Genomic DNA, 72,089 nt, shown 5'->3' with positions numbered 1-72,089 from the left:
CTAGCGCTGTGGAGAGTAAGTATTTTTAGAAGTCTATTCTTAGCCATGATGGATTGGGTTAGTGGCATTTTTGAAAAGAATAATTTGTTCCGGACTATTTGTGGAATAATTTTGGGTTTAGGTAATTGGTAAGGTATATCTTTTCTTAGATCGGATAGATTTTGTACGTGTCGGTTACCTTCCTTTTGGTTAATATCTTAGGGGCTACTCGTTGTTTACGATTTGCGTAAATATGGTTAGTTATTTAATTAAGGTTATGTCACGACACACATGTGCCTGTATTAAACCAGAAAACTGGTCAAGATATCGGATCGGCCCAAGTGGCTGTCCAGAGTGTACGATCACTTGGGACGAGAAGAATGTTCTCGGCGTGACTGAGGGATTGAGGAGGGTTCGGTTAGGTTAGAGTCCACTGGGAAACATTATAAAGGACACACTATAAAGTCCGTGTTTTCTTCCTAAACAGGCATGTAATGATGGTACATATTACATACCTTGGATGGTCTTGCTACAGGAAGACATGTCTTCAGATTTACAACTTTAAAACTTTCTTCAAACTCGTCAAATTCATGACGATCTTTTTGCATTGAATATGAGAAAGGTGAATATATGTAGTTCGGCCAAGCCGAATGCAATATGATGTCGTTCAAATTCTGTCCCTTTGCGTGAAAACAGGTCATACAATCTTTCCTCTTCTTTCGTTGGTTAACCCTAAATTTACAAACTAAATTTCTTGGGGGAATGGTTTTCAGACCTAGGTTTGAAAAAACAAATGCAGTTCAATCCACTTAGCACTCATGCGGCAGTTAGCCATGTTTTGAAGAAAAAGAGAGAGTGGAGCTGAGAAATGAGAGATTTAATTGTATGATGTTGAAATGCATATTACATGCATCGGAAGTATAGCGAGAAAATAATATAAAATCGTATGCTGTTTTTTGCTTATGAAATGCTTACATCCAATAATAATATTTATTTGTTTTATGATTTAGTTGACTATTTATTTATTGACTAGGTAACCCATTTCTGCAATAAACATTCATTTCATCTTATTTGTATACTACACTCATTGTATGATTGAAATACAATTAGCCCTTGCAACATTTTAGTGCAGTGGGGTTCAATATATGCAGTAAATCCACTCACTGCATGCAAAAAACTATAATTGTTTCAGAAGAAGGAGGAGGAGACTCACTTTTTGTAGTTGACTGTTCAAATTAGGGCCTGGGGGTGTGTGTCGACGTTTCGAACTTCGTTCTTCACGTCGACACACACCCCCAGGCCCTAATTTGAACAGTCAACTACAAAAAGTGAGTCTCCTCCTCCTCCTTCTAAATATTATCCTCACTCGCACAATTTTCATCTTACTATAATTGTTTCAGCTTAGTAGGTTTATGATTGCTGTTGGTGTCGATTTCTCATATCACTTTATTCAAACACAGTATTGTAGATGCAAATCAAGAATGCATTTGTATAATTAAATGAATTTATTTCATAGTAAAATAGCCTTATATTATTATTTCATATGAAAATTCTTAGACATAGAAGTATCGGCAGTATTTATGTATATAGCAAGAACTATGTAGAACCATATAATTTCTAAGACTCTCTGTCATGATTTTGTTATATGGGATTTTACTAAGGTAATAAATATACGATATATACATACGTTAAGTTATTTAACCATATAGTGCGAGTCTCTGGTAAGCGACATGAGATTAAAGATGAGCAACTCTTTCCAGTGGTCTTCTGAGATGGTGTTATGCCCTTAGGATAAAAATATTGTATGTAAAGTCTCGACTTTAAAGACGAGTCTAGATGTGAGTGAATATTGATATATACTTACAAATTATATCCCTCGCTCGTTTTGCTTCTCACCAACACACACAAATACATATACCACATATTCTCTACGATAAGTATTTCCGATTGCATAAAATAAGTGTAACATACTCTATGGTTATACATAAATAATATGCGAAATATATCAGCAATTGGAGATGTTTGAGGGATTTAGTGTTATCCTACTGAAATAAACGGTAACATTTATTACGCGCCAACCGATGGAGTTAATTAAAGCTAAGCTACGCTTAGCCAGGTCGTGGTGGCAATATTAGGATACGTGTCTCTTTTTAATGAACACGGTCAACAATTAGTCGTTCAATAGTATAGCAGAATGTTATTTATTTGGTTGTTGATCAGCTTGGATAAGCTGGTTGATCTTATTCAAGTAAAAATTTACATAAATTTCTCATAACTTTCAAAACTATTTTTGCCTTTATCAAATCACACATTTTACCAATGCTACCTTGTACACAAAACTAGTAATAGTTTTCCTTTTAAGCCGTAGCATCACATTTATTATTAAATTTTAATAAACCAACTTTAACTTATGCACGAACTGATCGGAGTTTGTATATGTATATCCATACGATGTATCGTTTCCCTTTCTTGTAGTAAGGGAATGCATTCGAAGCATAAAGTAAATGTGAAAAAATACTGTAAAATCGAAGCAACTTAATGCACTTCGGTTTTTCCTAAACCAATAATGTAGTGAAGTTAAGTGTAGTAACGAGGCATAAGAGCATTTTGATTATTGTATTTGTTTTAATTTTTGTCGTCCTCATTAACTAATGTATACCCACATTTTTCCTTGTAAATGGATTGGCATTTAAACTCAATTGAGAAAATTGATTCTAACAATTTGGGCTTGTTTGCTATTAGTATGGATCTACTACGTTCAAGCGCTACATGTTTGTAAGACATTACAAAATTGTAGCAAACTGTATTAATTTTACGCAACTGAATCATGTGCCATAAAATTTGGTTACAATGATTATAAGTTTCTAATGGTTTAGATTGCCTTGATAAATAAAGAAATCACCATATTTCCATTCTAACCAAGAAGTATTGAAGGTGATGGGGAAAATTCTTTGTCAGTCCTTAAATCTACTTGTATTTCATCTATTCCCATGGGGGAAACTACATTGTCCTGCTCAATGGTATCGAGACGAGAACATATAATTTTATACTTTTTAATAATTATTCCTGATGTTGGCTATGCATCTAAAATTCAAATATCCCTAACTTAACCAGCTCTTGACACTGGAAGAGTTACCAAAGTCTTCAATTTTAGCATGCACCAACTCGATTGATACTCCCACAAGAGTTGTATCACTCACCTAATCTTCAAATACAACAACGATCATCCATTTTAGGCACATTTCATCTTTATCCGAGAAGACTGGAGGCACAATCCGTCCTCTCCTACCGTTTGATAGTCCAAGTCCCACGTTTAAATTAGCATGCCATCACAGTGTCTTCGCTATGCTACCGGGAGTTGGTCAAGTGTCACTGTTAATTTTGACCAACTAGGATTGGATTTTGAAAGTTGATTTTTGATTGAGCTGTATTGGTTGCTCAATCTATACATAAAGACGTCAAATGCACCATGAGGTATACCATGCAATCTTCGAAACAGAAACATTCGAAATCCAATACAGATCTTGTGATTATACTTCTCTTAGTTACTGATCTAAATAGTAGTATGGGGTGTATGCAATTGGTCATTATAGTACCTTTGAAACACCGTTTTCACATTAAATGAGTTAGGAACACGCGATAAGCGTCATTAAAGCTTTTAACTTCAGCTTCAGATAAATTTGCCGAGAGTCGGGTTCTCAATATGTCAACCTCGTCTTGGAACATTTTCATGAGCCTTCCAAAAGAACGTATAAAAAATAATTGCGAAATCCAGTGAAGAATATGGCCATCGAAAGTAACCAATTCGGAGGTGACCAGTCTTGTTCTTTACTGGCTCGACGAACCACCGCTGGTTCGGGAGCACCGGACTTGGCGCGGTTCGTCATTCGGTTCGGAATAATTGAAAAAATTTACTTGTTCGGTGTGGTTTGGGAAATGTGAGACAATTTACTAGTTAGGTACGGTTCGGGAAATTTTCTTTGAGAAAATGTGAACAACCACCAGGCTGGTTGTTCCTGAACAATTATGGATATTTTGTTGTTTCGGTGCGGATCGGTTTATAACTTATTCCTACTTATTACTTACTTATTACTTATCCCATATTACTTATTTACTAAATACTCCCTCCATTTACTCGATCTATTTACTAAGTACTCCTTCTTGTCGTTGCTCCACTGAGTTAATAGAGTTAGGAGTTGCCCAAACTATGCAATCTTAGACAAGACATTACACTTTGTCCACAATTTGGTTGCAACATTAATGCTTGTTCTGACTTCTTTACCGTTGTATTGGTGATGATTTGTATGACCTGATGGTTTCTAAGCAACCGAGTGTGAAATGGCTTAAGGTCTATGAATTTGCACGTCTCGGTATTTGTTTAAAACTATGAGATTTTTTTTACTTTGCATAAATAAAATATCTTAATTGCCCAACATTTTTAAGTTGTTGGTATCTAAAACAGTTTTAGTATTTTAGAAACTCTATAATTATTACAGGTATATCTGCAGGGTTACGAATTATAGATTACATATGAATGTCCACACGTAATATTGACAACTGTGCATACAGAGCGTGAGTTTAGTGTTTTGCATAAGGATAAATTACCTTGTCAATTTTTCAATTTTCGACGATGGATGCTGGAGATAGGCTCAATGTGTAGCCCATTAGTTTGTCTAAGGAGCCTCAACCTTTTTTTCCAAGAAGAAATCACCCGTCGTACAGTTTCAGGGGTCACTTTGTGCCACTCCTGTTGTAGCACTTTCCAAACTGCCTTCGGATTTGTCGGTCTCTTCCAAAACAGGCGCTGTTTCAGGTAACCGAACCCGAAAAAGTCCATGGGACTGGTATCGGGGGACTTGACAGGGGTCTCCCTTGTTGGTATGATGGTTATTCCGAGTCTTTTTTTTAAATCTGCAGCGTAGGTGGCCGTGGCGCGAGACGTGTGCGATGGGGCTTGTTCATGATGGACCACAACTTTGTGCGTCTCATTTCCGTACAACTATGGAATCTCAATTTCCAACAAAGGCTTCAAAACTTTGTCAATGTAGTACTGAGAGTTTATTTTGACTTTTGGAGGAACTTGATGCAGTGGAAGGACTCCTTTGCCTGACATTGCACCAACCACCATGAACTTGTCCGATAAAGTTTCCAAGCGTGGGACGACCCAGTTTGATGGAATTTTTTCGCCTTGTTTTCGGTAGCAAATTTTTCTTTTTCCATTGCAGTTTCCTAGATAAAACCATGCTTCATCTAATGTCACGGCATATTTTGACCTTCCTCCTGCCAAATATTTTTCATAAATTTTTCTAGATGTCGTCTTCCGATTTTTGATGTGTCGAAGTTTTAGCACATGGACTCTGTTTGTGACGCAATGACCTTTTTAAATCATTGTGAATCACTATATTTACAGTTCGCTGACTAATTTCGCACAATTTGGCAATAGTCCTTTGACTTGGTGGATTCTCCTTCATGGCGAAATTGGCTATCTTCTTGATTGTGGCTTTGGTGCGTTTAGGGCGAGGGGTTCGTTGAGGGGGTGTGGGCATGCCAGCAGCAGCTGCAGAACGTCTTATCCCTATTTTTCGGATTACTCGGGACACTGTGCTTTGATTTATGTACATTCCGTTCTTTTCTAACTTTTCACACACTTGTTTTTGGGTCAATCCTTCTTTGGAAAACGCTCTTATCATTGCCTCACACTCAGGGGTCAATATCTTCGGCATTTTGAATCGGAATTAAAAAATTTTTTTTTACTGCTATGAAGAAACTATCTGACCAGCTATACTTTAAAATTGGCGGCGATACCTCGCCCCATTTAGAAGTTATCATGATGATTATCCTTATGCAAAACACTAAACTCACGCTCTGTAGTGTTTTTAGAAATGTTAAATATTTGCATGGCACGTATACCTAATCTATATATGTAGTTAATTTAATATCTTAGATTTATATAATTTAAGTATTGAAGTAGCACGTTTTATATCAAAAAGTACATTATGTTGATATACATATTTACCTGCGATGATGTACAAACCCTTATAAACGAAATGTTTGCTTTGTATATGAAATTTATATATCTCCGTACGAATAAATGAATACTGTGATGTTATTATTCAATTTGTTAAATGCGTTTCTACGTATAATGTGCAATATTTCTTTCCAACCTGTACAAAATTTATTGAAACTCCACAGAAATAACAAAATTATGTTTTATTCAGCTAAGTCTTTGGTTTCTACTTTGTTGACCGGTGGGTTTGTAGAAATAAGTTACATACATGATACAGTAATCTTTATGTTATATCTTACATATTATGTTCTTAGCGATGACATGTACATAAGTATAACTTATAATTATAATTTAAATTATAAGTTATAAGTCATAGAAGCGCCAGAAGTCGGCGAATACTTATATGTAAAATTTTAAGTTGAAATTTTAAGTTACATGTACGTGTCATCGCTAAGCATCTATTGCTACATAAATAAATGTATTTAAAAAATAAAAACGAATATTTTAACATGTTGGTGTTTTATGTTCAGATTAATGATTCAAAGCTCATTGAAAATATCTTTTAAATATTGTACGGCTTCTTTTATTGGCATTTGTAAAATATGACATACCAAATGATGTATTTCATCCTTTTCTAAAAAAACAGAAACTATCTCAGGAAATAATACAAGTAGTGATATTAGATATGACACCAAGATAATTAAGAAAACTGAATAGATCTCGGCAAAAGTTATCCTTGTCAATTTGTTGCATGGAGCTGGCGGACAGACTGGATAAGTGCTCCATCTGTGTCATTTTTGTAACGGTGCTGCAATCCTCGTTCTATTAAATTGATGAATCTACAATATTAAAATACAATAAATGTATTAGTAACTGAATAAAATAATAAACTGATTTTCTAGTCCTAATTTTAATTTCAGAGGAACTTTTTGCTACGGGGTCTTTACTAAATTTATCCAAGGTAATAAAATGTGTGACGAATCATAATTAATTTTTGTGTGTTAATTGGATAGACTACTTAGTAGTTTCCAATCCTAATCTGGCGCTTTCTTCTGTCAAATTGTGGGGTTTTTTCAAATTTCCGGTATGGTAGTATAAGCGAGGCCGGTAAGAGGCCTCACAATTTACAATCTTGTGTGAAGTATAAAAAAAACACACAAAGGTTGTCAAAATTCTGCGCCAGGTTACGATTGGATACTAATGCCCAATATTTCTCGCGAGTTTGTAAAGATATACTTTCCGCACGTAAAACAGTTTATTTCCACAGGCTAGCAATTTTCTTACTAACCCGGAACAGTAAATCAAAGAGTACAAGCGGTAACCCATTATTACCACAGTTTTTCTATTTTTGCCCATTTACTTCCATGATGCATGGAAGTAAATGTGAAACGCATAGTATGGAATCACCACTACGTTAATTTGAGTTGGGTCGTGTGGGGTTTGGGTCCGCAAACGGTTTTTTGAAATTTTGTTTACGTCGTGACCTATTGACCATTCGTATGATGGTCGGTCACGTATGATGTTTCGTATGAGATATTGAAAACCCTATTTTCTATGAGATCTACAGGTTACTGAGCTACAACATTGTCCCGATCATTTTTTTTAAATGCATATTTGAAGCGCAAAAATTCAAAAGTACCATTTTAAATCAATTCACTTCCGTTGGGACAACAAATCCCAAATTCAATTTTTTTCATAAGATCTCATTAGAATCGTATTCTCGACCAGCTAGGGGAAGGCTCTCATCGGAACCGCTTCATCGAAATAAGCCTTGCTTCAGGCGCTAAATTTGAATTTTTAGAAAGTTTCACAATTTCATGTATTGGCAATAGTCACACTTAGGGTAGAAACGGTAACCCGTTGTTATCACAAATTTTAGAGTGTAGTGACTTGGCCTGCTTTGATTTTGCCAACTAATTAAAAAAACCTAGCTCAATATTTTAATCATGAGTACCCAAATTATATATATAAGTAATGAAATTATGAGAATTTCCAACTTATTTTTCCCATAATTTTTTAACGTGCCAATTAAAAAAATCAAGCTCGTTATGACCCAAAATATTTCTATCCGATTCTCCAAGCATTTCGTGCATATATCCCACAGGAGGATGCTCAATCCAAAATGTTGTGGCGTACACAAATTCGTTCCCGAAATGTGGGAAGGAGTGGCATTTTAAAATTCTCAATTTTGTCGAAAGTCCCTCTATCTTCTTGCCTAGAGTCGGGATATTAAACCAGAATTTATTCACAGACATTGCCAACTCGATAAAAAGTTGGAAATAAGTATTTAGCAGAAATTATTCATTTTATTATGCGCTCAAAACAAACACTAGAAACTGTGGTAGCAACGGGGTACCGTTTGTACTCTATGTGTAACTACATATTCCAAATCGGTAATAAAAGTGCTGCCAAGTGCAAATAAATAATTACCGTGTGGTTGAATTAATGTCAAGGGCGGTAATAGCTTGTGATCACTGGGTATGGATTGTATTACCACCGCAGAAGGGTTATATATAGAGTACAAATGATAACCTGTTGTTACCAGAGTTTTAAGAGTGCATTTATATATTTTTTAAACCTAGCTTCAACTTGTTGTGGTTCCAATGCAAAATTATTTTCTAGTTTAAACACATTTTATTCTGCGTGACATACTTTTTCTCCAAAAATTGAAAAATATAAGAAAATAATCAGTAATGAAGTGATTTACTTGTACATTTTTTATTGTTTGGAGTTAATGAGAAATAATTTTGCATTATCAAATACTCTGTAATATTTTAGTCGACAAATGCATTTAAACTGCGACTCTGATGTTTAGTTGCTTTAAAATAAAATTCTGGATCATTCGTTCAACTTGAGACTGATGAAATTTAATTTTTAAACGCCCTGATGAAGACGATATCAAATTGTGGAAAGCTTGGTTTCAAATAAAACTGTTAAGTTTTGAAAACTCGTCAAACCGTATTAAACATACATTACATAACCATGAGAGGATGGACAGAAGTCAAACTACAAACTTAATATTTAAATTGATACCAAATATTAATTTCTTTGATTTGCAGACCTTGAACAAAATAAAGGCTTGCATTGCTGTAAATTATGTAACGCATGCTGCGCAATCTACACGATCGTCATTGACGAATAATTTGAAAAGATTAGATTACAGAAATAATGTATTGTATGTACTTTATGTAAAAAAATAATTGATTGATATATCAAATAATTTTAAATAAATGACATTTGTTTGAAAAATATCGATTCTACAATTTATTGTATGTAAATAGCACAAAAGTAAATAAATATTTATAATAATAAAAGTAAATAAGTATTTATGTAAATTCCTTACTCAAAGAAACGGCTTATCTTTCTACCAAGTAGTGAAATATTACTTCACATTCGACTACAAACCCGGGTTGGGTAATTTGTTATAATATTTAAACATCAATTACTTACAATGATTTATCAGTGCGGTAGCGAATTTGATACAGAATAACTCCGGAACAGTTACAACGTTTGGCTCCAACGCTCCAAATTTTGAACCAGGTAGTGTATGGTCGTCGGCAAGCGACGTGTTAGTTCAATCCTGAAGTGTCCAAAATGCTACCCCAACTGGCCTCTGAGCTAGACGTAACTATGTAAACAGTCTACAAACTTAATTACTCATCCAGCATAAGTAGGCATCAAAATTTCAGGATTTAGAGTTTCGAAAATGAGAGTATATACTTATTGAAAAGGAACGGCCAAGCACGCTAAGGTCGAATCACCACCCCCTCGAAAACGCGTGCATAAAGTGCTAATTCGGACTGTGCTCATAAAAATTGACCTGCTGACTTCAAAAGTAAATCCACTACAACGAAAAGAGTTGACACGCAGATCCAAGGTGTCACAAAATGATGTACATCTAGCGATTTAAATTTTAGGGAAGATAAACTTCCCTCCAGTGGCCGTATTCAGAGCACAGTGTAACCCCCAAAGTTACCCAGATTTTTACTTACCCCATTCACAAATTTGGGTAACCTGGGAAAGTAACCCAAAAATCTTAATTACCCATCATTTTACCCCGGTTTCAGAACACGGGGTTTAAGAAAAGTAACCTTCAAAAGTAAGCAAAATTTTAACCCTGCTCCGAGGCAGGGTAAGATCTACATTTTTCATAAAAATGTGTAGTTTCCCTTTGGCTACTTATTTCAAGTTTCGGGTCAGAATCGGCAAAATATTGTGGGCACGCGAACGAAAACTTAGTTTTAAAATCGCCTTTGTAGTGGAAAAACACAATTGATAGTTTTCGCATATACAAAAGTTTATCTACAACCCGTCCTTGATGATTTCGTCTCTTTAATTTTTCCAATATTTTCAAATGTCCTCGAGATATGACGATGTTAAGGTATGAGTGGCCCTATAGAGTCCAAAATTGGCGATTCATCGTTTGTGGCCAGGTGCGACAGATACGATGCTCAGCCTCGAAAGGAAAAAATCACCACAATCATTTGTTAACCGGTACCAACAATCGATTCAGAACATAACGTCAAATAAATATTTTCCTTTTTGCACGTTTTATAAATCTATTAAATATTAAGAGTGGAATGGTTAGTCAAATTGAATGTGGTGTGTAAAATGTGGGCGAGCAAGACGAGATGCGTGGAGAAGAGGAAAGAAGAAGGTGGGTTTCTGACCCTTCTGACCTCCCGTACGTTGAAAACCATGCATTTTTCAAACACGGACTACTAAATTTATTTGGTGGCATTGCAAACTGAGCCTACATAATGATATCCGCATTGGTAGTGATTTTTTTCGTTGTCTGGTATTTGAGTCACTAACAGAAATACAAAATATACAAGCCCTGAGACTAAGCAAAAGTCAATAAGTAGAATTAGTTATCCATGGTTTAAATAGATAGCTATGCATATAAGCTTCAACTAGATAGACGAAGTTTCACGAAAGTTCTAAGTTTGTGTAGGTAAGTGATCGTGGCATGTTACATAATATTCTTTAAAAAATATAGAAATGCACACAGCATTTTATGTTTATGGAAAACATTGCAATATTTATGGTTGTCTGTGTCACAAACTTTGTGGCACCATTACCGACTACCAACATGGCTTGATGTCCACTTCAGCGTCATTATTCATGTCGTTGGGGGTTACTAGAATATATAAAACTTCCATAACAATATATATTTTTTTTTACTTAATTTCATATTATTTCCCAGGTATCATAAATTATTTAACATTCATTTTCAGATAGTCTTTAAATACTTAATAGCTAAATAATTGTTACCTTGTAAATGATTGCATAACATGTTACCCGTTACCGCAGGATGCCGCCTCTGGGATAACCTGATATGATGGCAAGCATGGGTCTCACATCTAGAGGTCTTAATAAATCTGCATATTGTTGGCAGATCTCGTTTGATTGCAAGAGTTTAATTCACGAATTGTTTCCCTTATTCCTCCTAAATAACCAATGGAATAAAATTAGAGCCTTGTGTGAATGTTTACTCTCGTAAAGCTTGATGTTTACTTACGTTATTAACAACGCTGTAAAGTTCTGTAAAATTCTAACATTTTTGAAAGACGTTCGTGTCCTCACAAGGCGTGTCGCATGTTTATGTATTATTCAAATATAGCCAATTACTTATTCAGGTTGGTACTACAAACGACTGTTGCGAATAGACATGACACGAATCTAGTCATGCAAGTGGAAACAAAAAAACCAGCAAGCCATTTCTATTTCATAAACGGTGAGCACAAAAAGACTTCACAAATTTTCCATTATACATAATCCATTCTGTTGAATATGATTCTATAACCTTCTATAATTGTTTCTACGATTTTTTTCTGCGAATTTTTTTTTGTAAGGTTAGGGAATCATATTTACGACTCCTGCGTAGTCAGCTTTAACGGATTTTTGATTGTAATACACAATGAACTCTGCGAATACATTAATTTACTCAATCTTCTATAATCCCTTTAGGCAGAAAAATGGAACAAAGTAGCATTCGTGTGATCATTCTGCGAATCGTAATATTCTGCTGTGTCGTACATTTGTCCACCTCAAATATTATGGCAGGCGTAAAATACTGTGAAGTTAAAATTATCTACGACAAAATTGAGTCTTCTCTTTTTCAGTTTTTTGGGTTCTCCAACTTACACCCCATTAACTTGTATCGTTTTAAGGGGTCATTCTTTCCTGACTACAATAAAGATATATTCAGGATTCGTGACTCTCCATGTAAACTTAGTTTCATTCTTGCTCAATATTTCCTTGAAGGAAAGATATCTAGGGATCGCCATTTTTCTTTTGATGAGTGGATGAGGTTTTCAGTTTATATCTATATACATAAGGTGTCAATTAATGATATATTGGTTGTGGAGTGGAGATACGTATATCACATTCTCGTCTCTACGTGGGAAAGATCCGTAATGCGTAAGGGTTATCAGTTAAAGCCGTATGGTAAAGCAATAAGAAGCTTCGGGATACTGTTCCTTCTCTGGGATGCATCACCCAATTTGTGCGTTCAACCGAGCGTAGTCCATATGCCGAATATTGGGACTCTGAATTGCGAAGTTGCCGACCAAAATATTGTACAATTGTTTAAACTATTGCATTCTGTTCCACAGCATTGGACCTTGGCCACGTTCAACATTGGGATAGAAAATATCCCAATTAACTTAGACTTTTCTACACTAACTTTCAACAAGAATCCGTTCAATCTAACAGTAAATTCAATGTACAGGTACCTGCTTCACTCAATCTTTATAATTAAGGCAAATGTAAGCCTTTTTTCACAGTTTTCCAACAATTGTGGGGCTGCATTGCGGATGGAAAAATTGACGGGATGGAAACAGAAAACAGTAATTACCACCAGTTTTCATGGCCATCAGTTTATCACGTGTCAGTCGGAGGCTTTCATATCGTTTAAGTTTTACCTGCTTCCCTACCAACCTGCAGTTTGGGCATTATATTTTACCGCAATTTGCGCTGTTGCAATTTCAATTACGTTGTACGTTAAATTTAAAAAATTGCCCGCCTTTTCTCCGTTGATGTTTTTGCTTGCGAATATTTGCGAAGAATCCGCGAATTCTCCACGGTGCCTTGAAAAGAAAACCTTCTTCAGGCTATTGATCGGAAGCTGGATTCTGGTGTGCGTAGTAATGACGAATTGTTATAATGGATTAATGATTACAGATCTAAATTCTCCCCTGCCAAGGACTAACATACCGGAAGCATTTGAAGATTTGATTTGCCAGGAGAAAGAAATAATTAAATCATATAAGGATGGGGCAGATTTGAGAGACTGGGTGGTGAAGGCACATGGTCGTAACATGCTAGGTACTGGAGCGTACCGGCAAAAAAAAGCAGGCACTTGTTTTCAAATCTTATCTCTTACTTATAATGTATTAGAACCTCAATTTGTTTATTTATTATTAGATTTCGTTATTTTTATGATGCCCTATGTAGTTGACCCTTCTAAGTCTATCTTGGATGTAATTTCAATGCAAACTATAGTTCTCTTAATCATAAGTAAATCCAATCACTCGTATTTTCCAGACACTGCAAACTTTACTAGTACTGATATGCCAGACACATCAGAAATTATAACGCTGGCAGAACCTGAGCTTGTAAAATGTGGCAGGACAGTCCTGGTTTGTGAGACATTTGAAATTAATTCGGAATTTGAATATCTGACCAGAAAATATCCTTGGGTAACGTTCTATAAAGGCAAACCAAAGATATTATAAGTACTTTGCCATCAGGTTGGGTATTTGATGATGAAGGAAATTCGAAAATACCGCTGTATTTTGTGTCCTTATTGGAAACCGGCATATATAGGCGCCTCGAACTAGAAATATACAGACAAAGGTATGTCTTGCAGAATATAAATATTACATTCCCTGCAAGTCAAGGTACCCCACTTGGTTTAGATGGGGCGTTGTTGACCCTGTTTATCGTATGTGGAATTACAATAGGGATAGCCTTAATCAGTGCGATTTTCGAAGGAAGGCGAAAGATATTTTTTGCAATTCTACTCGTAGCGAGTAGAGCTAGGAACGGTGTGAATAATTTGGTTAAAAGAGTTGGCAACCGAGTCGTACATGTAAGTAGTGTTAATAAATTATTCGACACTGATTCGAATTTGATTTACCTTAAGGAGAATTAGATTTACATTAAGGAGATCATCATCAAGACGGGGAGATATTGATGTTTGCTGCAAAACACTTCAAAATCTTGTTCCGTAATATTTGATTGGACAGTAGTGGACAGTTTTATTTGCGTTTCTTTTTAATTTTTTATCTAAATATGACATGATATTAATATGATAATGATAAATTAGTATAAGATTACATACAATAAATTGTAAGGAAAATAAACTCATTGCCAATTTAAACATTATTCCTAACGTAGTTTTTTTTACTTTCAACTTATCAAAATTAAGAGAGGTCTCAAAGAATGCATAATATTGCTTTAATAAATTTAGAAAACTCATCTCCATATGAAGATATTAGCATCTAAAAGTTCTTTATTAATAAATAAGCTTAATAAATAAAATTTTGACCCATATGACCCTATATATATTGTATTGGAACTTACTACGTTATTTCTATACCTTACATTAACTAGATTTGCCAACCTAAACGGTCCATCATCGAAACTAACCTACCGTTTGACCGCAGATACCCAAACGTGAAAACCGAATTGAAATTCGTACCCGTTCACAAGATATCGTCACCGGATACATCCAGAATTTTGAAAAATGTGATACTGAGCAGAGACGGGCTTCGTTTTTCTCAACTGTACTCGATTGTAACCCACGTGACTCGTGCCCAGCATAGAATTATAAATACAATATTGCTAGAAGTTTCTTTAGAGTTTTTATTAGAGAACTCGATATTTGTCGAGTAATATCGAATGTTTGGATGAAACTTACCAAAAAAATGGGACTTGTCGAAATTAAGTGAACACAGCTTATAACTTACTTCTTCCCCCACAAAAAGATGACCTCACGCGATGTACATGCGTATATAAAATAAAACTTATGTAAAAGGAATACCTTCGTCAATTGGGTACTCTGTTGCATTTTATATTCGTATAGTACGAATATTAAAGTAAATACAAATCAGATTTAAATAAAATTCACAGTTCTATGGTTTAAAATGCTTATCACGGTTGGCATATTCAACTATTTATTTATGTGCATGCATACATATATGTATGTGTTGATCAACTTAACATGCTCAATGTCCGGATTCGTAAGCAGCTGCATACGTACTAAGACCAGGAAGGTGCGAAAATGCGTATCTATACACGTCTCTAATATACACAAACACTTAATTGATTATCAGATCACATTGCTGGAAACAACCACCCCAGGGCATGCAACGTACTTATGTATTGTGTAAGTACATAAATTTATTCATTGTAGTATATAATTGTATTCGCAGAGCTCAATATGTATGACAATCAAGAATTTGTAAAAGCTGACTACGTAGGAGTCGAACATATAAATCCCTAACCTTAATTTAGTAAAACCTAACCTAAAATTCATGAAAAATTTAAAAGAAGTAAATCTCGTCGAGAGTTTTGCCTAAGTACATGTAAGTACATGTACGTACATACGTAAATATAATTTTAAAACTGACTACTTTTAATAACCTATGGTTCGTATATGTATCTGCTAATTAATCAATGAATTGTAGTAACGTTCTTACAAGGTAGATTAACACTTCATATAAATACTTTATACTTATAATATTAATTAGACACTTTACTAAAGGCAAATTCCAAATATAAATGTTTTCTGAAAATAAGTTTTTTTAATACCTAAATACAATTTTCAAAGCACATGCCACATATTTTTTGGGTGCGGGTTCGATGAGTTAGAAACCTTCAACTTTTCGGGTAGTCTAATGTACCAATCATTGTGTTTGATCTCTTATCCTTCCAAAATTTCCATATGCATCTCATCATACCCTTAAAGTAATTATAGAACCTCACCTGAACTCCGAACTCATATTTGAGCATGGTTAAGATAGTTACTGTATTTAGTATCAAATACAACCAGAAGATGATCTGAATGTTTCCGGCTAAAGAAACCTTCTTGACAACTGCAGGCTTGCCCTTTATTTTTAGTCCGCTTTGAACCACACGCGTCACATTTTCCCTCCTTGAATCAACGAGTGGTTGCCAATTTTCCAACAGTTGGACAATCCCCGCTTCCTGCAGGTACCGAAAAATGGGATATGCTATAGATTCCCCATTTCTGGGAAAACCCCATCCAATTTCTCGTCTTAGGATGGATTTCGACGATCTGAAAAACTTAATCCATGGATACCACTTCTCAAAGTAGGCCAACTCCCTCGTAATCCTTGAATCTGACTGGACCAGTACAGTTCGTGCACAAGATATCAACGACTGTTCGACGTCTACCTCATTATTAATTCTGATTTTTGAAGAGGCTAATCCATCTAGATGATAATGCCCTAAGTGAACAGGGTCAAGCAAATCTAACATTAATACCTCTTCCCTCACTGATTCAGATAATGCGCCATGCATAACAATTTTTTGACGGATAAATCCGAATACATCTGCATTATGATCTTTTAAATCATCAAGGAAAGAGTTACCACTCTCTTTTGAGATGTCAAGGTCAAGTGAGTGTGACAGAAGTGTAAAATCCTGACTGTCATCAAACTTTCGAATGCTTAAATTGGCCAGCATCGCAAGCGTTACGTTTGAATCAGTTGGGGACCCTAAGACTTGTAATATGAGCAAGCTATAAGGTGTTGAACTCTTGCGTGCCATTACTACGTCCCTATGTTTTCCTACTGCTGTATTGTAGCCACCCACTCCAGCCAATCTATCTAAATAGCACTTCACATTCCCCAAACTACACCCGGGTTTTGTCAACTGGTCAAACCGACTGACAGATTTAGCTTCCAAGTTAGCAGTAATTGATTTTATACTCAGCCCCAGATACCCATTTGTTAAAATAAGTAAGAGTAACATCCAAATCCCAAATATAATTCGGAAGTGGGTATTATCTCCCAATTTTCGTGGGACTGTAATCGGTCGATCAAAAATCGTAGAAATATAAAGTAACATTGACAACATTATTGCTGCGACATAACCAAAACTCAGATTATTTGCCAAGATAAGGCCAATGACAACCATAACAGTGAAGGAAACTAGACTGAAACACAGCCAAACGTCTGAGTTAAATGGTTTTAAAAGAACGTCAAAGGACACCAATGACCGGAGTAGCAAGTCATGAAGGAATATCCTTCATTTAGGGTTGGGATGTATAACAATGATCTTGGCCCATCTACAGAGATGTGCTCTCTAAAGGTGTCGCTTTCCTTTCGTCTAGTTAAGTCAGTTTCAGCATTGGCTTGTCGGTAAGTGAAGTTGCCAAGACACACAAGAGCAAAAAATAAAGTTGCGCGTGGTTTTATTTTTTTCTCCCGGATCATTCGAAATGGACCCTCCGCGTAGTTTTGACACGTCCCGGCCTTCCCGTAAGACGTGTAAGTACTGTAAAGTTCCTGGTTAACGCCACTAATGACGATATCATTCGGGCGAGGCAGGAGATGCTTTAAGAAGGAGGCATGATTCTGCAAAATATGGGGGACATCATCCCTCCTCATTTCTGCTACCCTGATTTTTTTATGACTGTAGCAAGATAGGCAAATCCGGTTCCATATTTTTATTTTTGGACGTAAAATTAGAATGACACAAACTTTGAAGATACCCCATCTGAAGTGATGCTCGTCAATTAGTATATCAATATTGATTTGTACTCTAAGAAGAAGCGAGTTTGGTAAGTTTGTTGGTGTGCGCGCCTGACTAAATAACAGCAGCTTATGCATTTTGTCGTAGTACATGAAATATTTTAGTGTTTCGGTTTGATAGATACTTATCACTCTTAATTGATCCGGTTTGTCTAGTCCAGACATATATGAAATGTCCCCACGTTGCATAAGTACGATTGCAATGAAGCATGGGAACAGCGATTTCTGTGCCCTCGTGAACACCCCAGGTCCGTATGTTTCCAACTGGTAGTTGAAGTTATCTATGACCCTGCGGGGAACGTGGGTTTTATTCAAGAGGACAATGAACACACCTTTTCTCGTGTGGGCTGTAGGCAACGGGAAGTGTTCGGAGGGGAGGCTGAAATGTGCTATGAGTAATTGACATACTGGGTCCAAATGTTGAAAAAGCGTAAAATTTAAATCCAAATTTTCTGATAATGCGAAAAGGGTGAAAATGGAAAATACAATTATTTTAACAGTGACAAGGTTGGGGGGATTACGAAAAATTTGAGAATGCTGCTTCAGACCCATGCTTTCTCAGAATGATACTGGGCATTACACATTAATTGACCGAGCTAGAATTAACGAAATAAATAGACCGTCGGTTTTGCCTTAGTGACAAAATTTCCTGTCCAAACATACTTAAAAGTTATATAAACCATATCACGTAAGCCTTGTGGATTTTTGACGGAAGTCCGTATTGGTTATAAGCCATATTGGCAGTCATCAATCGATGTCGCTGGAGCAAGTTTGAAATGTTGAACGTTGAATATGAGATTTGACGATTCCCGAGCCAGTGTGGTCTCATATGTCTTAAAAAAAATTTAACGAACGTCTAGGTCTTCCTAATGCAACATACACTGCGTTTCATAAGTCACGGCCCAACATTCAGGTCGCTATATCTCGTACATTTTCCGAGATATCAATTTCTAATTTGCACAGTTATAGTCAATCGCATTTGTGGTAAGATCAGGCTTGGACACTGAAAATCCATTGGCAAGGTCAACGGTTACGATTTTTTGACCTCGGAACCCAAAAATCAAGTACCTCAAGGAATTTTTTTCTTGGGGTTTTTATTTTTATTATGTTGGGACAGGTCATCCTGAGTATTTTGATATGTAGATCACCTCTGTACGATTTTAAAATTAAAAATTACTGTGGGCGTAAAAAAATCGTACAGAGGTGATCCGCACATCAAAATACTCAGGATGACTTATCCCAACATAATAAAAATAAATACCCCAAGAAAAAAAATCCAAAAAGAAGAAGAAAAAGAGGTACTTGATTTTTGGGTTCCGAGGTCAAAAAATCATAACCTTTGACCTTGTCAATGAATTTCCAGTGTCGAAGCCTGATCTTACTACAAATGCGATTGGCTATGACTGTGCAAAATTAGAAATTGATATCTCGGAAAATGTACGAGATATAGCGACCTGAATGTTGGGCCGTGACTTATGAAACACAGTGTAGAAGCATGCAAAAGAATTTCAGTCACCATAAAATCCATTATTTTGATTTGCGTCTTAGAAAATTTCAAAATTGACAAAGCGTCTGAATATACAAACATACCAGGTTTAGATTATAACCAGGTCGGGCTGGGTTGCTAAGATAGGTTAGAAAACAGATACAGAGAGGTGGGAAGCTTTGTCTGACAAAGGAGTCGGGAGGGTGGGTTACTAAATTTAGAAAATGCATTGGGTCGGGGCGGGTTCGGTGTGAATATTGTTAACCCGGCTCACCTAGCTCTACTAAATACATTCGTTGTGCCTGAATGTCTTGCTGTTTTCATATGCATAAGATCCAGGACGAAGGTGGCGTATCTTAAGCGTTAAAATGCCCAAGAATATTTGTAAGTAGCTCTAATATTTATGTATACATGTTTTACAAGGTATAAATAGTTGAGTTTATATAACTTTTTCACTTAATTATTCAAATCTGCGTGACTTTTAATGGTAGGAGTGCAACACTGTCTTCATACGTGTCTGTCTAGCATTGGTCTATGGTTTTGACTCAAAACTAAATAATTCTCAGACATAGTGGAAATACTGAATCAAGTTAAACGGGCTGTTTTCAGTTTATACGTACCTGCAAATCCATACACAAGTGCACTACCACATGCAAGTAGAATTCTCAAAATAATTCTACTACCAACCTGTTACCACACGCTGACCATATATGACTTTACTGAGCTGATATAATGCATCACCGCGCAGTAACAGATTGGTCATTACTACCTTGGTAGAGAGTGAACCGGTATGCGGTAATGGAGAGGATGAAAATGGTAATATGTCTGTCTAAAGCATGGTAAAAGTTTAGTAATGCACTCTGGCAGTCAAAATGAAATAATGATACCCCACCTTTATAAGTATGTACATATTTATAAATCAGCACATTAACTTATTTCTTACACAAACAATACATAGTTGTAATACATACTTGTAATTTAAATGATATATACTCTTTAAATAAATTTTAGTGAAATTAACTCAAAGGTTGAGTAAAATTTGAGATGACACAACAATTGAATAAAATTTATCCAACTTGGAGTGATATTTATACAACGTTGCGTATTAATCTTACAACATTTCAAATTTTACTGAATTTTGTTTAGAGTGTATGACTTAATTACAAGCGATGTCTGGTAAGTATATAATTCCAATATAACTTCACATCTTGTTGCAACTCTACACTCAAACTAAACTTATAATAAGCTTGTACCAGGCGGTGACTATATGTGGCTCTACCGCCATGGTAATAAATTTGTTACTGACTCATTATCATTAACCTCTCCGTGCTTCTGCTGTCGTCTACGTCTTCATCAGCCTGGAAATTTACGGGAAGAGTTTAAGCGGCCGTATACCATTTGAGAAAACTGTAATACGTTCGTGCACAACTAATAGAAATATTCGACAATATACTGGAGGAAACCCGGATTTTTCCAAAATTATGACCAATAATAAAAATATGAAATTCAAAGGAAATTCAGCTGTTTTAAAGATTAATCTAATTACGAGGAGAAATTTATGTAACCTCCCTAAAATATTTCCACTGAAAATAACATGGTATCATTTCTGTACGTGTTTCTATCCTTTTGGTTACTATTTATTATCAAGTGGTAAATATTTTACAAGAAATTGAAATTTATTTCTCATTTGTACAAAAATTTTCAGATAACGGTACTGAATTTCCTAGAAAAGAAGTAACAAATTGTAACAAAGACTGAATAAACCCAAATGTTGTGACTCCACATATTAGCGACTTGTTTCCACATTAATTTCAGTGTAAAGAAAGCAACGGGATAACCTATCTCTCCAATGTTAAAATTCGTATCCATCTCGTATTTAAAAGAGGTCTAAGAAATCAAACTTTTCCGCACGTATTCTATGGAGGTTCCCAATACAGGTGACCCACTTGCAATATGGATAAACCTCTATTCATTTTCTTATTTCTTGATATGCGCGCAAACCATTAGTTTGTTGTTTGGTGAAATAGGAAACTTGTTTGCATACAAATCTTATGACAGGTAGTTCCCAAAAATGCACACATTTGAACACAAATTCCAATAGAAGAAAGAGCAACTTGAAATCGTCAATACATATACATACCTTGGAGTACCGTTCCAACGCAATAGTAGTTTCAAAAATGCGGCTGCCCACTTCATTGCGAAAACGACTCCAGCAGCATCTCAGGTCTGGGACGTATGCAGACAAGCCAGGGTACCACCAATCGCTACTCACGTAAAACTCTTCAATTCGCTCGCTAAAACCGTATTACTATACGCCGCGCCTGTCTGGAGTCTAGACTATATCGAAGACATTGAAAAGGCACCAGTCAAATTCTTTAAACGCCTGATCAGACTACCCAACTCGATACCGGACTATGCCGTCCGACTTGAACTCGGGCTAACTAAAATTCGACCGCTACTAATCAAGCAGACGCTAAATTTTTGTTAATGTATTAGATGGTAATTAAAATGGGCGCGGAAAGTAGATGATAAGTGTAAGTTTAACTGGCTACGAAAAGTTGAGTCACTGCTACATGGAAAATATCTCCAAAACTGAAAATGCGGAAGCTCTGGGGGAGCATCTCTGGGAAGTCTTCTCAAAATCGCTCGGAGAATCATTTACCACAGCAGTCAACGAAGACGCGTCCAGGTTAATTAATTCTACCCGGATGGTGCATTACGCCAACATGAGATCGCATACTACCATTGAACCGTATTTGACAATGGACCTACCGTTTTCTATTTGCAGTATTATCTCGCAGTTGCGAATGGGCCTATTTTCGATCAAATTGGGAGACAGGAAAATAACGATCAAAGAACGATGCCCTTCCTGTATATCCGGATCCGACACCAATGTTGATCACCTTACTCTAGAGTGCAAAATCCTTAGCCCGAGTAGATTCAAGCATTTACATGAATATGGTTAGTGAATTTTATTCGCTCGCTGAAGTGTACAACAATAACAAAACAAATCGAAATTTCGTCAAATCATTATTTTGCTTCTGGATCGATGTTTATAATTTTTATGACCTTCTAATTTAATTCATATTTTACAATGTATGTAACTTCATTATTTGACATGTTGATGAGGGCTGCAGGCCATATATCAATAAATACTACTACTACTACTTTAGCTGGAGTAAATATTTTTAAGATTTTTAAAAAATAATTAGCTAACCGATTTTTTGCATCAGAACACCCTCATAATTACGAACCACTACTCGTTCCAGATGGACGAAGACTACTGGTGAGACCCCAAGACATTTCGGCAAGACCGGACCCCAAGACAAAGAGGAATTTATAGCTGATAAGTGGGTCTGTCAATTTGGATTTGGTAAGTGGTTTTATTTTTTCCCTTATGTATCCATTTGTTCCATATCGTCGTACTAATTTTCAAAGGACATAAACAGAAGCTCAGCTTTTATAAAGTAAGGAGGCCATCGCACCCTGGATATTTAGTCTCAAAAATGCTTACCTTGAAGTTGTAGAATAGCGTCGTAATTGCGCAGAGAGATAGCTGATTGGCAGGATGAATGAACCTAGTAGCAAGTGTTATGAGTAAGTATTTTAGTTAATAGTCAAATTGTTTAATATTCACCTCTATGTTAATCACTCATTTATGGTCAATGGGTATAAATTCACAATTAACTTAATGTCATCAACATCCTTTGTAGTCAGTTGGGGAACCCTGATGGTGACATTCATTATCACAAGGCCTTTAGTGTCACCTGTCCAGTGTGAATTACTATTACATCTTGATGGATAGTGTCTGTTGAAGTCATCTTTTTTACGTATAATTTATGACACTTTTCACAAAATTTTTTTCATCAATTACCACTTCTATTTTTCGATGATGTATCAAAAAAGGCTCATGTTGCAGAGCAGGATTAGTAAAAGGCAAGGCATGTCGCAAGGCCTGAACCATTGAGTTTTATCACGAGCTCGTAGAGTGTTTGATTGTGATGTTGCTAGGGCTGTTGGATACATGTGCATTTGTATGATTAGTAGGTGTAGAAACTGGATTCATATTATTCAGAGCGAGATCAGGAGTGCTTGAGTTATTAGGATAAGATTGAGTTAAGACACTTTCTATATCACGGATGACAAAAGTAGTTAAGTCACGTCTAGGTTGTAAATTACAACTTGTAATTCACTTGAACGTTTTAGTTCAATAAGAATTTGTCGAAATAAACTTGCATGAAGAGTCAATCCTTCCATTTTGTTATATTAGAGTTAACAATTAACTCTCCCCTTTAAAGATGAATGGTTGAACCGTTCAGTTTTTATATGTAGATTTGCAGTATTTATCTCCAAGTGCAAATGTGTATGGGGAATGTTGAGATAAAGCTTCAAGGAACCGTTTTGAGTACAACGAGTTATTGCGCTCACTACTGAGCCATACGGGAGGACCATCGACTTTACTAAACCTGTTATATAAAATGCAGAGAAATGAGTGTGTCAGCAGGTTTTGCATGCACAACATATACTAGAAGGTTCTGGCAAGAGAAGAGTTTATGTGGGTAGGAATAAACGATGGTTGATCTCAACATGTAACAGATTGGAAGATACATACATAAGTAAAGGCTGACGTTGGAAGGTGAGTGTGCCCAACTCCTAGTTTAATGTTAGAAATAAGTCGTATATAAAAAAGTCAAACTTCCATAAAAAATGTAATATTAAGAGTGTTTAGTATTTATATGGTCATGTTGATTGACCAGGGTGCGAAAAGTCGAATGCAACAGATGAATGTTAGTTATATATGAAAACTATACTTTAGGGCGAAAGAATGATTGTTATTGAGATCAATGTGTGTAACATTAAATATAATGGTAATTAAGCACATAATTTATAAGTATAGTGTGATGTAAATAGTTAAGTAGGCTTTGTTTTAAACACGGGAAATTTTAGTTGGTTACGGAACCATGTGTTATACATTTGTATAACAATACAATACGTATAACAGTTGTATTTGGTTGGTAGTTGAAATTTAACTTAAGTGTGGTATTGTTTTAGTTTGTGTTGTATTATTGTATGGACGGAGACACCCTGGTCATGTAAAGTGTAAGATAAAAGTGAGAGAAGAAGCATGATCATGTGAGAATGAATGGTTGAGAGTACTTGAGAGTGAGCATGAGAGGTTTACAGTGGTGTATGTAGTCAAGGACAATTTTTTTGTTGCAATTCACTTAAGTTTATGATTGCGACTAGTGTGCATAAAACATGGAGTATATATATATGTATATATATGTATAACTATGAGCTGTTATAAATTAAGTAGTAATTATCTTAGGTGGTCATATATAATAATAGTACATACATATAGGGGAATGTCAAAATGATGTTATCAAAATTTATGAAATTTTCTATTATCAAAATTTTAACCAAAATTGTGAACAATTAGGTATGTATTGGTTGTAAAAAATGTAAACATTTATTTTAAAAACCTACAGTGTGCAGTGTTGATTTAGCCCGACTCAGGCGTATGACGTATTATGAGGTCCTCTTTTACCCGTAGGGGTAAAACACGACGTATAATTGGGTCGTTTCAAATATTTAAGCATTTAAACTTCATATTTGGTATGCAGATACAATTTCTACCAACCATACCAAATTTCAACTAAATATGACAACTTTTGATAATCAGTGTGGGTCACCCCATTGGGTCTCACGGTTGAAACAAACTTAAATATAACTTTACCATAGTTGCATTGGCGTTACTACCAACCTTGAAACCAAATTTCAGCTCATTACAAGAATTTTGAAAAATAGGTATGGACGACCCCATAGGGTACCTCTGGTTGACTATTTTCCCAATGCGACCTCATAACCCTTTATTACACGCCATTAGTTACCTACATACAAAATTTCAGCTCTATAGGACAATTTCTGAATATCGGTATGGGTCACCCCTTAGGGTGCATCTAGTTGAAAAATTTGGAAATTTTACTTCATAATCTTTCATTAGAAGCCATTAGTTACCTATGTACCAAATTTCAGCTGAGTAGGCCCAATTTTAATGAACCAAAATAAAAGAAGTCATGGGTTGATTGCGACGGCCAAAAATCTATTTCAACTCGCCCCATTCTCGGCCGGGTTGTCCAGTGCCGTAGTAATGTTTACATTTTTCCAGAAAACTGAATTAATTTTCTCTATTAATTTTTACGTTGATAAATTATATTGACTAATTTATAGAGGAACGTCGTTTTTCTGTGAAAATACGAGGTGCTATGTACCAATCGGCAGTGTTCTGAAGATTTTATCTCCTTCAAAAGCATCCAGAAAGTGCAAATTTCTTGAAATACCTCAAGAACAGCAAAATGAACTTGCTCGTTTATTAAAGTCACACCTATAAACAACTAAATTTATTATAGGGTATTAAATTACTAAATTCAGTGTATTAATGTATAAAAATTTGGCTCTGTTCTGTTGATTTATATTAATGAACAAGTAAATATATGGAAAATGTTTGTAGTTTTTTGTTGTGTTCTGTAATATTCATATTTGACTTTGAGTTCATTTTTGTAACCGACCGAGTGAAATTAAATCAAAATAGCAAGTGTATGAGACAAAATATTTTAAACACGTGTTTAATTCTGCCCAAAATCATCTTACTTATTTATTTGCGACTTAATAAAATAATGAAACTACGTGGAAACATTTTAGTGTAGTAAAATTTTCTTGTTATGTTGAAAACTATTCGAAACAAACCGAAAATTCGTCAAAATGCATTGCAAAATGCATGATTTAATTTACTACAAATTAATAAATAAATTTTGATTTTAAAAATGTTGTGGTTTACGGCACTGAGAAAAAAATTACCACACCCCCCAGTTTTCATATGATAATTACACTGTGTCGCTGAAACATTTGAAACTTTTTGAAAGTGGATTTAGAATCAAGAATACGACGTACGTTTATTGCAACCTTCAGATTCTTTCAAAACATGCAGCGACATGGTAAAAAATGTTCCTAAAGTTAACGTTGTTACACCCCCAATTTTCTAATAATTGACATTTAAGTACCATTTTACTCTACGTTTTTTAATTTGTTTACGATTTTAAATTTAAAAATTTTGTAAATAATGCATTGTGTGCGAGTTTTGTGTTTTAGAATTTTTGCTAAAACTTTATTCAATTGAAGCTGAAGGGGGCGTGGTTGATCTTATGACAATATGAAAAAATATAATGTTCGTCAATTTTCTGGTTCTGTAGTAGGAATAAATTTGGACCATATCGGGGATGTGACCCCGGTTGGAATTGGTTCAGTTATCCTGGGATGGCTCAGCTTAATTGGATGATTTTTAAAAATCGGTATGGGACACCCAACAGGGTCCATCCAAATAAATATTTTCCCAATTTTATTTCATATTCTTTCATTAGAAGCCATTATTCACCTATGTATCAAATTTCAGCTGTCTACGACTATTTTGAAATTTCATTGTATAAGACCCCCACCACCCACATGGCCCCCACCGGCCAACCAGTGGACCGATTTGGCTCATCTTCGAACTTGATTCCTAACTTTGTCCAATATGCATATGGTGAAATTCAAGTCGATCGGTTCAGCCGTTTTGGCCCTATCGTGCGGACGGACAGACAGACAGACAGACACGACGGTTACATAAGCCCTGAGCCGGGCTAAAAAGGGGGAATGGGCGTGTAGGGGGATGTTGCCACCCAGCACCCATCCACCCAACCACTACCGTCTTCCACCACTACCATTGTTATTCGACTTTTAATAAAGTAGTATCCATTGGACATCTGAGCTATCATCATCTCTTATTAGCATGCATCCGCTATCGAATCCTTACAAGATGTAGATATTAATGACTTGTAAGTCATCATTGTAATATAGTGTAATTTCATGCGTATCAGATGTGTTTTGTAATTCTTCCCTAAGAGAAATTAATACATACCATGATATCTGGAGAAAAGAAACTACTCCACCTGTAAGTTTGTTAGCAAATAAGGACGTACTTTTTTTTTACTTTTACTTAACTTTTTACTTACTTTTTTTACTTTTACAACCAAGAAATGTGAAGATAAGAAATATCAATCGATTAGTTGAGAATATATATTTCGTACCACAAGAAAATATTAACATTAAGTTCAAGTTTAGTCAACTATGCAAAGATATAGGTAACAGTTACATAGTTTCTGCTGGAAATAAATTTAATCCTTTACATGTTTGGAAGTTGCATATAGTTGCTCATGTTTGATAATGCATTAACAAAGCAAGAAAAACTTTTTTAATGTGGAATATTTCTCAGTATCAGTTTCACAAGTGACACACAAGCTTTGCACTTAATTATTCATTATTACACACATGTAAACAATTTTGCAGCAAAAGCAAACCCAAAAGTCTAACAAACGCAACAATATTGCAGTGCCACCACCCCCCACATTGGACGACGAGAATCCAGAGAGGGGGATGATCGAAAATTCTGATAATGAAGGCCAGCTTGATGAGGATATGGAAAACGAAACTGAAAACTTTCGATCACCCATATCAACACACATTTCGAGGAGTAATTTGTGTCATACGTAGTATTGATGGCAACCAAAGAGTTCCGAAGAGAACAAAATCAGAAGGGATCACTCAATTACCTCAGGATACCGTCGCAGGATCCTCCACAAAGTTAGAGATCGTGATTTTAATGTAGTTATAAATTTCTTACAATATTTAAAATACGTATCTTTTGCACAAATAATCTTTCAGAACATTAACTTTCACCATGCAAACTAGAAGTTTAAATTAACCCACACCTCCGTCAGATATGGATACCGAAATAAAATTCCTGCAGTTACAAATGGGGGAGCTTCAAATTGACGTGAAAGTTCTTAAAGAGGAGCAGCAGCAGATGAACCAAAAGCTTCCTGAATTGAGAAAAACATTAGATCTGGGTGGTGATAAAAAGAAGAAAAAGTTGCTTCTTAAAAACCTGGACCAGGAAGCCAATCTTGGGCTAGCAAAACGGGCGGAATGTGTAGATGATGTACAACCTAACCTAAAAAATGTTGATTATCATTACAGTAGGATGGAATCAATTCAATTGATGGCTTGCACTGAAGTTATGCGCGACCTGAGGAAAGCGAAAAAGGCGGTTTTCAGTATGATACGAAAAAAACTCAATTAAAAAAAAGAAAAACAATATCTGAATTTTCTGGAAGCAAAGGCATGTATGTATATGTATTCATAGTAACAGCAATATCAACTCACCTCTTTCGATGCAGCCTTCCCAATACTATGACTCTTTCCATCCAGGCGTGGTTGGAAGAGCCCCAAGAGCACTGTAATAATAATATTTCAAACAAGAAGTTTAAGTATTAATTATAAAATAGAACAGATAAAGAGGAAATTAGATTACCATCCAAAATGCAGGAAACAAAAAGAGGATGAGTACAAAATGTAATTGTGATTGTAAATGTACATGTATGGGAATGGAGAGTCTCGTGAGACAAAGGACAGGCGACCCTTCTACCATTGTCGGCATGGGCCTTTGCTTGCTTGTTTGGCAGACATTTTCCAAATGCAGTTCACATTGTATTTTGGTACGCAGTCGGAGGTCGTTGTACTTCTTCCTTTCGTTGGAAAATCGCCATAATATTGGCAGATCCACTCCCTATTTCTTTTATAAATAAATACTGCACATACATATGTGCAGTTCCTTGTGTATATTAGGAAGTCTGTTATGAACATAATAAACTGATAAAATTGTGATTGTAAATAAATTACTAAAATTATTCAATTGTAAAAGTGTAACTGAAATTGTGACCCTGATATTCCAACCATGAGAAATGTGGAGGTCAGGTGATCAATTATATTAATTAATTAAAAATGTAATTAAATGCCTTATTTTTCTAGTTTCTGTAAGTGATGAAAATTTTGCAAAATGTGTGTTGGCCCTAGTCGGCTACTAAGTTGCCTCACTAGAGCAAATGTCGTATCAAGGTCACGCCAAAATTCTTTAAAAAACATGCGATTAAATTTTAGGTCAATGGACATGTACATGAAAGAGCATGGAAGGGAAAAAGTGAGATTACACATTCTTCCGCATGGTTTTCCTTCGGGTTATTTACATCTTTGGATGGTGACGGATACTTAACATGAATAACAAGCAGCCTACACTAGGTACGTATCTCCTTCTGCTCTGTTGTTTCATTAAATAAGTAATTTGCAGTCAAATCCCCTAACCTTTTCAAAGTTAGATGGCTAACGAACGAGAGGAAATGATGCTGTCGCTAGGTTGGGAGACGGGATCGTGGGGGCTGGCGCTGGCGCTAGAGGCTGGAGATAGTGGTAATCATCATCTTCTTTTAATAAAAATGATTAATTATATATTTTATAAATCATATACTCATGATAACTTACTTATTACAGAAGAAAGAGGCTGAGGCGGAGGAACAACATCACCAGGGGGGGGGGGGTGTTCAAAGGTAGGCACTGTTTACCGAACTTATCATAATGTCATGTTTATCATGATGATTTTATATATATACTACTTAGGAAAAGGAGGATGGTTTGGTTCAGCCGATGTTGACGGAAGCTTCATGAAAGTGTTGTTGCTGTCTTCGTAGGTTGGCTCATGGTCGTAATGCGAGGCATTGTCCTGGTCGTTGGGGTTGCAGATGGCGTTAGCAGGTTTTGCAATGATGATAATTACCTACATATTATGGATCTAAGAATTTTGATATCGCTTTCTTGCTGGTTTCCAGTTTGGTCTTTGTGTCGGTTTTGCATTTGCGGAACTTTTATCAACGTGCAAAAATTGTTGCTGCTGTTGAGGAAGGGATTGCCTGATAATAATTTAAAATAAAAATTTAGCTGAGTGGAGAATTAGAAAATCTGATAATGTGATAATACAAATGTTTCAGATCTTTATTTCGGTTTTCCTTTATCTCCTCTTCTTAGACATTTTATGGTTAATGTCATTCTCACCATGAATTGGAGCGACTACAGGCAGCTGAAAATGATAGTATGTACCCATAATCTTGATCATATATATATAATTTAGCATAGTTATTCTCTGGTATCCTCTGATTATTATAATGCAATGTACAACCACTAAATATTTGTGAAATAAAACTAGATATTGATTTATATAATTTAGAAAATCAAAGTTGACACTATACATTTGTTCCTGGTTTGCAGCTGCCCAAGATGGCTTCTTCCATGGATATATCGATGCAGATGGGGACATGCTTACATAACGTCTTTCCATCATCAATCGCCGGGGCATTTGGGATCTGAAATGGATTTAAATAATTACTCAGTATAGATTACTATCGATAACAAGAATTCGAAATATTTCTCTAGCAAGAAGTTGGTATATTAATACCTTCTCGCGCTCTTTAGAAATATCTACGTCCATTCGACTTTGCCCTTCATTGTTACCATATGAAGTGTAGTTTCATCCTTAAGTACTTGCCGACACTTTCTTTCAAATTGATAACGGACTTAACGATTTTGTCTTCTTTTTGTTCTGTCCACCCTCTGAATTCGCTCTTGGTCCCTTGGAATTCAGGGGAAGCATATATGGTATTGGAATTAAAGATTACAGCTTGTGAATGGACAAATTATGCTAATGAGGCGTAGAATCTCGTAAGCATATGCATATTTACTGTACTTGGTCGTGGTTTAAGAGGGGGATTTCTCGCCTGTCTTTGTTGCATACTACTAAAAGAAGGGTAATATTAGTAAGGAATTAATTTTTTACCCACTGGTTATCCCCACCTCTTTTCGAAGGAGATTACACTTTGGTATTTTATCAAGAATACACTCTATCTTTTCCCCAAGATATTAAGACGTGTAAAATGAGTGGGTAATTTGCATTTTCTCTTCCCCACGTTTATTAGCAAGTATAAATTTTTTGTGCCCCACTTATTTTATTTCACACACTTGAAACCCCCTACCCCACCAAATATCAACTCAAAACCCCTGATGAATTACCGGCTGGGAGGAGACCTACCAATTTCAAATCGGGATGTTTCAAGCCAAATTGAAAGACAAGGATTACAAGCTGTGGTCTACGCAGACGTTCGAATACGACTTGTGATTCGTCAACGACAATACAGTGAAATCGAGAAATGGAGGTAATTAAGGATTTATTACACTTAAATTTATTGCATTTATTAATAAAAATAAAATACAATCCACTGATATTTGCTATAAATAAAGTGCACAAAAATATTTTAAATTAAAGAAGCTATAAATCTGTTGTTATTTATTTATTTTGGTTCCCCTAGTTTTCAAAATGCCTGTAGTCATCGGCTCGCCAAAGTGCCGAGATATGAATCCAGGGCGGACCTTTATGATAGTCGGCGTGCAAAGTAGACAATTTTATGTACGTAATTTTAATTTAACTTCTGACATCTGAAATATTTGATAAATAGATATCTTTATGTATTTTTAAGCAATGGTAAACCATAATAAGTACACACATACATATGTGTATCTATCAAATAATAATTTGAATTCATAGAGATAAATTATTATAATTTAATTATTTATGTATTAACCGTTAGCAAGTAACAAACATAATTAATAAATGTAATAACAATAATTTTGCAATATACTAAGTACATGAACAATCACATTATTAATTTAATTTAAGCTTAAAATAAGTAAATTATTTTCTCATAAACATAATTATAAAATTTTGGTATGGATAAAGTACACAGAAATGCACATAAACTACTTTTCCCCAAATTCAGAAAGACATGGTGTGGGGATTATGTAGATCATGTAATTCACCTACCGCATTGTAATCAAAGGCACGGATTATTTTTAAAAACCTATCAGTACAGCTTTGCGGAGCCCGACCCAGGGATTTTTATGCAACGACTGAAAAATTCAGTAGTTTGACATCGTATTACTAGTTTACAACTTCATTGAAACCGTCATGCCGAATTTCTGCTCAATTGGACGATTTTATGAAATCGGTATGGGTCACCCACTGGGGGCCTTCCAAATGAAAATGTTCGCAATTTTACTTCATATTCCTTCATTAAAAGTCATTAGCATTATATGTACCAAATTTCATCTAGATCCTATGACTTCGAAAAATCGGTGTGGGTCACCCCATAGGGTATCTCAAAGTGATTTTTTTTTCAATTTAAAGTTATATTCTATCACTTGCCGTCATTAGTGACCTGGGTCGGGCTAAAAAGATTTTCCTCAAGCAAGTTAAATTGAAACTGAAGAACAGGATGTATAGTTGGAGAAGATGTAAAGTAAGCTAATGTTCAACGACGGCTACTGCACATTTGTTTTTAGGCAAAATGACTACATTTGCGTTTGCGAATTGCCCGATGTCCCATCGGAACTGATCGGAGAGCATATTTCCCACCTTAATAAATTCTTTTTGTAAAAAAACACTCTTCGGTGAGGAAGTATCAGACGCGGACAAAAGAATAAAACAAGAAGTACTAATTAGGTCGGAGATTATTGAGATAATTTAAAATATACAATCTTTTTAGTATTCGCATAATATAAAGGTTGCCTCACCGTGGGCCCTTCGTCATGTAGCGAAATGAAAAAAATTGTCTGGTAGTGGGATCACATGAATGCTGCTAAAAGGTAAAACCCCCGATATGTCTCGCGTCTGTATAAAATCACCTACACTGCAAAAAATTTTCTTGTAGATTTTAACACCAACAATGTAAATATGCGGCTACGCCGACATCGTGTAGATTGTTGTCACCGCTGGTGAGAATGATTGTCCCCAACCGGTGACATTAGCTACGAAGTTGTGTCAATTTATCACTAAGTGGTGTAAATCTTATACCATCCAGTGACAATTTTGCATCATTTCGGTGTAGCCGCAAATCGACCCCGTGGTTTGCTAATATTTTTTGCAGTGTATATGTTCAGGTAAATTTAATATGGTAAAGTTGTGTTATACCTTAATCTAAAAAATCACTGTGTAATAGTTTCTAAAAATTAAGACATTATCGGTTTTACATGCCTAACATCAAAATTATTCCAATGTGTAAGCTGCTCTTAGTTCAACTGTAAATATTTTCTAAAACTTTTGAATAGGGAATTGTTAAGTAGAACACTCCGAGAAGCAGTGACTCGTATTGTAAAAGATGAAGGGCCCACGGTGAGGCAACCTTTATATTATGCGAATACTAAAAAGATTGTATATTTTAAATTATCTCAATAATCTCCGACCTAATTAGTACTTCTTGTTTTATTCTTTTGTCCGCGTCTGATACTTCCTCACCGAAGAGTGTTTTTTTACAAAAAGAATTTATTTTATAGTTTGTCGATGTTAATACCACTTTGAGATAATCTTAACGGTCTTTGTAATAATGTAAGGAGAACGACATTTTTACAAGACTTAACGACAAAGAAGGACCATTTACATGGACGAAGTGATAAAAATCTTTTTCCGTTTCACATAATAGTAAATATTTTAATTTTATCATATGGCACTGAATCCACTGAATTTTAATTTTTTTAATTAGAAAAAATTTTGTTTGAATTTAAAAAAATTGTAATTTAAATTAAATTTATGGCTGCGCTCATAAGAAATAATTATTTAATTATTTAATTTTACAAATGCATTAAAAAATTAATTTAAGTTTTCAAACAATTCATATAAAAATTATAAAATTTTCTAAAATATTTTATTTAAAAAAACTGAATGAATTCAGTGCCAAATGACAAAATTTAAATATTTAATATAGCTTGCAGTTAGGTAGTTTTTTCAAAACTGTTTTCCGGCGTAACGAAACTGATTTTGGAAAATATCCCACGTATAATGTGTAGCCAGCATGTTAATCAATAGGATAGTGGTAAGTTTATTAAAATTAAGATAAGCCTTCTTCGATGTATTTTAAGGTGCTTTAACTAAAGGTCTTCTAGTCTTTTTCCCCAAGGCAAAAAATTAAAATTCAAAGTAAAATAACTTTTTCAAAATTTGGCAAAATATGTAGTGTGTGGTTTGATAACATCTTCAACGAGTTGCTCCGTAATGGCGTTGGAAGTTTGACAAATACTTAATCGGAACCGACAAATAATTAAAAATGTGATTGTCAAGCATTCTCAGTTCACAAGAAGTGACTCAGGTTTGTCACGAAAAAGTAACATTCTTGTAATCATGACCTTATACATATTTACATCAACAATGGGGCAAGATGAGATTGTATGGGACAATGTGAGTTTTTTATGAGGCAATGTGAGATTTTTATGGGCCAATGTAAAGTTTTTCTGGGGTAGTCTGTGATTTTTTTATGAAGTAATATGGGACTGTTATATGTCTCATGTCAAGATTAGGGCATGAATGATTGACCTGAGAAGTATTAATTCAACATTAAGTTATTCACAAATTGAAGAAAATTATTTATTCATTATTTATTCACTCAAAGTTTGAGCAAAATTATTTATTCATTATTTATTGATTTATTTAAAAATGAATAAATATGTTTGTATCCTATAAATGAGTGTGAATACGTATGGTCATGAAAGGTCATGGAAGGTCATCCCCCTTAAATGCCTCACATTATCTTGAAAACCATTAAATTTCCTCGTACATGACACCCAATATGGAAATAAAGTGATTTATGACCTTTGACATGGCCTATAAGGTCACATGAAGGTCAAAGGTCAAAAATATCGACGGCATCGAATTTTTGGTGTAATTTACTACCAAAATGGTGTCCCGTCTGATAAAATAAATCCTGCAAAAATAATTTGTCAACAGTAGGTATCGAACCTGGGGTATTGCCGGTAGGAATCCGCCCCGATACCGATTAAGCCATACCGGCCAACCTTATTAAGGTATGATTTTTACCAGTGATTATTACTCCTACTACACCGATTCTACTTTTTAATTGTCCTCCAGGTCATTCAATTGACCTTTCACATAAAAGTGCATTATACCAAAAACATTGATAATTACCTGTAGAATCTAAAAAACAATTATGTGTAATAAGAAAGTTTAAATTTTACGCTGAAATCAGCGACACGATTTCTAGTTCTAATATAAGGAGTGAAAATTTTCAAAATCCAAAAAAGACCGCCTTGAGGAATGGAATTCTCTAATTATTTAGTGTTGAAATTTTTTGAACCGACGCATCGTTGTAAAGTTATCTTCGTGGGAGTTTTTGAGAGTTAGGTAGGAAAGCATACTGTTTGGCTTCGCCGGGCCCCAACTGAGCATATTCATGCTTTGGTTCAGTGAGGGGCCCCGCTTTCCGGCTTTCGCCTCACCTCAGAATAAAAACGTGACATATATGTAGGGCTGAACGCAAGTTTGTTCGTATACATAGTATACATATTTAGTTTGTAGCTGAAGTTTCAAACTCCTCATCATTCGAACAGGAATAAATATAGCTTTCTTATCAAAAATTGCTTTCTGAAATGTCTGGCAGGACGCAATGCGCAATTTACCGTACCCGCACGGGTGCCCGCTACCGGCTACCCGCTACCGGCTACCCGCTACAATTTATTTACAAAATCGACTTAATTTACTGCCTTTCGGTAATCAAGAATGTGTAATAATGTTTCGAAGATAGTTGATGATATAATTAAGAAGAAATAAACTTTTCGCTAGAATAGTTTCTCCGGTTAATCTGATCAGCAAGTTAAATTTATTGGCAAGATTATATAACTACTGAGATATAAGCCTGTCTTAAAGGGAAACGAAATTTGAGATGTATTTATGCATTTTGTTTTACCCACATTTAAATTTTAAAAATCCCACCTCATAAGCTACCATGTTATAAATTTACGTCACATTCCTTTATTATTATTGAAGTGTCACTCGCACACCACTCTCTCAAATTTGAATCACAATACATAACTTAACTAAGAAAACCCAATTTGAAAATCAAATTTTACTGTAATATTAAAATTGCTACATTTTAAAATCTGAGAATTTCAAAATCCCAGAATCCTAATATCTCAAAATCATAATATAATAAACCTATAATGCAGATTCCATTTATCGTTAACAAAAAGTAAAAAAATGAGGTGGCATCTGCAGTCAATTTTCTTCTATCGAGAAAATATTTACATAATTTTTCTATAAGTAGGAATTTTAATCGTCTTGCAACGTGATAATTTTATTTGTATGAACTTGTTTATGCTTTAATTGTACAATGAAATATATATTAAGGTGTGCCGTTAATGGGATGAGACGAGATACGGCTCATCTAATCTACCTACTTGGTGAAATGGTATGGAACTTAAATGGGATAATCAAAGTTGCATCTCATCTCATTTATCGTAAGATGAGGTGAGATGAGATCGTCTCATCTCACCGGCAACCTAACATTTATTTATTTTATATGTCATTACTGATCTTTCTTTATATTTTTACCCAGTTGGAATAGTTGGAACACACAATTTTTTCATCACTTATGACTTTAAAGATACAATACATACATTTGTTTGTGCTTAAATTGAGTGCAAATATTTATCTAGCATAATGACACCAAAAATTTAACAAAACACACTAGTTTCACAAATCGTTTATTAACTAAGAAATTGCTACATGTCCTATCAAAAACTGAAATACGCGTTACCCACGCGGGTAGTTCCAATTACCCGTAGGGTTCCCGCATAACGGGTACCCGACCAGCAACCAGCGGCAACCCTAGATTTTACAATACAAAGATTGATATTTAGTTTTAAGAAATATGTGAAACAAGTTGACAAATTTATTTGGCGTTTCTAAAACTTAATTGAAAGCTAGTCAAAATTTATAAAAAGTGTGCACTGCTACCTAAATGAACTACCCAGTCTCTGCATGTATGATAAACTTTGTGGACTTGAAAATATGTCCCAAGTTGAGAAATAGGTTGTACATTTCTTTGAATTTAAGCAATTTAAATAATTTCTTTTATTTGATATATTTCTTTGATATTAGCACAGTGACTTTCAAACTAATACGTGTATAGGGATGTGGAGTTGGGTTGATTGGATGGATTTGTTGATAAGATTTTTGATTCAGTGGCATTACTGGGTGCCATCAATCCCATTGTGGAGTGTTGACGTAGTCAGACTTTGTTTTTCGTTATCTTGCCAATTGTTCGTTGAATTAGCTTGGGAAATATTCCTGTTCATGTTAAAGTACATATCTATGTTTTCCAAGGCTGCATAATAAAATTGGCATGTGAGATAAAAACCACAGGTGGCCAGGTACTGCAAGTATGTATAAGTATTATTTATGTATGTCGAACGATATCATGTAAATATGTAAAGGCCTTATATTTAATTAATTGGAGTCGTATTTCCATCCATTTTACAAATGAACATCGGTTCCGAAAAAAATCAAAGGGTATGGGAATTTTGTGGTTGTGCCACTATTCTGGAATTTAGCATTGAACAATTTATAATAAGAATTGTCCAGTCTCTGTCCGTCTGTCTGTGTGGAACGCATCCCCTAATGCTGGAAAGCTAAAGCATTGGGGGATATGCGAGAGTAGGAAGTGCACCAACGACCAGGCAGGACAGGAAGTTGAGGTTTTTTGTGAACGAGTCAACACCGTAGGGTGACATAAATTTTGGGTCTTAACAAGATTCTTAACATCATGCTCAAGATTCACATGTTTCTCATGCTTCTCATGATCATCAACATTCTCGGCATTCTCTTCATGTTTCTCATTTTTGTCAACATTTTCGGTATTCTCTTCATGTTTCTCAACATTGTCAACATTCTCGACTTCTCAACATTGTGACTAGGATTAGAACGGGAACTGAGACTTGAAATTGGACTAGGGTGGGTGGTATGTGAGTGGATGATGGGGGAGCATGAGTGGTGTATTAGGGGGCAGGGTAAAGTGTGACATAGGGGTGCGACTAAAATAAGTTGAGTTGGATGAATCGGGTGTCATCGATTAGGTTAAATATCCTGCAGGACGCCCTCGACGCGCGTGATTTAAAGGACGCACGTGCTACATTACTAAGATTATGTTGTCAAAATTTCTTTGCCAGTTGTCCTGTGTTACAAAGGCAAGACGAATTACAGTCTTATTATTAAGATGGACAAACAGGCAGGCGGGCACTATACCTTACTCCGTACACTCACCCGTGTTCTACACGGGCTATAGCCTAGTATTATGGTCCGATTGGTAAGTAGGCGATGAAACGTTTGTGGATGAAGTGATGAAACTGGATTTTTCAGTTATGTGTACAAAAGATTGCTCATGAGCAAAGTGATGATTTATTTATCGAGCAGATTGGTCTGCTTGTGTAAAAATATTGTGCAAGGGTGAACATTGCGAGTCCTATGTATTTGGTTCTTCTGGGTTCACCTGTGTTCTGCCAATGTTAATCAGTAAGTGTGATGAGTTCACTGCTAATAAAATCCTTACCAAATCATTACCAAGATGCACACGTATATGACTCTGCAGAATTGGTAGTGATATCTACCGACCGGTGTAGATTTTGATTTAACCCAAAGTGGTAATGAACACCACTATATTGATTAAAATCAATCTCGCAACGTATAGCGGATGTTCTACATACGCGGTAGAAAGGTTTAACTCTAGGTAGTAAATTTTACCACTGTGCTACACACATGCTCTTCCTCGTGGTAATAAATCCCTACTTCTGCATGCTTTATTATTGCCAAAAGTTATGCAGATTTTCACCGCCACGTGTATATTTGTTGCAGATCCGGTAAAAAATTATGTTTATTCCAAATTCATTGTAGATCTAATTCAGGAACACATTCTAACTACTAAGCATAATTAAACAATGTATGTACATACATGTCTCATTAAAATAAATATATAAGTAATGGAAATATTTTAAATTTTCTGTCTAACACTTATAAAATTTCCAACGGTTTTACAATTTTGCATTATTTCAAAACAGTCGTGTATATATAAATCTTTGACATTAATTATGGTGAATAATGTACCAGAATGTCTAACTTTAAATGAAAAATAATAGCGATCAAAATAATCTACATAGAGTTTTTGGATAACGAGTAAACAATTGTTATCCTGTGTTAGTAAAATATCAGAAATTAAACTAAATTTAGGGTAAATGTATCCCATTGCTATTAATAAGTAATAGCTCGAACAAAATATTATAAATCATACATACCACGAAATCACACTCAGAAAATTTTCTATAAATTTTTAACACCGAGCTATCTCCAATACTTCTTAAATAATTACGATGTCCAATAGTTTCGTTCATCAACTCTTTAATTTTGGCGACATCTTTTTTGCAAATTGAATTGAGGTGGTTAACGTGATCGTCGCTAAAGTGGGAATGGTCTTGGACATTTTTCGAGTATTTTTTCTTAGGTCCGTCACTTGCACATGAGGACTGACGTTTTGGTTTAACGGTTGGCAGTTCTCCTTTTAAATTCCGATGAATTGTCTTCAGCCGATTTTGTATGAGTCAATATCGGTTTACATCGTCATACAAAAAATATCCTACAAATTACAAATTTTTTAAAGAAATTCACATAGATAATAATAAGTTAATAATTAGTAAGAAAAATTCATATTTTAATTTTTACCAAGCCATCAGCTGATTTTGAATATCTATACGGGGGTAACAATTTAATGCTCGTTCCTGCTAAAAATTTCTGGTCAGACGTGGAGGGAGAGAGTCTACAATTTTAATTACAATTACTTAAAAATTAATTAGAACCTAAATAATAACAGAACCCAAATAAAAATCTTAACATATATATGTTCATTTTTTACGCGCAGACTTACCCTTTCACGTCTACTAGCTTATCCAAAAATCCTTTAATTAATGTTGTCGACGAGGTTTTATCGACGCAACCTTTTTGATTACATTCGTCGACTAGACGATATACGGCTGCACTCTCAGTAACTGCTGCGTTTGCAATCTAATATTTAAATAAATTTAATATTACCTGAATTGCATCATATTATATAATTTTTCCTTACTCGTGAAAAAGTATCTTTATAGTGATCCGTTTCTTAAGGGGTCGATGGATAACTGCGACTCACCCGGATGCCTGACTACAATCAATTTTGTAAATTAGGTCAGAATACATAATCTGTAATTAAACTTACCATAACTAATTAAATAATTGGGGAAACTGGCGAAGGAGAGGCTGGATCCAAGTGCGATTTTGTTTGCAATTCGCCTTTTAGAAATAATTCAAAATTTAGTATGACAGGCTGCTCGGAAAGGATTGGAAACACCACCTCGTCAATGTCAGCTCCTTGGTCATCTTGTAGAAAAAAATCTGATTCTTTCGCCAATTCAAATTTTTTCTTTACTACAAACAGAGGAAATGGTGAACATGTGATTATTAGAAAACAAAGTAGATTAAATTAACTAAATTAGATGAAACTTACCAGCTAACAAGAAGTAGATATAATTTCCATTAGAAATTACACACGAGTTAATTTTGCCATCTTGACGAGCGACCTGGCACAAGACTCAAACTGACTTGAGCGCCTCCAGTGCAGCGTCTAAAAGCAAAAGTTTTTAACATATGTATGAAATTCTTACCTTTTTGCAGAAAAAATAATACCAAAATGTATGTCTCATTTAAACCGAAAAGTTGATAAGATGGATTGCATTTGGTAAAATTATTTACAGAAGTTTTTATACATTTTAATGAAAAACAGTACTAGATGGTATAAATTTCTTACAATAATGTTGAACATACAATTAAACAAGGTGATGGACACTCGGAAACCCCAATGGTAATAAAACGGTAATAATGGTTTTATCATCATGTGTAACTTGTATGTACCGAAGGTCTGGTAGAAACGTTTATTAGAAATTCTTTACCAGGTTGCTAAGAGTGTTGGCGTTGTTTTGAGATAAGTAAAATTGAGGCCGGTGGAATTCAGCGAGTGCCATCAATCCCATCGAGCTCTTGAAGAGAAATTGCGATATAAAATATACTTCCTTTAGTATTCGTTTAGGCTGCTGGTCTACTTCATTGCTTAATCGCCATGGAAATAAATTTGTTACTGAGCAGTCGTACATTTATTACCAGGCTGGCAATAGTTACCAGCTGGCGAGTGACAAATATTATCAACTTGGTAATGCCTTTACTACCGGCAACTCTAGTGTAGATTTCAATTTTTCAATGCTAACAGGGCATGGCAAAATGCGCCAGCTTGATGTAAAAAATTTATTAAGAAGCAGTCTCTTATAAAAATGAGTAGACCATACATTGTTATGCATCCCACCTACCCATATTACGTTAAGCAGAAACATTTAAGTAAGTATGATTTACATTAACAGTAATCTCGCAAAAGTTGAGGGCAGTTGATGTATAGGTGTATATGAGCATACATAACTTCAAAGCTTAATTTTTCACCATTTATAATCATAAATTAGATTAGATTAGAGGGATAAATGTAACCCAGACTTCTCTTGTGTTGGTGGACTTCAAATTCTAAATGAGCCAAATTGTTGTCTCTTGACATATCCATACATACATATTGGTTACTGGAGTTCACGTCTTTTCATCAAAAACCAGTTATACATAACACGATAAACTGAATGCTTACTTAATTCTATGTTCAAAAAATATAGGCAACATTAAATTCGAAGTATGAAAAATGATTGCGTCTGTTTTTCAAGGTTTAATTTTTATCTTAAGCATGATCATAATATTTTTATTGCGTAGACATAAGTTTCAATTGGGAATATCAATGTTGCATCACAAAGTCAACAAACTAAAGCTCGAAAAGCATTTATGAAGTGTGGGATCGCTAATGGGAGACCGTCCAATATGACCTACCCGGTCGGAAGAAGTATTAAGGTTTGACTGCACCGTGTTGCATGGAGTGTATATGATTGCCGGTGAGATAAGACGATCTGATCTGATCTCATCATGAGACGATGAAATGAGTTCTCAATGACACCGCCAAAATGTTGTGCGATGAGGTGAGTTGCAGCGAGATTAGACCCATAAGCTGTAATGCATCTCATTGCGATGAGATTCTCATCGCAACGTAAATTAGACGACATGAGATAAGATGTAACTTTAAATGTCTAATTTAAGCTCCAACTCATCTCAATAAGCAGTGAGATGAGATGACGTGAGGTCCATCTAATCCCAGGTTTGGATGAGGGGCGAAATAACTACTGACTCTTCACTCTCTGATGCCTATATAATAAGCCCTTTACCTCGTCACTAGGACCTTGATTTTTATCATCAATTTATTCACGAAAAAACATCCTTATCAATTCATAAATACACAATGATTACTGACAATTTACTTAATTAATTATGAACATGTATTAATCCTGCTGTCTCCCCCATCACACGACGGAATGGGTAAAATTTTATATTTTCCTCCGCCCTCCAGATATGATCACCCTTCGTACTACATCATAAAACGACAAATCCCCTTAACTAAATATCTGTAGCCTCACCTAAGAACAACATAACTACGTGGTAAATATGTACGATATACATTACGACGTCGCTAACGCACTTACAGTAAATGAATTATGTACAACTGTATCATCAAACTCCCGACAATGCAGGATTACATATATTGTTTATTTTTATCACTTGTCTAGACACATAAAGTAAATTGCGACACCAATTACCTACTATATATCCAGCTCAATTAGTACTAACTGTCTCCTCATGTTAAGAGAATCTAGCTTCATCTTAAATATTATATGCAAAGTCGCTTTTCATTATTTATGCAAACATTAATGGGAATTATGACCGTCAAAAATACTAAGCTCAAGAGATATATCCGGTCCAGGTAATTTTTCTATGAAGCCAACCATTTTTCTCATAATTTTAGTACATACTTTTTATTATTCCTACTTATAATGATTCGGTTACGGTGTTGTAGAATGAACTACTCCTGCTCGATAATCTTTATAATATCCACCCTCCTGTCGAGTGTCGTTGGGATTTGGAGTGCCTTGAAAATTACACTTTGTGGATGCTGGGGCTTGTTTACACTTGCCAGTCTTGACCCATTGCAACGAGACGATCCAACTTCTTTGGATATGAATTGCGCTCATTGTGTTGAGCTGTGTGATCCTTTTCATAACTAACCACCTGTCCTGGAGCAAGATAACAACACACATACTAATTAAAACCATAAGTTTCCTAATTATGCTAGATATAATGTTTCCAATAACAATTAGCGGGTAACTTTATTACATATCTGTTTTTTTCAGAGAATTTTTCCTAAGATGAGAAATAGCATGGTCAAGACAACAGTTCGTTGTCCCATGTGAAAAATTTAGAGATGATTTTACATTGTATTTTAAGCAGAACAGAAACATACAATAATTTCATATTGTAATATACAGCTTGGTTTCTCCTAAATATTTTATTTCATTCTGAATGTTTTGAAATTTATGGGTTACAAAGTCTTATTTATTATGTAATTATATACATAGATACAACTTGTCGTGATATAATCCTTTCTTTCTACCTTATATTCATCTGAAGTTGTAATTGCTTCATTACCTTATCAAAATACCTAACCCAAGGACACATGCCATGTGGCTTCTTAGCTCTTCCTTGTCCTTGTAGAATATTCTGTATCAAGGAAATGGTGCACTAATTCACCTGGTGTGGTTGTGATTTCGCACTGTAAATAAAGTTGTGCTCAATTTATTCAAATTGTGTATACTCAAGAGTGAGTATATGATAAAATAATAATAAAATTTCCCCAAAATAATTAATAAATACAATCAAAAAATAACAATCGATTTTAATGGAAACGGACGCGATACGAAAATTGGATATTGTCAACAATGTCAATGTCTATCGGATTACATCCTGATTGATACGTAGGGGCAACTAATAAGTTCGAAATAAATTCCTTGTCGATATAAAATTGTATTAAGTTTGCTATATATAATGTGTAGACATGTCTACTTTACGAAAACCAATGGCTTGCCTAATATCGTATAATGTCGCGCTATTTGGTGCAGGTATTGTTAAAGAGTTCTAAAGTAAGTACTAATCTAATCCCATTGGTCGGGCACCGGTTAGCTGTACTGATAGATTTTTTTTAGATCCATATATTCATGATCAATCTTTTTTTGTCATCACATCGATACCCATAAAGGATTTGACAAACTGATCCTGTGTAAAGCGATAAAACCTATTGGTGAGATAAACAATCAGACGATGAGTACTATAACACTTAGTTTTATGCAAATGTCATTACTTGGTAATGTTGTGTTGTTTTTAAAAACGTTTACTATCATGCTAAAACCAAACATTATGCCGTTAGCATTCAATTGATATATTTGTTCATGCGATTGTAAATGCGCAATATCAGTCGTTATCAGTACCTCCAAGTAAACAAATGATAAGAGAACATTCCACTCCACCTCTGCTAAAATCGCAAAATAAGATGTTTACGCAAAATACATTTAGTCTATTTCGTAATTTCATCTCGCAAACACAACCATTCCAGAGACGATCATAGGATACCAAACTTTCAAAATCTAATACATTTAAGTAATTTATCATGAACGCATACATCTTCAGAAACTTCCCAATAGCAACAGTTGCTTTTGGAAATGGTTTCCAACCCACGAATTCTGAACAATTAAAAGAAAATATAACTTTACTAAAAAGCAAAGCTTCCCTACTTTCTCAAGGCGTGGAGATTGGGCAAAAATATTCCCCGAACTTGAAAGCAGCTGCAGTATTTGCTGGAAAACTTGTCACCATCGTAAACATTGTTATTGCCATTGTTGGAGAAGTTGACAAGCTCTACAAGGAATTAAAGAAGATAGAAGGAAAGATTTTTAATGCTATTTTTGAAGGAAAACTACAAGCGTTGAATAGAAACTTGAAAAACCTACTAGACTCTAGAACCCCGGAAATCCAAAAGATTGCTGAAATTGTCTCTGCCGTTGCAAATTTGGATGAATTATTGCCAATATTTGCAAATGAAGATTCCATCTTTCGCCAACGTTATTACTATGGGGCCCCTTTGTTTCTTAACCTATGCGCCATTCTAAAAGCAGTTTGCTTGATCGCAGAATACACGCCCGACTACAATACTGCCAATCTGCACAGTTTGAAACAAGGCTACCAAAATGTACTGGATTGGTATAGAATTAAATGTATTGGAGGCAGGATGGCGTCATGTTATGTACAACAAATGTTACCACTACCATTTGATAATGAACATGATTGGCTCGGCCTTTATAACGTGTACCCGAAGTACTATAAACACAGATCATTTTTTTTGTAAGTCATCCATTTCTGCTATTGGTAGAAATTAATTGCTAAAACTTATATCGATATTTTCGATATGAACGGGTATATTTAGAAGGTAGAAATTTTGCACAAAAAAGGATTACTTATTGTCGACAAATCCCGCGTCGTTAATAATTTTTTTAGAACTTTGAAATATTACTTATGGGATGCAGCAACTCTTTGTGAGAAAAATGAGCTCTCATATGACCGTGTGCGATTTTTTTGACGCCCACAGGAATTTTTTCGACAAACGCAGGTTTGAAAGCGACCTGTATACTTTTGTACATCTCGATTTTTCGTAAAATTTTTCGATCTCGCAAAGAGTTGCCGCATCCAATAAAAATATTTAAATATTCGAAAAAATGGGTATCGAGTTTTTTCGGTATCTCCATTTTTTTAAATCTAACCTGTGACCTATGGGTGACCTTAAAAATCGACGACTCCAGATTTGTCGACAATTAATTATTACTTTTTTGTGCAAAATTTCAAACTTCTAATTTTACGGCTTCATGTCGAACTTATTGAGAGAAGTTTGAGCCAATAATTTCAACCAATAGCATAGATTCCGTGGAGTATTTTGTTGTAATATTATATTTCGATCAAGCGCCTGGAGGAAATATGGAGAAAATTTGGGTGGCACAGGGTGGCGACTGTGGTTCCGAAGGTTTGCGTATTACAATCTTATTGACACTTGGGATATCAGGCGTTATGAAGAGGTTAAATTCGAACCTTTTATACTACTAGTAGCAGGAGGAATATTCGGTAAGATAAAACCTTCAGTATGCAGTGTTGATGCTAGCCCGACTCAGCTTTATGCGATCGTCCGTGTATTCTTGTATTGTTATTTCTACCAAATTCTACAAACTGGTGGGTTGTATATTGTGATCCAAACATTTACGTATTTAAACTTCATATTTAGTATATAGTTGTCATTTCTGCCTAGCATACCAAATTTCAACTAAATCTGACAATTTTTGCTAATAAGTGTGTCTCATCCGATTGGGTCTCACGGGTTGAAACAAATTCTAATACACTCTCCGAAATGTGGTAATGATTCATTACTGGTCGGTGTCTATAGATATGTGACTCTACCGCGCTTGGTAATGAAATCAATATTGCCTGGTATACTTTTGGTAATAAAGTTATACACCGCGCCATAGGCATGGAATTAACGCACCCAAAAAAATAGTGAAAAACGCCCAATAAAGTTGGAAAAACGACCCTTAATTACTTTTCCCCAAATAAAATTTTTTATGGACCCAATAGTAAACTAGAAATGCCCAATAATGTCATTATATATAAAAACAATACATTACAACATTAAATACCTTTTTATTTCTTATACCTTATTCAAAAACGGGTTTTTACATAGTAATTAATGCCTTCTTGGCTTTAGTTGGGCGTCCAGGACCGCAACGGGTGCCAATAGGAACCGTTTTAGCTTCTGGACACACTTCATACTGATTGTTTATAATCGCAATACCCAATACGTGTTTACAAACATACATTTTTAAGAATACAGGGCAAGAGCATGAGGATTTAATCCATCGACGTGCCTTGAATTTAACTAACCAAAGTCTATTTAAACACATTTTATATGTGTCAAAACTCTTCCAACTTCGACGTTCTCTTAATCGTAAATATTTATTAATATCATCCTCTTTAAGTTTTGGTTGATTTGCTGCAGAAATAAAGTAGGTAGTAATATTGTCATCACAAGTGCGATATTTAACATCCCGTTTATTTTGCACCCAGTTGAATGCAGATGTTTGCAAGGCAAGTGATAAAGAAGGTTCTTCGTGAAATGATTTTGCATCACGGATCCCTGGTATTCGCTCCTTTGACCAAATTTCCATTTGATTTATCATGTATTGAATTAACTGGCCAAGTGAAAGTCGCTCCCGGAAAGTACCCTGTCGCTTTATCCATGTATTTGTAGCCTCAATTCCATTATTGGTACTTGGAAATCCCATGCAATATCCTTCATACCATCCATCACGGATGTCAAGATGTTCCTCTTTACGTAATTTTGGAATAATTTACCTTTATCCTTTTGCACATGATCATGACCTGTGACAGACTTTTCAATCCTAACTTCGAGGGTGGAACTTGGCAGAACCATCCTGCATTTCGAAGAACAGGTCGGTGAAATGCGGCAGTTGTAAACCATTATGTCCCTTCATTTGAGGCGTATTTTGTTTTATACACCCATTCACAACGATCCTTCAGGTACTTTTTGGCCTAAGCAATATTTTCAAACTTATCCAAGTGTTCGCAAATGCTCAATTTTCGCCTCTTAACTTCCGGTTGCTTTTCTGAATCAGATTCCGAATTACTTGTGTCGAAATTCACAGTTTGGAAAGCTAATGCCATAGCCAAAACTACAATTAATTACCAAGAGTTTGAATAACAGAGTAAAACAAATTCCTTCTCTGCCAACACAATTTATGTGGCTAGTTGGTAAGAACAAGCCACCAGGAAAAGATTTGTGTCGTACCATATGCATCATAATCTGATGGTATGTATATTGTATACATACTAGTATAAATTAGAATATCAGGCAAGACTTAGTTAAGCTTATTTGGTTAATTATATTATTGGGCATTTCTAGTTTACTATTGGGTTCAGAAAAAAATTTATTTGGGGAAAAGTAATTAAGGGTCGTTTTTCCAACTTTATTGGGCGTTTTTCACTATTTTTTTGGGTGCGTTAATAATGTTCCCGCGCCATATTGAATTACTACATATTCGTACTAAATAATTACCGAAATCATTACTGCTGTGCAGTTTATATATGACTCTACCACACTTTTTACAGTGTATAACTTCACGGCTTCACCATAGTTGCACAGACATTACTAGCAACCTTGAAACCAGGGTTGCATTTTGTCCGTCCAAAACACTTTTGACCGGCCCAGTGGACAAAAGCGGTCAAAAGTGGTTTTAACCACTTTGGTGGTCAAAAATGGCCGCCTATGTATTTAGTTATGGAGAGAGCTAACTTTTTTTAAAATCAATATTTTTGAAATCTAACTTCATATTCGTGATCTCCACAAAGTTCTGAGCATTTTGACATGTAACATGGTCATTTTTAGACAGTTTTTATCGAATTTACAAATTTTCCATAAGAATACATGGGAATTTTAAATATTATCCTAACTTGACCGTATTACCCACTTATTTTCTCAGAAGGACTAGGTACATTTTACCCTCAAATCTGGCCCAAACCTTTTTTTCCTTAATTCTTGTTGGTATGATGGAGGAAGAATAAATATATAACACAAAGTTGGAGAACACGAATATGAAGTTAGATTTTCAATATAACAACTGTTAAAGAAGTTGTTTCACAGAGCCCCAAAATGAGTTTTGACCACTTTTGACCACTGGCCACCAATTTTGGTGGACGGCAAAAAGTGTCTTTTGACCGCCTTTGACCACTGTCCAGCAAAAAGTGGTTTTGACCACTTGCAACCCTGCTTGAAACCAACTTTCGGCACGGTAGGAGAATTTTTGAAAACTCGGTATGGACGACCCCATAGGGCACCTTTGGTTGACAATTTTCTCAATTCGACCTCATAACTCTTTATTACATGTCATGAGTTACCTACGTACAAAATTTCAACTCGATTGGACAATTTCTGAGAATCGGTATGGGTCACCCCTTAGGGTCTCTCTACTTGAAAAGTTGTGAAATTTTACTTCATAGTCTTTCATTAGGGGCCATTAGTCACCTATATGCCAAATTTTAGCATTCTACGATAATTTTGAAATATTAGTGTATAGTACCCCCAACAGTACCCCTAACCTAACCTAACCACTTTTTTTGACCCCCACCGGTCAACCAATTGACCAAGTTGGCTCATCTTCGAAGTTGACCTTTACTTTCACCCCGTACACATATGGTGAAAATATAAAGGCGATCGGTTCAGCCGTTTTGGCCATATCGTGCAGACAGGCCGACAGACAGACACGATGGTTACCTACATAAACTATGAGTCGGGCTAAAAAGCAAAATAAATTAGATTAGATATTTCTATATTGATTAGATATTTATTCATGGTAATAGAATAAAAACCCAAATCTTTAGCTGAAAACAAATATAACGATCGTATTCTGAAGGCTAATTTTTAGACGGGAGTGGGAGTGGTCACTCACACGACCACTAAAAGTTTTATTCGGAATACAACCGAAAGGCTCCATGTAATGCATTATTTGTTAATAGGTGCCTATGACAGTGACGAACCGTATCGTGCAGTCTTGGCGGAATATCGGCAACGTGTGGAGCGCGTTATGCTGGATTTCTTCAATGAGTTTGATTTAATGTGAAATTACTTATTGATTAGTCTAGATTATATGCTTAAACTAATGCTGTTTCAGAACCGGATATGAAATAATAGTTCAATTGAGACAAAATTTATAATTTAAATTAATTTAAATAAAGAAACTTTCAATGTGCAGTGTTGATTTAGCCCGAGTCAGGTATCAGGCCGACTGTATATTTTATATCAAGTTTTTAAGGAACCGAGTTATTTCTACCAAATTCTACACACCGGGGGGTTGTATATTTAGTCGTTCCAAACACTTACGTATTCAAACTCATATTTAGTATATACGGGTCATTTCTACCAAGCATACCACATTTCAACTCATTCGTGTTAGGGACACTCCCACCAGGCAAGGAGCTGGTGGAGGTGTTTACTTTATAAATTTTTTTTTTCTGCGATATTTCTACGATATTTCTACGATTATGTGTAAGGTTAGAGTCTTATATGTTCGACTCCTATGAAGTCAGCTTTTTATGAGATTTCTGATTGTAAGATATACATGAACTCTGCGAATACATTACTTTACTAAACTGAATAAAGTTTTAGAAACCAATCAGGACGCTTCAAGATCTGTTGATCGCAGACTACCGTAGGCACCCAGTGCCCCGGAAAATTCTCGATAATTGGGAGGTATTCTGACAATCTCAAGAATAAAACTATCGACTGCATTGGTATTCATGTCTTTGTTATTTAAGGTACCAGGCAAATCACATCTCTATACATCTCCTCTCGAACAACTTACCATATTTGCAAGAAATCCATCAGCCTACCCACCATTACTGGTTCCAATCCCAGGATTCCATCAGTCACCCCTCTCCCACCCTCCATCCTCCTGGTAATAGACAAAATTAGACAATGGATAAGTTGTGGCTATTTGTCGTAGTACGTGTACAACTCAACCTAATGAGGTGTGCACCAGTTGACAACAAATATAACGACAACCTGGATCTCGTAGTGTACGTGTCTGTTTACCTTCATGGTTATCTTTAGTAATGTCCGAAGTCCCAAAATGTTTGAAGTCGGATAAGAGTTTGTTGTGTGCATTACGGAGAGGAGCGGACGTAAGTTTCCTTGCCAACTAAAACTCACTTTGAAAATTTGGGAGGTCAGCAAACCGTTTCGCCGAATCTGGCAGATTCGCCTGGGATATCATCAACTCTTTTGCTATTTCTTTATCTGGAACAAAAAGCTTCCGGTGTATTTCCCAAATTACAAACGGCAATATAGTTTTGACAGTTTCTTTTATGATTTGAGGGATTTGACTGATAATGGCATTGCAGTAATTTCCTACATGTAGCCTGACACGGTGGTCTTCTTCAAGTTTTCCATCATCCAAGACCCGTAGCATTTGCGAATACCGTTGCTTTCCTGATACGTCAACATCTTTGTCGTCTCTTCCGTTTTCATTCTGAATGACGTCAAATTCGCAATCGCGCAAAACAGAAAATCAGCAAACCCCCCCAAATAACTTATACTAGGGAATCCTCCTCTACTCTTTGTAAATCTTCAGATGCTGGAAGAAAGGCCGCTTTACATAGAAGCGAGTATCTTCCTGCTATTTAACTCCGGCTCCCTTCAGCAGAAGCAGCAACGTATTAAATATTCAATTCGCAAAGCCACTTATACTTATGACGACCACGGGGAACTTGTCCTAGTCAAAACTCCAACGAAACTGAAAAAATCTATGTATACGGTTTTTGAGTATAAATCCATCTCTTACCAATATCTTGGATATTGCAAATCAGGGACGATTTATCCAATATCCGACATCAATGGGAATTCCTGCGCCCCGTTAGGGTCCGTAGTCTCAGGTAAAAATTTGTTGTGTAAATCTGGCCAAGTTCGAAACTGTCAAAAAGTTGTGCAAACACAATAATTATTTATTTTGCTTATTATTTTCCTACTAGACCTCAAGTGCATGTATCCGAACAATGCTGTTTGGTTAGAACATTGGAACTTGGGACGGCGGCTGATGTATGTAAGTGAAAAGCAGAATTAAATTCAGACAAAAATTAATAACAACCGATCTTTTTTTTACATAACCGAAGTATAAACCTTGCCCGTTGACCTGCACCTTCGTAAACAGGCCATCCATTACCCAGTTGACGGACGACTTTTTAGCCCGAGTCAGGGCTTATGGAACCGTCATGCCCGTCCGTCCGTCCGTCTGTCTGTCTGTGATCTCGATAGGGCCAAAACGACTGAACCGATCGACTTGAAATTTTCACCATATGCATATTAGACAAAGTTAGGAATCAAGTTCGAAGATGAGCAAAATCGGTCCACTGGTTGACCGGTTGGGGTCTTATATACCGAAATTTCAAAAGTGTCGTAGAAAGCTGAAATTTGGTACGTAGGTAACTGATGGCTTCTAATGAAAAAATATGAAGTAAAATTGTGAAAATTTTTATTTGGAGGGACCCTAGTGGGTCACCCATACCGATTTTTCAAAATCATTCAATTAAGCCGAAATTTGGCACTGATGCTAATAAAAGCTTATAATAAGGGTTTATGAAATGAAATTGGGAAAACTTTGAACCAAAGTTACCAATTTTTCAAAATCATCCAATTAAGCGGAAATTTGGTAAATAGGTTGGAATATAGTTCAAATTAATATAAAATAGTCGGATGGATAAATTTCTGTCCTAACCCTGACTCGGGCTATATGGAGTCTGCACTGTAGGTTTTAATCCTGGGACACCTTTCTAAAGCGGGAGCATTGATAAGTGGGTGTGGGTTTACGGCAGATGTTACTCATACTATCGAAGTAGGGGCGCTAGGCATCGAAGTAAGTGGCGACTGCAAATTGCAATTAAAGGAAAACGTCACTTTATCATCCACTGGAAAGCACTGCATGGAGAAAACCTCTAAGTTCTTATTGCGCCACATCCTTCCAATCCAAATGAGTGTACTCCATAATTTTATCCTAGACGAGCGGGATGGTACTATGTCGATGCGAATGAGCAATGGCACGCAAGTAATTGACGCCGACTTTAACCCTTTGCTAACAGATGCGCAAACCGCATTATGTTATCCTTCCTAAGCAGACCAGCTTTCTCCTTTGCTTTACTAATATCATTTCAGATAATCGCCGATATCGTGTTTTGTTACAGGTACCAATTGGGACCCTTCTTTTTTATTGGAGGAAACCTTCCAGTAGCCCAAGCCAAGTCGTATCTAATTTGTGACGTGCCTGATAACGTATACTCAATTATGTATGCAATTATGATGCTTTGTTTGTTGAGTTTAATAACACGTTTGCATACATTGTCTACTCTCGCTGTCGCGTGCTCTGAAATTTCTAGAGTAACAGGGCACCAGAACAACGACTTCGCCAAGAAGGTGTGATTTTGAATGCAAATGAAGAACTGTAAGACGCGAAATATTTCATATTTACTTAATTATGGTGGTTCTAAATCGTAATAAACTAATTTTTCAATAATTTACAAATGGGGTGGGGTGTCGTCTCCGCAATTTTACTTGTAGCAGCAAGTGCTGGTTTACCAGTAATGGCAATTGTGGATGGATGGCTTCCTCTTCCGGGAATTATTGGACGATTTACCTTGTGCACCAAAAATATTTCTGTGTGACTTAAAGTTAAAGATTATAAAATATTAGAAAACAAAATTATATTTGTTTTTGCAAAATTATTTTGTTTCATTTGTAGAATATTATAATTTTCCTTAACTTTCCTTAACTGAACTTAAATTCTTTTGTGCGACAAAATCGTACACATATAATTTACAATTTATCAAATAAACATGAATGTATTTCCCTTTATCAGATCTTACATGTCTTCACGGTCTAATTGTTTCCTATCAAAAACTTCAAACTTCTGTGTTTGCATAATGTGGTTGGAAGGTATATGCTTTTAGTTTATCTTAGAAAATGATACATCTCTATCCACGTAAATCCAGTACGAGAGAGTATATCCGTCATGATCACAAGATCCGAGTTTGCTGATGTGTAATATGGATGAAATTGTCGAGCATGTCAATAGGGGAGAAGAACCTAAAATCCCAAAAACTCCTAGACTCGTCAGCATTCATAATGACACGTTAATGCACAGGTGATTGTTGGTTGTTGTGTTCCGACGACATGTAGTAAACGGCGAACAAAAGACTGAAGGCGGGATGCCTCTCAACGCAAAAAACTTTCTGCCTTCTAAAATTGTTTAGCAAAGTATTACAAGTTAGAACGTGTGGAAGAGAAAGGTGACAAGCCACAGGTAGAAACCGACATTTGTGAATTAGAAATCATTAGCAGATCACATTAAATTAATTTGTCCATCAAACAGAATTAAGTTTCTTTGTTAATTGCATCAAACACTAAATGTGCCCAACATTATTTTGTCTGGGAGGAAAACACTCTTGATCTTCATGTTTCCACTTCATGGAGCCTGGCCCAGTCGTCGCGGCAAACCTTATGTCATGAATATCGAATATGTAAATGATGTACACGTATGCGAAACCCCAAACCTCTGTTTACTAAGCTATGAACTTAGTAAACAGATTCTATTAAAGTATATGCAGAGCTTTGATTTACTAAATTTGGGAAAAAAATGTTTGCTTTTGTAACGAAAATGCTACCAGATCGTGTTTGAGAGTTCATCTCGTTATTGAAAGTAAACGACACAAATGAATGCACACACAGTGAGGTATACTGGCTTCTGATTCACAAAGTTCAGATTGCAGAGTTTTCAATTTACTTTATCCGTAAATAAAAGTGCAATTACCAATTAGAGTTTATTAAGGCAAAGAAATATACATGTGTTATACATCTGCGACATTATTTTAACTTACTATTTAAATGAACGTTGAGAGATCAGGAACTTATTGTGGTGAGAGATGGACACGGAGTGAAAAAATGAGTATTTATTTCTTTATTACTTTGGCTTATGTTGCGTTATCCATACACTTCTTTCAAACTCATCTTATTGTTATTTGTACTTATAATAATTATTGATTTAGCGGCTTACCCTGTGAGTAGTGAATCCGATCGTCGAGTCTACGGCAACTTAATTGGAAGTATCACAAAAAAAATTATATCTGTGTGGACAATGTTCCTTATGCTCGGCACGCGAGATGAAAACCAACTATCAGCCAGGCAGGAAAGAGAACGAAACGTTTACTGCTCATAATCTTACTGCGCAATAAGTTGACCCAGGTGGTGGCGATTCCTCTCCTTTGCTTCAAGTAGTGAGGCTCGAAGGTGGCCCGCGGGTGACTGGTTGCTAAAATGTGGTAAGATTGCCGTAAAGTGAGAATGTCATTATTCACATACTCATGTATGCACGTACTTGAATGTAAATTGATTATTCGTAACGACGCCTCTGTTAATTACGTACTCCTACTTGATATGAATGTTAAGTGCATATATGGAATGGTCGATTCAAAATTACGTACCATAGTCCAGCAAATAATTTAGACAATTTTCTCAATTTTAGTGTCGTACTAACTTTGAATTATTTCGTTTAGATGAGACAACCCCAAGAAAGCCTACAGAGGTAATAAATATTTGTCTAAATAATTTAATTTTTGGTTTTTAAATATTTATTACAAAACTTTGTAGGAAAGTTGGAGGACGACTCAGTATTTCCACTCCTCCGCCCAGTCTGATCCGTGGGCAAGGAAACCACCGATTGCCTCATAAGCCCAAACCGGGCGTTGGTAGATCATACTGAGAGGCACTATTGTATAACAAAAAAATATAAACTACTAAACAACAAATGAAAATGGTTTGAAAGTTGATAAAATACGAATAAAACAAAAAAATGGTCCTTGAAGCTGTGCCGTAAGAATCCGGCGTGGGTTATGAACCCTTTGCCGCAGCAGAAGTAGCCAAATGTTGGACTATCCTCCTCCAGAATCTCAACGAAAATAGGCATAAAAATAAATATAAAAATAAATAAACAAATAATGAACAGAATAAATATAAAAGTAAATAAACAAATAATGAACAAAATAAATATAAAAATAAATAAACAAATAATGAACAAAATAAATTTTAAAATAAATAAACATATAATAAATAAAATAAATATTAATATAAATAAATAAATAATAAACAAAATTAATATAAAAAGCTAAAAAGGGGGTTATTAATTATTTTTTCCTTCACAACGCTAATGTTGATTACATTTGAAATATGAGCAAGCATCTGGCTTATAGAATGGTTTGAAATACCACACGGGTGTTGAGGATCGTATTTTTCGATACATGCCATTGTTCTTAGCTTCGTAGACACATTCCATGTTTAGGACATCTGGAATTATTATATAAATATTGTTAATTTAATTAAATGTGGTCACCGACCATCCTGTACATTGCTTATTTGTTCCATCTGTTGGGATGAGAAGGTTGAAAGGGCGACGGCAGAGAGGAAAGGACGAAGTTGGCGGTGTCCCGAAATTCCTCTGAGTGGTTTGGTTGGTCCAATTTTCCAGGCATCGATGATGGAAAACGTGGCCCCCAGACTTCGCTTTCGGGATCCTGACGCCGCACCGTAGTCCTACCAACTTCCTTCCTGAAGCGACCTGCGCCTTTTTTCTCTCGCCTCCAAAGTCGTGGTAGCAAACGATATGCTGTTCTGGAGGATAAATTATTTAATGTACGAATATACAAAAAAGGAGGCACAATTGGAGAGGTATGAGAGGGGATGAGGGGAGTGTAAGAGAAGAGGGTAGAAGAGTTGAGGGTACAAAGAGGAGGTGAGGAAGACTTAGAAGAGGAGGTGAGGAAAGGGTAGAAGGGGAGGTGAGGAAAGGGTAGAAGGGGAGGTGAGGGGAAGATTGGAAAAGAGGTGTAGAGAGAGGGTCCGCTCGACTCGGTCCAGGTAAGTAACCATTTTATGTCGATAACATTCAGCAGACATTGAATTATACGTATACTTTTAGGAGCAGCGGTTACTAGAACAAAGTGGAGCTTCATTGATCGGATACAACATTCAGAGTTTTTAAATTCAATATCATCCCTTAGCATGGTGGAGCTTCAGCAGACCACTACTAATCTAGAAATATCAAACATTTCAGCAGCAAAAAAAAACTACACTCTAAGAAACCCAGAATTGATTCTGAGAAAATTTCAATACCAGAAATGAGGTATAAACCAACTTTCAATATCTGGTATCGATGAACAGTATTAAACTATTAGGCTACCTTTTATACCTAGAATACCCCAGTGCGCTATTAGTGAGATTGATACGGTTGGAGTAATGATCAACGCAAGTTTGGTACTGAGATGTTACTACAATCGTAATGTCTCAAGTTTGTCCGTTACATTTACTGTGGCCGGTATTGCTCACACTATTAAAAGTGTTGTCAAATCTAGCGTAATATATGTATTTCTCAGAATGAGGGATAGCAACCCCTCATTGGTTAAATGGCTTGGAAAATAACTTGCAACAGTTTAAATTCCTATTGATAATGATAGAATACATATTTATGAGTATTATAAAATAAGTAATTAGAAAATATTAAGGTAGGAATTTTTGTAATATGAATTATTTGGAAATGAGGCATAGCTACCCCTCATTCGAGTAAAGTGTAATTTGAGACTGATGAGGGTTTGGTGCTGGCGCAGGTTGACTGGCAGTCAAGTGGACTGCTGGCGCCCTCTTTCCGCATAAGTAATAGTTATAAGAATTAAAGTCAGTGCCAATTGTTATGTATAATAATTGTTAAAATTGGTGAATATTTCAGTTATGAAAAATATGCATTATGTAGATGAATGTATGAGTAATATGAGTTGATTAATTTTAGATTTGAAATAAGTTATAGAATAATTTATAATTGAATGAGTATTTGTGTAATGATTGTATTTCATGTAAAGTCATTTCGTGGTGATGAGGGAGCAGCCATTTTATCACCATTCCGCTGCAACAAGAGAGAAGTGAGTCACGTAGGAAAAGTGCTCTACAAATTGTTGTATTATTTTAATTGGCGTGAATCAATTTGAGTAATTCTTTGTGTGAATTGAATAGTGTGAGTGTGCTATAATAAACTACTGCTAAAAGTAAAAGTCATGATCTTGTATTAGAGGGTTTATTTTAAAGTCAGTAGAGAAAGAGAAAAATAGTGCACATAAATAATTATCTTCCCCTTCATCCCCTCGAGCTGTAACACTTCATAGTTAAAAGTACGATAACTTCGTGCATCCGGGTAGGGCGTATTGGATAGTTATCAGTGGGTGAAGTCAGCGATCCCACAAGTGTGAGCAAAAGACTGAAGTTGCAAAAATGACGACAAATTTAGTTCGACTTTTTAGCAGTCGTAGGTCCATAAAATTAATTCTTTCCAACGTGAATTTGGACGATTTTGAACTAACAGGTATTACAAATTACTTTAATTGTATCATTTTTATAATTAATTATTTCTTTTCAAAAGAAATAATTACAAAACAATCTTTTGTAATTACAGTGAGAACTGATTTCGCAATAACCGATGACAAAGTTATCCGGTTCACAGATGACCATGGAGCGGAGTTAAATTCAATAGCTTTCCCGATCGATACATCACAAAAGGATGTATGTTATCCAAGACGGCAACGAACACGAAGAATTAGTTCAGCGCTTGAACGCCATCTGTACCAATTTTGGTCAGCGGAAATAACACAATTAATGTAAGAATATTAGAACACAGAAATCAGCTGAGATGTGATAATCCGCAGTCAATTTTATTAATCTACAAAAAATTTACACAGTGTGAATTCTTAATATCTCACATTTACATTTTTGCATTTCAAATCAGATTTGTTTAATAATTTTTGCAATGTTATTTCTACTTGTAAATTTCACTCGAATTTTCACTTTTTGTAAATATGTTCTGCAAGAATGATTTCTCTATATATGACGAATACTAATTAGTAATTTGCTAAGTTAATTATTTGTACATATTTTATAATTATTATTTGAGGCATACATTTGTTGGATATTTGTTTGTTATTTATACAAATACTAGAGTCAAGCCCGTCCAAGGACGGGCGAGATGTGAATCAACTTATATAATACGCCACGTCTGTCTCTTGCAATTTTTTGATACATTAATTTGTCAATAGATGAATTTAATTTCTTTGGCGGAGTATTAATTTGGAGCTTGAGGCAGTTGTGCCAGTGCGCGATTCCCCAATTCCCGGTTGGGGTGTGGTCTGGTCATATATCACTTAAATTCCCATCGGGGGAGTGGCCAGGTCATGTCACTTAAATTCCCAACTGAGGGGGGAGTGGTCAGGTCATATGTCACTAAAATTCCCAACTGGGGGAGTGGTCTGGTCATATATCACTTAAATTTCCATCGGGGTGAGTGGGCTGTTCATATATCACTTAAATTCCCACAGGAGGTGTGGTCTGGTCATATATCACTTAAATTCTAATCGGGGGAGTGGCCAGGTCATATATCACTTAAATTTCCATCGGGGGGAGTGGTCTGGTCATATGTCACTAAAATTCCCAACTGGGGGAGTGGTCTGGTCATATATCACTTAAATTCCCATCGGGGTGAGTGGGCTGGTCATATATCACTTAAATTCCCACAGAGGGTGTGGTCTGGTCATATATCACTTAAATTCCCATCGGGGGGTTGGCCAGGTCATATATCACTTAAATTCTAACTGGGGGAATGGTCTGGTCATATATCACTTAAATTCTAACTGGGGGAATGCTCTGGTCATATATCACTTAAATTACCACGGGGGGAGTGGTCAGGTCATATATCACTTAAATTCCCTGTTGGGGGTGTGGTCGGGTCATATATCACTTAAATTCTGACTGGGGGAATGGTCTGGTCATATATCACTTAAATTTCGGTCGGGGGGAGTGGTCTGGTCATAAATCACTTAAATTCCCACGGGGGGAGTTTTCAGGTTATGTAAGATTTGTAGTGTAGTCAGTATAGTGGGTGGTGTTTTTATTAAGTGGGAGGAGGATAATGTGAAACTTGTTGGAAATCTTGGGAAATAATAACGTGAAATAAGAACGTGACTGTATTTATCTCTGCTGGGATGATAATACGGTTGGTTTACTTTTCTCAACCCGACCCCGTGGTTGATCTTCTAGAACTCGATGCAAGAGAGAGAGAGAGAGCTCACCTCTGTTGCAAGAGTTAGTGGTGTAGCTACGGAGCAACGACGACAGAGAGCAGGAGAGATAATACATAGAGTTGTAGCTCGTCTCTGCTGGTTACGTCCCATAGGCCTTACATACCCAGACAGCCAGCCAGACAGCCAGCCAGCCAGTGTACAACTTACCTAAGCATATGTCTTGATTATTACGTGGACACTGTACTATTTTTTGTCAATAGTATGAAATATTATATGGAATAAAATATACTATAACAATAATACGGCTGGGTTTAATATTATTTAAATTTTATACCACGAATTAATACTATACCGTGCTTGATCGTAACATTCTGGTATCGCAATAATACTGTGTAGTATTAGTGGGCGTGCAAGTTCCAATACCATCCACTTCAACAACATTAGGCAGGTAGAGAAAACTGTATTCTGGCCATTTGTACTGTATTGTGACTTTGACTTGTACTCTACCATTGTTGTAAGGGGTGGTAGTGTGGGAAAAGAGTGGTTTGAGGGATTCGGCAGTGGGTGGAACGGACAAAAATATAACAGACTTGCCGGCTTTTGAGACCGGATCTTCTCTTTCGCGGAGATGCTCTGCCAATTGAGCGACGAAGTCAAGTCATATTGTCCGTACCCAACTAACATCCTCATAACCACCACCCCACACTACTCCTACTCCTACAGTAGAGTACAAGTCAAAGTCACAATACAGTACAAATGGCCAGAATACAGTTTTCTCTACCTGCCTATTACCCGAGTTTCCGTGTACGCAATAGCATGCATTTATATATCAATACTATTTAGAATGTGCTTAAATAATACTCTCATGGTACTAGTATTGCAATGGAGAAGTAGTTTTCAATAGGGAATATGACATAAGACCAGTGGTTGTGAGATTAGCGGAGACAATTTTGAATTCTTTCCTCAATTTGGTGCTAGATAGATCGACATGTATGGTAAATTTTATTTTTAAGTTGAGTAATAGTGAAAAACTCTATACACTTAAAACTGTGGTAATAACGGGCTACTGTATGTACTCTGTGTTTGACTGTTCCGCGTTACTAAGAAAATTGCTAACATGTGGTAATAAATTGTTACCGCACTTGACATAAATGTAACCGCACGCAAATGAAGCGCTAGGTAGCATTTTTATTACCGATTCGGATCAGTCATATATAGGGCACAAACTGTAAACCGTTTCTACCACAGTTTTTAGTCTGTACAACATTTGAACCAAAATCGAGAAACGGCAAAATATTTATCAGTCTTTTTTATATGTATACAAATTTATTTAAGTGTGCAAAATTAACATTAAGATTAAGGTAGACCAGAATTATTTTATACCTGACAATTGTCCTCCTTTCCTTCACGAGTGCTCTTTAATTGACCTTGCTACCAATCAGCTCGGTAAATATTTAAATGTCTCCGGCAAAATCATTGACTATGTGTAGAAAATTAATCTTTAGATTAATGACATACCTGTCATTCTTTATTTAGACTGTATAATTATTGACATCACTGAAATAGTGAATTGTTTCGTTTTTCCTACCATGGGAGAAAATTGCTTAACCTTGAAATGGAATGGTTTAGGAGTGTACGAATGTCCAACTGCGACAATGGTTGGGGTTGCCTCCAGCTCCGCCACCACGCCCAGTTTTACTGGATCTCCACACCCACTGCCACCAATACAGTACCAGACGTCGAGTTCAATTACCGAAAACACGACACACCATAGTGCCTCTGTTGTTCTAGAGTCCAGCATCATTTCCGCTTTTATGATGTGTTCCATCATTACGATATCTATATGTTAGTCTTACATAATTATTAGACTTATTTTCCCAGGAAGAAAATAAAAACACTAATAAAATATACTACGTAATTCTTAATGCAGTAAAAATAGCAGGATTCTGAATTTGAACTCTGAGAAATTTTATTCTCTCTGTTTGTTAAGATGAATCTGGAACTTGGATACCATACCACACGGATACTCTTCTAACACCACGGCTGTATTTTTGGCTCGGGCGAGTTCTCTTTTTTTTCTTGAGAAGTATCAGTCCTATACCAACTTGTGTCCTGCTAAAGACTCATACTACGAAAGCACATCTATGCTATGGTTCGTGCAAATTTAATAGGCAATCGACCAAATTTAAATTTAATATGTCTTGAAGTTTTCTGCTGCGCGTGGAAGAGTCTTTCTACTAATTCTTATTGGATATACAACCAAAATTCGTATTTGTAGTATAAATATTGACTGATAGTTAAACTCCTAACTGCTTTAGAAATATTGTTATAGTGCCAGAATTAGTAATGAATTTTGAACAGTTCACCGCATCGAAAAAAACAGCCAATTAATTTTGCACAGGGCATAACCATTTCTGACATACGTATATATATCTCATACTTAAGTTTGTTTGGAAATTTCGTTGATAGGTACATATTAAAGTCAGACCTACGTCTAGATTGGATTGATTCCAGCTAGGCACAACATCCTGATATAAACAGGGTTTGAAATTATTCGTACATTATGCATTTTCTACACACAAGGAGACAATTTATACAGATCAAAAAACCGTTAAAGTTTTCCATATTTTTTGGCAAGCATTTTAGCCAATGCATGCATACCTGTGCAAATTAATTTTACTTCACTCCCTTCATTCATTTTCACCTCTCGTAAAGCGATCCGTCATTCCCTTCAATCCTTGACGGGGAAATGACAGCGAACCATCATTCATTTATAAATTAAAGGATAACTCCTTCAAACCCTTCACTCATTTCTCTCGCTCATTTCTTCAATCCCATCATTTAATCCTTTCAATCACTCCGCACGTACCTTCTTTTCCACCATGCGTGTTTATGTAGTACACTCTTTGCTCCTTCATTATTACACATTCGTAGCTCACAAAACGATGTCAGCTGATCCACGATGAACAGTAAATTATTTCCAAATTTTTATTCCGTTTGGCGTACTATTTTATCATTTATTATTTTGCAAACTTCAAAATTTAGAAATAAATTTCACATACAATACTAATACAAGGCTAATAAAAATCAGTTATTTATTATCATATATTACGTAATTTTGATTTAATTTTGTGAGATATTTTATAGTAAAAACAATACATAATTAATAAATTTTATAAATATCTTATACGGTTTTGACAAAAAACTTTTCATGAGCAATATCAGCTGTATGTTAAATGAAAATTATCAGTCAACAATCTCTTCAGTCTTATCGTTCTTATCGTGCATAATTTTACTTGCTATCTTATCTGTAGCAATTGTTCTCTTCCTCGACTTTAGGCGATTTCCGTTCTTCTTGATTAAGGTGGGAAGACGGTGTTGCTTGTGGAGGACCATATTTTCTAAAGTCACAGGCATCAGACTCGATCGTCGAGCCCTCGCCAGAGACCCAGTTGAAGAGAACAATCGTTCGGGTCCAGCCGTCGTGGCAGGTATTGCCAGGAATTGTTTTGCCAAGTTGCTTAAATTGGGAAAAATTGACTTGTTTTGAGCCCAAAACTCCAGGGGGTCCGAAGTTGGGAGAATTCGAGGAAGTGATAAATAACGGTCAACCTCATCATTTTGAGAGCTTGTTTGTGTCGGAATCGCTGATAATTTTGAACATGGATTATTCAAAGTCTGAGTTGGAATTATGTGAGTGGTCTTCGGCGGCCCATTGGGATAAGCCAGTGCCCTCAAGAAACTTGTCACTGTCCCAACTGTTGGCGTATCCAGTTTTGTGACACCATTGGAACAAATATTCACTAAAATTGCATAAAAATAATAAGTGGGCTTATTTATTTATAAGCAGCCAACAAATCATGTCTACACATAAATACGAAGTTCTAAAACTTACTTCGAAAAACGTCGAGTTTTTGCCTAGGGTCAAGAACAGCACTGATAAATAAGTGGTTATCAAGTTTTATGTTTTCTCCAAAGCGACGAATGATTTGTTGAAGGAGTTGAGATTTAAGTGGTGTAAAATATGTGGTCTCAGTTCTCGCAATTTCTAAAAAATAAATGAATTTCATTATCGCTAGTCAGGGACTTGGGTACAAAAATATTTAATTTACCATCAAAAGTGGATACTATCTGGTCGTAAATTAGACTCGACGTTATCCCGTCTGCTTCAAGAGCATTGGTGGCTTCCGCCACTGGAGACAAGAGGTTCCGCAGTTCCACCAACATTGCCTTATCCTGCATCAAGGGGATATCCGGAACATTCTTTGGTCTCCTCGGAGATATCCATGCTTCCAAAATCAGATTTGACACAGTTTCGTAGATAGTCTCCTATAAAGGAGGAACCAAATGTTTAGTAATCCTTCAAAATAAATAAGTAATGCGGCGGCAAATTAAGGATAAGACAAAACATATGTAAATAATTACCTCAGTCAATCGATTAAGTACGTAATAATTTGAATTCCATCGGGTTAGTGAAGGCTTGATCAATTCCTTTCCCATCACACTTCGTAATCGAGCCTTCCAGTAATTTGATTTATTAAAAAAATTTACAATTCCATGAATGTTTTTGAGCACTTTTTGACTTTTTGGATTCTTATTGATCGCATCTTTAGCAACCAGTTGTAGCGTGTGTGCGTAGCAAGAAATTCGAAATACGAGCCCTAATGGAATCTCCAGAAGTTGTCCCTCGTCGCTGCCGCTATCGTCGAAGTCTGAGCTGTCCTCTCCTCAGCCTCCAAAATGTCGTCGTCATCCTGTTCTGATACAAGTGTATCCAGGATTTCTAAATTTTCGTCGCCATCGTCGCCAATTTCACGTGGATCGTCATCAAACCAGTCCCGATATGCAGATACCATATTGCGAGCGCCGTCAGTCACTAAATATCCAATCTGACTAAAAATGTCCGACTTATTACACGACTCCTGCAATTAAATTTTATCCCTTGTTGTTACCTTTTCTGTGCCAATTTCTATGTGTGTCAAGCACTCCAACAATTTTAGTTTCACGTTTTCCGCCGTATGTCGGTTGTTAAATTGGCGAACTGATAATATTGAGCTCACAATTTCCCACCGTCCATCAATTTCTTTAATATACTGCCCTTTTAACCCCATAATTCCATCTCCTCTCTTGCTGGTCCAGATGTCCGTCGAAGATTATGATTCTCGACCTCCCTCATCTCCAAGATTAGGCTAGGAATAACCTTTTCACAAAAAACATATTATTTAAACTTTCAATATTAAGTATGTACACTTTATGACATTTTTTACTCGCCGTCTTTGTTATCGATTGCTGCAGATTAATGTCATAAATTAAATTGCGGAATCCCAGCCCTGACACAAACGATAAGGGGAGACCATCCACTGACACCAGGTCTTGCAAATTAGATACAAATTTTTTTTGCAACGGGTCACTATCACCGTAATTGGGGTTAATAAGAAATTCGGAAATACGGTGGCTGCCAGTGTCTGCTGAAGAATATAGTCGCCGTGACATGTCTATAAAATAGAGAACTTGTTAGTAAAGACCTCCAAAGAATTAACGAGATAATTACAATAATTAATTTACTGTATAATGGCGATTCCCGTTACTTTTGAAGGAATTGCTGTCGAAGCTGTAATTTTTTTCTTTCCCAGCTGCTGTGCACAATTTACACTTCGCCTTAAAGTTGTCAGAGTCTCCCACGTGACCTAAATATTCATACTGCTTTTCGAAAATCAGTTTGTAGCTGTCACAATTTTCGAAACCAAGTCGCTTCTTCAGTGCTAACTCCGGCGTAGTTTCCCCATCGTCGATTTGCTTCTTAGACTTCTTGCTTATAGACTTTGTAGAATTCTTTGACTTTGTCCCCTTTAACGTCGACACGTTCGACTCCTCGTCGCTCAGATTTTCAATGGCCTCCATCCTATGTTAAAATATTGGGTTGAGTCAAACATTATTTGAAAGTTAAGATTAATGTAATTAAAATTGAACATAATATAAGTACCGAAATTAATTAAAATTTACCTGATGTGGACAACACTTTCAATCGCCGGTGTATATGTAACTTAGATATAAGTTGATATTTTATTTAATTACGTAAAACTTGAAAAGTTATAAGAGTAAAAAAATACTACAGGTAATATAAAATCGCCAGCCACAATGTTAGACAGCCCGCTAATGTCATCTATGACTGACCGTTATAAGTTGGATTTGAGATTCTGTGATCATCATTTTTCCTTTCTCCATCATTTTCACCCATCATTCCCTTATTTTCGCGCCTTCGTCTCCTTCACTCTCCATCATTTTTTGGATGGAGGATTGATCATCCTTCACTCTACATCACTCTCCATCACTCCCTTCACGCGAGTGAAGGTCATCATTTGGCCAAAATGAATGATGGTGCACAGGTATGAATGCATGTAACTTTGTACATATATCATGAAAGTAAATAAAATTGCCGAGTTTGATAGTTATTTAATAAGCAATTTAAAAATGTATAAAACCCGACGCACCAAACGGATTTCAAAATTTTTAGCCCGACCCAGGGCTTATGTACCCGTCATGTCCGTCTGTCCGTCTGTCCGTCTTGCAATAACTCTCTTTAAACTTATCCGATCGACTTGAAATTTGGCACACATTTAGAACATGCAAAGTTAGGAATCAAGTTCGAAGATGGGCATGATCGGTCCAGTGGTTGACCGGTGGTGGCGATTTTAGTGGTGTGGGTCCATGGTGCAGAAAATACAAAATAGTCGTAGAAGGCTGAAATTTGGCATGAAGGTAGCTAATGGCTTGTAATGAAAGAATATGAAGTGAAATTGACAAAATTTTCATCTGGAGGTACCCTATTGGGTGACCCATACTGATTTTTGAAAATCTTTCAATCAAGCTGAAATTTGGCATGGAGGTCGCTAGTGACAGCAAGTGGTCGAATATAACTTTAAATTGGACAAACTTTCATTTTGAGAGATCCTATGGGGTGACCCACACCGATTTTTCGAAGTCATGGGATCTAGATGAAATTTGGTACATACAATGCTAATGACTTCTAGTGAAAGAATATGAAGTGAAATTGGAAAATTTTTCATCTGCAGGGACCCTAGTGGGTGACCCATACCGATTTCCGAAAATCTTCCAATTGAGCTGAAATTTGGCAAGGAGGTCGCTAGTGACAGCAAGTGGTCGAATATAACTTGAAATTGGAAAAATTTTCATTTTGAGGACCCCTAAGGGGTGACCCATACCAGATTCATAAAATCGTCCAATTGAGCTGAAATTCGGCATGACGGTTTCAATGAAGTTGTAAACTAGTAATACGATGTCAAACTACTGAATTTTTCAGTCGTTGCATAAAAATCCCTGGGTCGGGCTCCGCAAAGCTGTACTGATAGGTTTTATTTGTTGTTTGCAACCTGCCGTCACATATGCATTTATGAAAGGTGAATTAAATACGCCGAATAAAAAAGTTTCTACCTCTGAAATCATTCAATGTTCACGAGCCTATAAAACTGTGCAGATTGAAATATTTCAATTGTTATTTTTTCCCAAGTATCTCAATATGATTTATAAATACGATTTTTAATAACGATACAGCTAATTATTTTATTACCAATGGGTTAAAATTTGTAACAGGTAAAGATTGTCAAAAAATATTTATCGTACTATACATATTACATGTTATTACCGTATTGCAAAGTCACGTATGTTACGAATCGAAAGGAAACTATTCCTACATTATTTGCATTGTAAATATGTGAATTCATTTCATGCCAGCATCACAGAGATGATTTAACCAAGAGAATTTGCACGCATTTAATTTGCACATGTATATTTTGATCTCTCCCCACGACCAAAGCACTCTGGGATTTTATTACACTCGATTTGGTCTCAGATATACCGACATGTTCCGAACTAAATACGTATGCACGAATTATATCTGGTTAAGCATATGTAGCTATTCTGCGGCAGAATTTCTTGCATAGTGAACTGATGGTAAAACGATTACTGTTGCTAGGCAATCGTGCAACGTATTTATAGTGACGTAGCTGCAAGATCATCTTACAGCTACGTGACAACCTACATCTTGTCAAGATGTGGGTTGTCACACATTTTTAATTGGTTTTAACAATAAATGAAATAAAATTGGACAAACTTCAATATCTTAAACTTTAAGCTAAGATGTGATTCAACATTGTATTGATAATAGAAAAACAATTTCTAATTGATAATGTCCGACATATATAATTTTTTTGAGTTCATAATCTCTTTACATAAATTTTAAAAATATATTTCCTTGGACTCCAGTTAAATTAAGGATGAAATAGTAAGTAATGTAATATTTGTAATAAACCTGTGTAATTTATGTGAAAGAGTTATGTGTGTAAAGAAAATTGTATTTAATTTGCATATAGTGTTGAGATTTTAATTTTGATTTTATTGTACATATCGACATCGTAGATAATTAGAAATGCAGATTGTCTCACGTTTCGAATACGGTGTAAGGGATCCTTGCCAATCTTGGGTAATTAATTTGTTTTAATTAGATAATGCTTATTTCTGATTAATTACATAAATAATAGGTTCTATAAAAAAAAATGTAAACTCCTTAATTCTTACTTTGTTACATTCTCCATAATTTATGCAAAATATATTCTACAGCGGAGGCACTATACCTCTCAACAGGGATGGTACCAATTTATCAATGGCAAATAATAAGTTGTCTCCTCTCGGTGACATTTTTAATTCCAAAACGTTAATATGTGATACCTCTGAGTGACGAAATAAGTATCACATAACGGAAGACAAGTTATCATTTTTCGTTGATAAATTGTTACTATCACTGGTAGAGATGTATCCTCCGCTGGAGACAATCTGTTCCACCAATTATTTAGAGCGTATGAAACTTATATTTAGACAATAATAAACATTTTCCTATGTTATTGCAGGAACTGGGTGATCAATAGTTTAATGATTAAACTTACAAGCCATCGTTGTGAGAAAGGATAAACTGGATTCCATGTTCCAAAAAGTTATTACTTGGAGGGAACCTCACAGTAAAAAATTAAGTTACCTTGTGAAGATAATTTTTCACGATTGTAGTGAATTTAATTTTTTAGGAAATATGTATGTACATAATTTTAAGTAATTCATTAGAATGTCGCTGAGCGGAAAATGTAAGAAATACGTAGGATTTTCTGTGACAAAACAGAACACATGAAATTGGATTTTCCACTTTTTTCAACCACAATAGTTGTAAAGTAGTGATTTCCATGTCTCAGTTTACGTTTCGTTTGTGATTTTTTCAAAAAAAGCAGAACTATGCACACAAAGATCACTTAGTAAATATGAAGGGTATCCTAAATTTCAAATTATATTCGAATTTCGTAAAAAGATACCACTAAACTGGTCAAAATGAATTTATCCGATTCCCACAATAATTCTAGGAGGGAATTATATACAATGTGTAAACGCATCTAGACAAATATGTATTTTACGTCCCAAATCTAGCTTTGGTTAGTTAGTACAAATTTAGAAAATTAGGCAGGGTAAGCACGGGGGCGCAGAATCCTCCATTGTCGCATCATGGGTATGTATACGGTTAATTTATCCATGTTCATAGGTCTCCCGTGACTCCTGGCTTAGAATAAGTGTTGCCGAATGTAAATAGGTCACGCATATATCACAAATACAAATCTGAGGCTGGCAATTTGGTATAAAATATTAGCCACTATGACTTTTTCCATGCAGTCGATGCTATTTGAATTAATGCGATGAATTTTTCTCTATTCATCACTTCGTTGTATACTCAAGCAACAAATGCATTAGAAAATTCGAAATAAAACCCTCTACTAATGGGACATCATTCATTGTCGGTGGCGTCAAAGCGTCGCATGCCGGCAATCTCTAAGGTGATGACAATGATTTTTATAGCTTTGAATAATTAAAGCTTTGAAGGCTTTTAGTTTTATGAACTTAAAACTTTTTAAATTAATAAAACTAAAGTAAGTAATTTTGTTACGCAAATGGGATAAATGTACAAACTGATCACGGGCTGGACGACAGCTTATAATATGTGACGCATTAATGCTTACATAACCTTGTTCTCAATACTCCGTTAAATTTGCCGGTATCTAATTTACGGACCAATTTCTTGCACTGTTCACACTTTACATTAAAAATAACGTGTTTAAAACAAACTTAACTTAATTATAAAATTCAGGTTTGTTGGCCAAGTGATCAAGCTTTACAAGGAAGTCCACATGGCCAATGAGTATTGTGACTGGAAAATGAATATGTTAGGATTACATTCATGAAAGTAGCACTGCTTAAAATTATCGGAAAAAGGTGATCTATCCGGGTGGAAGGGTATCCATCACAAGTTCATCTTGGCAATATTGAAATTGAACACTATAAGCAGTCATTGCCGCCATGTATCCTCCAACACTATGCCCCTATAGGATTGTGCTTGAAGGTGTCGCCATCGACTCACGGCACATCGTCCCAATAAAATTGTTTGAACATTTATTGCTACGTAAGGGATGAAGCTGTTTGCGGCTACACGCATGGGATACCAAGTTGAAAAGGTCAGAACACGAGTATGGTTTTCGTTTGAGATTTAAAAATATCTGACGTAACTCGTCTGGCCGTGTTATTAAGTTCTGGCCATCTAATATTATACCCCCATATTATTCTATAACTTTTAAATACATACCTAGCCCTTGAAATCTAAGTTTTCTTGATTTGTTATACCGTCGAAAAGGTTATCAAGAAAAAACCTTTTCGACGGTATAACAAATCTGTTATTTTGAAAACCAATTGATGATTAATTTTTACAATAATAAAAAGTGCATAAATTCAGAACACAAACCAAAACTTTAGAGGCGAAATACCTGTGAATGAGTTAGGGAGTAACTCAGCCGGGTTTTTCGGTAATAATATTCTTGTCAGGTGTCCTGGAATATTAAAAATTTTCAAAACGGTCTGGCCAATATGCTTCTCAATGTCAATTGAGGTTAAACTGGCGGTGCAGTATTTGATGAAAAAAGTTCCACCAAAATTAGGGGATAGTTCAATATCCATTGTTAAAGAAGCTAAATTTAGATTTATATTCCTCTTTTTACCTCTTTATACCCTCACGGGTCCGAAGCGGTCTCGATAGGGATAGAATAAAATCACACTCATATTTTTTATGAGTGTGAAGAAATTAATGAGAATTAATGAGAATTGTCACGTCAGGTGAAATAAGATATATTTACGGTATCCTTGATGGATATTGTTGTCCGTTCCTCCATGATGTACACCTTATATGTATATCCGAGATATTTTTTGAATAGTAGTGAATATTATATTTGATGGGTAGTGACAGGAAAAAATGTAATTTTACTATTACTCTAATTCCCAAGACTAATAAACTCATCCTCAAAAATTTGGGGTGCAATTTGGAAAGTATTTGGGGGTATTTCTTTAATCAAATCTGCGAAAGTGGAGAAACTGGAAAGAATCTAAGAATTTTATTTTGTTATCAAAGATTACACTTACATAGTGCTCGGAATTCGAGGGAATAATCTTGACATCAATTTCCCTTTCAATCCCATTCAGAATAAAATGAGAATCATAACGAGAAAACTTATGAGCGATAACTGGGATTGCCTGCTTTTGTATTTTAGTTGAAGATTACATAGAGAATGACAAGCGCCAACATACTTTGAATCACAGTGACTATGATGACTACACTTTAATAAATCTTCCACTAAAGGAGTACTGAGTCTTGTAATATATTCTCTGCTTTCCGACACAAATGGCTCTTCACACAGCCAGCAGTGTGTTGATGACTCAAAATTTTTCCTATCATCTTTCTTAAAACACATTGGTAAATCAATGTGAATAAGAACATCAAGAATTTCAAATAATTCATACGAATGATTTATAAAATTAGTGATTGCGCCCTCTCCTCTAAAATTTTTTTGATGAATGATTTTTTTCTGAAAATCCTGTAAAAGAACCCTATAGCTATGGGTTCATGCACTTGATATAATTCAGTACGTGGGGACAAAGGATTTCCGAAACTGGAGCAGATTTCGTAAAACACTACAGGTCTGCATATATGACAAAAGGTAATTTCATTAAAGCATAATGGTTCCTAAATGTTAAGCACTCTCCGTCCGCGAGTAGCTCAGCTTAACCACAAAATTTACCCTTCCCACATTTTACCTGATGTGTTAATCTTACATCTTCATCATAAAATCCTTTTAAACATCAAAAACAAAAAAAATATTTTTGAACCCA

At 35.7% G+C, this 72,089-nt stretch overlaps 2 protein-coding genes and 3 long non-coding RNA genes across 5 annotated transcripts in view; 2 read left to right on the top strand and 3 right to left on the bottom strand.

Moving 5' to 3' along the window:
• Positions 1-36,027: 36,027 nt before the first annotated feature.
• Positions 36,028-37,264, bottom strand: LOC110859155. Its single transcript, XR_002548831.2, has 2 exons — positions 37,032-37,264; positions 36,028-36,902 (listed from the first exon to the last, which is right to left on the bottom strand). It is a non-coding gene; the product is annotated as an uncharacterized LOC110859155 (long non-coding RNA).
• A 1,705-nt stretch (positions 37,265-38,969) lies between these two features.
• Positions 38,970-40,259, bottom strand: LOC118438697. The gene is made up of 4 exons (XR_004836999.1): positions 40,186-40,259; positions 39,988-40,124; positions 39,786-39,879; positions 38,970-39,699 (listed from the first exon to the last, which is right to left on the bottom strand). It is a non-coding gene; the product is annotated as an uncharacterized LOC118438697 (long non-coding RNA).
• A 4,391-nt stretch (positions 40,260-44,650) lies between these two features.
• On the top strand, positions 44,651-50,344 carry LOC110859134. The gene is made up of 3 exons (XM_022108006.2): positions 44,651-45,458; positions 46,072-46,229; positions 49,689-50,344. Exons 1-3 carry the CDS (start codon positions 44,728-44,730, stop codon positions 49,790-49,792), a joined length of 993 nt encoding a protein of 330 aa, XP_021963698.1. The 5' UTR covers positions 44,651-44,727; the 3' UTR covers positions 49,793-50,344.
• Positions 50,345-62,970: 12,626 nt separating this feature from the next.
• LOC110859082 (zinc finger BED domain-containing protein 1) lies at positions 62,971-64,707 on the bottom strand. Its single transcript, XM_022107945.2, has 4 exons — positions 64,251-64,707; positions 63,938-64,154; positions 63,721-63,873; positions 62,971-63,628 (listed from the first exon to the last, which is right to left on the bottom strand). The coding sequence occupies exons 1-4, from the start codon at positions 64,323-64,325 to the stop codon at positions 63,072-63,074; spliced, it is 1,002 nt and encodes a 333-aa protein (XP_021963637.1). The 5' UTR covers positions 64,326-64,707; the 3' UTR covers positions 62,971-63,071.
• Positions 64,708-67,820: 3,113 nt separating this feature from the next.
• LOC118438685 overlaps positions 67,821-72,089 on the top strand; it is a 6,049-nt gene continuing 1,780 nt past the window's right edge. Inside the window, exons 1-3 of the long non-coding RNA XR_004836991.1 lie at positions 67,821-68,127; positions 68,262-68,325; positions 68,750-72,089. The exon at positions 68,750-72,089 is cut by the window's right edge and continues 1,780 nt beyond it. This is a non-coding gene — a long non-coding RNA (uncharacterized LOC118438685). The remainder of the gene's footprint in view (positions 68,128-68,261; positions 68,326-68,749) is intronic.

Source organism: Folsomia candida, unplaced genomic scaffold, assembly GCF_002217175.1.
Source record: "Folsomia candida strain VU population unplaced genomic scaffold, ASM221717v1 Fcan01_Sc024, whole genome shotgun sequence".
NCBI classification, from domain to species: domain Eukaryota; kingdom Metazoa; phylum Arthropoda; class Collembola; order Entomobryomorpha; family Isotomidae; genus Folsomia; species Folsomia candida.
This window is presented reverse-complemented; position numbering and strand designations above follow the sequence as displayed.

What these genes read in the sequence shown, in the direction of transcription:
- LOC110859082 (XM_022107945.2), bottom strand. Translation starts at nt 64,325, where the DNA reads ATGGGAAAGGAATTGATCAAGCCTTCACTAACCCGATGGAATTCAAAT. An exon ending in TACTTAATCGATTGACTGAG is followed by an intron (nt 64,155 to 64,250) that starts GTAATTATTTAC and finishes CCTCCTTTATAG; the next exon opens with GAGACTATCTACGAAACTGT. An exon ending in AAAACTCGACGTTTTTCGAA is followed by an intron (nt 63,629 to 63,720) that starts GTAAGTTTTAGA and finishes ATGCAATTTTAG; the next exon opens with TGAATATTTGTTCCAATGGT.
- LOC110859134 (XM_022108006.2), top strand. Translation starts at nt 44,728, where the DNA reads ATGAACGCATACATCTTCAGAAACTTCCCAATAGCAACAGTTGCTTTT. An exon ending in AAACACAGATCATTTTTTTT is followed by an intron (nt 45,459 to 46,071) that starts GTAAGTCATCCA and finishes ATTTCGATCAAG; the next exon opens with CGCCTGGAGGAAATATGGAG. An exon ending in AGTAGCAGGAGGAATATTCG is followed by an intron (nt 46,230 to 49,688) that starts GTAAGATAAAAC and finishes ATTTGTTAATAG; the next exon opens with GTGCCTATGACAGTGACGAA.